At 39.1% G+C, this 50,943-nt stretch overlaps 2 long non-coding RNA genes and 1 other non-coding gene across 3 annotated transcripts; 1 reads left to right on the plus strand and 2 right to left on the minus strand.

Annotated features, from left to right (window-relative positions):
* Nucleotides 1-3,268: 3,268 nt before the first annotated feature.
* On the minus strand, nucleotides 3,269-24,174 carry LOC132015343 (uncharacterized). Its single transcript, XR_009403626.1, has 3 exons — nucleotides 24,087-24,174; nucleotides 22,556-22,613; nucleotides 3,269-4,719 (listed from the first exon to the last, which is right to left on the minus strand). It is a non-coding gene; the product is annotated as an uncharacterized LOC132015343 (long non-coding RNA).
* Nucleotides 23,616-25,458, plus strand: LOC132015342 (uncharacterized). Its single transcript, XR_009403625.1, has 3 exons — nucleotides 23,616-24,074; nucleotides 24,214-24,377; nucleotides 24,543-25,458. It is a non-coding gene; the product is annotated as an uncharacterized LOC132015342 (long non-coding RNA).
* On the minus strand, nucleotides 25,305-25,394 carry LOC132017085 (small nucleolar RNA SNORD88). The gene has a single exon (XR_009404162.1). It is a non-coding gene; the product is annotated as a small nucleolar RNA SNORD88 (small nucleolar RNA).
* Nucleotides 25,459-50,943: the final 25,485 nt, after the last annotated feature.

Below are 50,943 nucleotides of genomic sequence, written 5' to 3' on the forward strand. Positions count from 1 at the left end.
GACAAGATCACAGAAGGGAAACTGGTACAGACCCAATGGACAAGATCACAGAAGGGAAACTGGTACAGACCCAATGGACAAGATCACAGAGGACACTGACAGAGTGTCGTCTGTGCCAATAGCAAATCTCTCAGTCTTCTCAAAAGTTTTTAACAGCTGGAACCATTTTCTTTGTTAACCCAGCTGGGTGCCTGCGATCACAACGCCTTGACTGGCCTCTTTGCTAGCTGCCAGCTGATCTGCGGCTCACCCAAAGAAAAAGAAAATCCATGGTTTCCAAACTGCAAAAATATTCCCATTTTTGCCTTCATTAGATGAAATTAACCCATATCCTTTGCCCAAGTAAATAGTGTACTAGTAATTACTATATTTAAGTTTTCTTTGATAATATTAAACGCTAATGTGAACTTTCACAAAACTTGATATATATTAATCCATAAAGAAAACAGCAACCAGGGGTGCCTGGGTGGCTCAGTGGGTTAAGCCTCTGCCTACAGCTCAGGTCATGATCTCAGGGTCCCGGAGTCAAGCCCCGAATTGGGCTCTCTGCTTGGCAGGGAGCCTACTTCCTCCTCTCTCTCTCTCTCTGCCTACTCCTGATCTCTCTGTCAAACAAATAAATAAAATCTTAAAAAAAAAAAAAAAAAAAGAAATCTTATAAGAAAACAGCAACCAAATGTAGACTTAACATTGTACAGTCATGGTAGAAAACATACTTCCATGAAAATGCAGCAAAACTAATATAGAGAAAAGGACTAAAATCAAAGTCAAAATGCCAACAAAAACAAGTAAATCAAGCAAAAACAGAAGGAAAGAAGATAAAAGCAGAAATTAAAGAATTATAAAAGAAAAAAACCCTGATACATGCCTGCAGTGCAGCTAGACAAAAGAAAACAGTTTAAAAATTGAAAAGGAAGGGGCACCTGGGTGGCTCGGTTGGGCCTCTGCCTTTGGCTCAGGTTGTGATCTCCCAGTCCTGGGGTTGGGCCCCACATAGGGCTCTCTGCTCAGTGGCAAGTCTGCTTCTCCTCTCCCTCTGTGATCTCTCTCGCTCTCTAATAAATAAATAAATATATTTTAAAAAATTGAAGGAGCTCAGTGGCTTAAGCTGGTGCCTTCAGCTTAGGTCATGATCTCAGGGTCCTGGGATAGGGCCCCGCCTCAGGCTCTCTGCTCAGCAGGGAGCCTGCTTCCCACTCTCTGTCTGCTTCCTTGTGATCTCTGTCAAATAAATAAATAAATAAAATCTTAAAAAAATAATTGAAAAGGAGGAAGTAAAATGGCCACTATTTGTAGATATGATTGTACACTTGGAAACTCCAAGATGACCAACTGAAAAACCATGACAGACAATAAGCGAATTCAATAAATTGACTGGGTGCATAATTAAAATAGCTTTCATATATGCAAACAGCTAGCAGTTAGATTTAATGAAAGATACAATCAATTATAATGGCACCAAAAGAAGATAAAATGTCTAGCAATAAACATAAGACATGTGCAAGATCGATAAGAAGAAAACTTGAAATACTTGTGAGTGACACAAAAGAATACTTGAACAGGTTATGCCATATCTGTTTAAGATTTTGTTCATTTACTTGAGAGAGAGAGCACAAGTGGTAGGGATGGGCAGAGAGAGAGAAGGGAAGCAGGCTCCCCACTGAGCAGGGAGCCAGGCATAGAGCTCCATCCCAGGACCCTGAGATCATGACCTGAGCCGAAGACATGCTTAACTGACTGAGCCATCCAGGTGCCCCAGTCAGGCCATATTCTTAAGACAGGAAGCATCAACATGATAAAGGTGACAATTCTTATATTCATCTATAAATTAACCTCACAAGCCAATTTTTTACAATGAATTCAACAAGAATAAAAAGGAAAATTCTGAAAAATGCTACCAAAGGGAGACAAGCTCTTTGACACATTAAAATATATTACAAACCTGTAATAAATAAGTAACTGTACTACTGGCAAATGAGCTGACAGTTCAATGAAACAAGAGAAATTCCAGAAAGAAACCTAATCATATATGGAATTTAATACATAATAAAGGTAGCATCTCAAGTCAGTGGAGGAAAGTATGGATTGTTCAATAAATTGAGTTGGGTCATCTGGGGTAGACATCTGGAAAAATAAAATTGATCTCCCATTAAAAATTCAAAGAAGAATTATTTTTTAAGATTTTTTATTTATTTACTTGACAGAGAGAGAGAGGGAGATCACAAGTAGTCAGAGAGGCAGGCAGAGAGAGAGAGGGGAAGCAGGCTCCCCGCTGAGCAGAGAGCCCGATGCAGGGCTCCATCCCAGGACCCTGGGATCATGACCTGAGCTGAAGGCAGAGGCTTAACCCACTGAGCCACCCAGGTGCCCCTTGGAAGAATTATTTTATGACCTAAAGGAGGGGATTACCTAAGTATGTATAAGAAATCTAGAAGCAATAAAATTAAACTATAAAATTAAATTTTTTTTCTGCATGACAAAAATCACCATAATCAAAGTTAAAAGACTAATTAACAACATGGGCCAAGTATTTGCAATTAATCTCCAGGCAAGAGCCAATTTTCTTAATAGATGAACACGGAATGATATTAACAGGCAGTTCCCAGGAAAAGAAATCCTGATGTCTCTGAAGAAAAGATGCGTAACTTCATTTTGAAGTTTGAGAACGGTGTTGGTGAGGTGGTAGGCCTTATCCTACTTTACTTATTAGAGTGTCTGAGGAAGCAAATTCTGGGAAGGGCAGTTGGGCAATATGGTTCACAACTACAGATGCGAAAGTATGTTAACCAGAAATCCCACTTCTAGGACTTTATCCTGCAGGCAGAGTTGCATATATATTGTATGAGATAGGTACAAATTATTTATTGCCAGTAAGAACAACTTAACAACTTAAGAACAACTTAACAACTTAAATGTTCCTCATTTGGGGACTTTGTTTTACTAGTACAGTGGGATTTAAAAGAACAAAGTATTTATGTAAGCTGATAACGGGCAGTCTCCAAGATACATCAAAGCAGGGTGATGCTACCATTATACCAATGTTTATGGGGTCTTAGGAGGAGTCTTTTTTGTCTATCAGTGCTCATTGCTTTTTTCTCACTGGTCAACATCAAAAACTTGAAAAATGAAAAAATATAAAGCAAAATGGCATAACTAATAATTTCTTTTGGCACCTTTACACACATACGTATTTACATGATCAGTATATAAATTATGTAACTTTCTACTCCAAATACATCAATAACAGTATTTTTCATGAAATTAAAATATATCCAAATATTTGTTAGGAGAGTTGTTAGTATTAAATTATAAGAATACAATATATTTTAACCATTTCCCAATGTTTTGAAATGATAAAACACTTTTCCAACAATGACCAGGGGGTGTTGGTTATGAGGCTTAAAAGCATATCTCTGGGGTGCCTGGGTGTCTCAATTGGTAAGCGTCTGCCTTCGGCTCAGGTCATGCTCCTGGGGTCCGAGGCTCAAGCCCCACATCTGGCTCCCTGCTCAGTGGAAAGCCACCTTCTCCCTCTCCCCCTCCCCCTGCTTGTGTTCCTTCTCTCACTATCTCTCTGTCAAATAAATAAATAACATCTTTTTTAAAAACCCAAATAAACATATCTCAGAGGGGCACCTGGGTGGCTTTGTTGGTTAAGCATTGGACTCTTGGTTTCAGCTCACATCATGATCTTGGGGTCATGAGATGGAGCCCGGAGTCTCACTCTGCACTCAGCAGGGGGTCTGCTCAAGATTCTCTCTTCCTGGGACGCCTGGGTAGCTCAGTGGGTTGAAGCCTCTGCCTTTGGCTCAGGTCATGATCCTGGGGTCCCAGGACCGAGCCCCACATCAGCTCTCTGCTCGACAGGGAGCCTGCTTCCACCTCTCTCTCTGTCTGCCTCTCTGCCTACTTGTGATCTCTGTCTGTCAAATAAATAAATAAAAATCTTAAAAAAAAAATTCTCTCTTCCTCCATCTCTCCCCCATGTTCTCTTTCTCTAACATAAATAAATATCTCAAAGATATCTCAGAGACCGAAGATCTAGATTGTACTCCCAGGTGTGTTTTTCCAGGACATTTTCTCTTATATGAAAGCAACTAAGACAGAATGTAAGAGCAAGAACCAGATACTCACATCTGCATTCACATGATTTCTGCAGTGCCTTTTCCTCTAAAGCCTATCCACCAAGATCAAGGAGAGTATAAGTTATGACCAGAAAGCACCAGGTGTTACGAGAGAGGTGCCTGGATGTCCAAACATTTTCAAGTAAAGTTAATGTAAAAGGACATAATTATATTAATTGCATTACACTGATGTGTTACAGTTAATGTGAGTGTATGAATTTAGAGTTCACAGAGCTTCCTTACAGTTTTCATCTCATTAAAGACTATTTATTTGAGAGAGAGCGAGCGAGTGGGAAGGAGAGGGACAGGCGGACTCCTTGCTGAGTGCACAGTTCAGTGGGGCTCGATCCCACAACCCTGAGATCCCACAAACCTGAGCTGAAATCAAGAGTCAGACACTTACCTGACTGAGCCACCTAGGCACTCCTCATTTGAGAATTTTTAAGAAATGTAAAGGGGAATATTAGCATCATGTAATAGATGATGAAAAACTGAAGCCCAAAGATTTTGCTTGTTCAGTCGCACGAGAGTAAAGCCCCGGTAGGCCGTATGTTGTGCTTCTGTGAATTCTGACAATCTTCACATTGGTTACAATCTGAAAGGAGAAAAAAAAGAGGGGGCATTTTATTTTTTAAAATATTTTATATTTACATTTATTTTTATTTTCTGTATGCTGTTCAATTCTTCCTAGTTGTAAAATGCTTATGTTTTACATTTACATTTACATAGTTGTAAATTGTTTACATTGAATTCAATTTTCTAACTCAGCAGGAGTGGGTCATGAAATCGACTTAGTGGATCAGAGTCAGCAAACTGAATAGAAAAGAAGGGAACAGAAGAGATGAATGTGTACCCTAGTAGGAATAAGTACTGTGTCATTAAACATTTGTAACTACTATGTCACAGTCAAAAAAAAGCTTGAAGACACTGCTTAACCCCGTGTTCTCAAATAACAGGGTACAGAAAAATCATTTAGACCTCAAGCCCAAAGGATTCAGATTAAGCACATCTGGACTGAGAAGCAAGAACAAATATGAATTTTTAGAAGGACTGGAGGCAACTTTGAAGCAGGCGGCGGGCGGGGGGGTGGGGAGGGCAGGGTGTGTGTGCTGCTGCAGAAACAAAGCACTTTTACTGTACATGCGTGTCTTCTCCAGAAAGTTCCCAATATAGCAGAAGAGACATCCGTTGGCAGCAGAAAGCCACCTCAGTACAAAAGTGCAGGGCTAGGTGGCATGCGCCCACAGATTCCAGCCACGTCCTCATGTCAGTCTGCAGATCCTTCCTGGACCTGCCTCCGTTCTTAGAAATCAACTTACTGGGCCAGCGACGTGTCTAAGAGCGGTGACAACCATGGCTAAGATCTTATCTCTTATGTGGTTAAGTGGCCTATATGACGTGAGCTGGTGTCGATATGTCCTGAAGTGCTCCTTGACCTTGATTATTCTTAACAACCACAAATACTCTTACTAATTACTACTGGACCACGAGGCTTCCGGCTTTGTGCTTGGCATTAGAGGGAAAACAAAGATGACTGCCCAGAAGTCATCCTAGCCAGCCACCACCGCTACCCCATCCCAATACACAGAAAGCAAGAAAGTGGTTCAGCAAATATTTTCTTTGCTCTTCACAGAGGTGCCTCATAATTTTCAGATACCAGGGAAATGGCTGATAATCTGAGATGATGGGATTATACCCTCTAACTCCAGCCTTTTCTTCCTCCTTTCACACAGCCAAAGGACACATCGCTCATGCCCTTAAGGAAATACAAATTCTACTGATCCTGTTATCATGGCATCACAAAATAATGTGCCATCCTAGAAACCGCATTCTCCAAAGGGTCTTGAGAAATACATAAAGGACTATTTGGGTCTATGCTGCAGTATTAGCCATGAGTCCATTTAGGAAGACTCCTGATTTATAGATATTCCTCCCAGGTGCTAAGCGAAAGCAGTCTTTGGATTAGAGAGAGGCTCAAAGCCCTCCCTTATTCACAAATCACTTTAGGGTAGGCCACTGGGTATGACTAATGGGTTCAAAGACAACTAACTTGATCATCTCAAAGGATGTTTGTCAAAGGGTTTAACTAGTTAGTGTTAGGTAGTGGGACTGGGGATGATTTTATTTTTTTTCTTTGGTAACTTTGTATTCTTTTTCTATACTAAATATGGATTACTTTTACAATTGGGAAAAATAACAATTTTGTTGGGGTGCCTGGGTGGCTCAGTGGGTTGAGCCTCTGCCTTCGGCTCAGGTCATGATCTCAGGGTCCTGGGATCCAGCCCCATATGGGGCTCTCTGCTCAGCAGGGAGCCTGCTTCCTCCTCTCTGTCTCTGTCTGCCTCTCTGCATACTTGTGATCTCTATCTGTCAAATAAATTAAATTAAATAAATAAATTAAATTTAAATTTAAAAAATACAATTTTGTTTATTTTTTTTACTGATAATAAAAATCTCAGATCAAGTAGAAGACTGACATCTTCACCATGCTTCAAAGGAGTTCTAGATGAAAGCCACAGTAAGTATTCATGTTTTAAGAGGAGGGAATTCCAACAGACAAACACATGCTCTCACTGTTTCCACAAAAGCAAAGCAGTTTTGCCAACCGTTGGAAACATGATAAAATCATAGTAAATAAATCGTAAACAAAATATGTTCTATTTGTTCCATAACAGTATAAAAGGATGTTATTTTAATCCAAATAGAAAGGCTTCACCATCTAAACCCAAATAATCTAAGGCTCCCATTTCCACCCTAATATTTTTAATATGGTATGTCTAAACGTTTGGGACGCCCTCTTCTATGGGCATTTGAAGAGGAGAGTGCTCTGTGGAAGCCATTTTGGCATGAGTGTTTCTGACTTTGGAAGAGCTTCCCATGTATCTAACTAGATATTATTTAAATAATAGACAGGCAGTCAAAGATCTTGAATAAGAGGATGTCTGCCGTGAAATCCTCTGGAGATGGTCAACCAAGGCGCCCTCCACTCAAATGTTACCACTATCAACTTTTTTTTTTTAAAGATTTTATTTATTTATTTGACAGATGGAGATCACAAGTAGGCAGAGAAGCAGGCAGAGAGAGGAGGATGCAGGCTCCCTGCTGAGCAGAGAGCCTGATGCGGGGCTCGATCCCAGGACCCTGGGATCATGACTGGAGCCAAGGGCGGAGGCCTTAACCCACTGAGCCACCCAGGTGCCCCACCACTATCAATTTTTTTAAAAGGTCAGGTGCTATAGAGAGAAGCATTTAGGGGAGGAAAAAAAACCCAAAGCAAAAATATTTAAAATAATCATACCTCCTTATTTTGAATGTTTACTGAACAGCAGGATAGAAAAAGTCCATGCTGACATTTTTTCACCAAAGCATTGTCATCACCAGAAATAGAAGAAACCTCAGAATCTGATCCAGAACTTTGGAAAAGTACGGAAAATAGAACATCACAGAAGAGATCTGAAATGATAACATTCTAAAGATTTGGGGGATGACATTTTTGTCCACACTAACTGTTTTCACTGATAGTACTGAGCAATGCTGACTTTAAAATCTGTTGGGTTTTTTCTCTTTTTCATCGTAACTTAACAGACATCATTGCTCCACAAGGCAACTCCCACGCAGGTGACTGTGACAGAGGGGTGTTTGGTTTAATTCAGGAGCCTATTCTAGGGCTCAGAGAATAACCGGATAGGGCTGTGTACAAGGGGTGTATAGCATACACCACGTTACTTACCCCCAAACCCATTCAGCCACTGTAACAGAACCAAAAATTTTAGCTGGGCACATAGTCATGTATCTAAGATGACTTTTCCAGCCTCCAGCACGGCCATGTGACTAAGTTTTGGCCAATGAAATATAAGTGGAAGCATTGTTTGGGACTTCCAGAAAGTCTCCTTTAGAAGTGAGGGGAACAGGGGCACCTGGGTGGCTCAGTGGGTTAAAGCCTCTGCCTTTGGCTCGGGTCATCATCTCAGGGCCCTGGGATTGAGCCCCGCCTCGGGCTCTCTGCTCAGCCTGCTTCCCTTCCTCTCTCTCTGCCTGCCTCTCTGCCTGCTTATGATCTCTGTCAAATGAATCAATAAAATCTTAAAAAAAAAAAAAAAAAGTGAGGGGGACAGAGATACCCAAGGACACAGACCAGGAAGTGGGGGAGCTGGACTCCAACTCCTACACACTAAGGACAGGGTGAGATCGTGTGGACCATCCACAGCAGAGTCTGGCAAGCTTAGGTCTACAAGCTAAGAATAATTTTTACCTTTTTAAATGGTTGAAAAACAATCTAAAGACAGTTTGGGGGCAATTTCAGGATCTATAAGTAACAGTTCATTGGCACCCAGCCACATTCATTCACTTTTACAAGCAGACAGAGCTGAAGAGCTGTGACAAAGTTGCCATGACCTACAAAGCCTAAAATACTGATTATTGGGCCCTTACATAATAAGTTTATTGATCCTCAACCTAGAGAAAGGGAGGAGGTAGGGCGCCAAGAGGGTGTGCGGCTGGGTAGGGACAGTGCAACTCTGGCACCCATTCTAGAAGTTCAAGTGGGCCATGAGATGGGGTGTCTCACCGCCTAGTAAAATCAGCTGCTCATCAATATTTGTGCCCTTGGCAAAAGAAGATGTAAGTATAGCCAATAAGCACATTAAAAAGATCCTCAGCACCAGCAGTCATCAAGGAAATGCAAATTAAAACCAAGATGCAATATTACTACACACCCACTACCACGGCTATCATTAAAATGACTACATATGGGTGAGAATGTGGAGGAACAGGAACTCTCAGATACTGCCGCCGGAAAGACAAAGTGACACACTCTGAGTAAACAGTTTGGCAGTTTACTCTAAATTTAAGGATCCACTTACCACGTGACCCAGGTGTTCTACTCCTAGGTATTTGCCCATGACAAATGAAAACACGTGTCCAAACAAAAGCTAGCCCCAAATGGGAAACAATCCAAATGCCCATTGCCAGTGAATGGATAGACAAATTACGGCGCATCCACACAGCGGAATAATACACAGAAACAAAAAGACACCAAGTACAGATGCATAAACAACATGCATGAACCTCTAAGACAACGCTGAATGAAAGAAGCCAGACCCCAAATAGAATACATTCTAGTCATGTCCCCCACTTTTTGAAAGTTTGTGTTACACTTCTTTGCTTTTAGGAAAGACCCACATGAGTACCTTTTTCCACGAACCCAAAGAAATCCAGAAAGGATATTCACTTTCATGGAAGAGGTGAAAAGCAAAAATAGCATTCAATGCTTGTTTTTTAGCAAGCTGTTAACAGGGGCAGCCCATACCCCCAGTAGCAAGAGCGGCCCCGCCAAGTTCCCTCCCCGAGAACTATACTCGGCATCTCAGCATCAAGCTACCATACCTCTGAACTGTGTCTGTGAGCATTTTCTTTGTCCTGATTTATTTTGTGCCTCCGTTAGCAAGATGCATCCTTTTTTGGGTCTGGGAACTCAAGCAATCTTCCTTATAAATCAAAGGTAAATGCTACTTTGCTTTATACCATTTTGGCTTATGAAAGAGTTCAGAAGAATGCTTTCAGATAGTGGGGGAAATCCATAACTATAATTGTTTGAAATTCTAGGAAAGACAGGCTTATTCCACATTGATAGGTCATCTCAGGGGTGTTACTCCCAACAACTGCTTGGGCCAGAGACTTAGGTGGGGGAGGACTTAGAGGGAAAGAGCACATGGAGACATTTTAGGGTAATGCTAATGTTCTATATCTCGATTGTGGTGGAAGTTATACAGGTGTGCATTTGTGTGCATTTCATTATATGAATATTAGTAAGTTTGTTTTTAAAAAAGGGTGCCCATGTCCTCAGGATCCATTAACAGGGAGGAGCACTGATGCTGAGTAGCACTGTGAATCCATGATGCCATAAGAAATCCACACGGCAGAGAAGAACAGAGATGAAAAGCTAACTTGCCAGACAGAGATTTTTCTGCTTCTACAAGGAAGTAGTCTCAAACAAAGTCCTCTTTGTGGGCTTCTAGCCATGGGGCATCTTTGAGCCATGAAAGGCCCAACTTTAGTCCTACATCAAGGGTTGCAAAACTCCTGGAAGTGAGACCTTTAATACTTGGACCTCTGGATTTCTTTAAACTGAATAAAAATTATGCATACCCTCTTATTCAGTTCCCCCAAAGGTACCAATCAGCCAGTTGCCCACTTGGATTCTTCAACTGGCAAAAGAAACACATTGACCAGCACCAGAAATGAAGTCAGCTCGTTTGATCTAAGTCCCTGCAAGAAACCTGATCCAGCAAGGTAACCGGACCCAATCAGCTGGAAGTTCAGGATGGAGTTGCTGGCAATTAAGTTGGCTTTAGTCTCCCCAAAATCAACGTGGTCATCCTTCCTCATCAGAAGCATAGTTGCTCAGAGTTGAAAGAGTAACATTCCAGCCAATCTGAGGCATAGGGACAAAGTTCAATAAAATCAGCATCTGCATTCTCCTTTGAGGTAAAATATGGATGATGGAGAGGTTGTGCTCTGGCCACCGAATTTGTGGAGACAGGCAGAATGGTTTTATCTGGGGATGGCAGATGGAGCGGACAACTCTTAAGGAATAACAGAAAAGCTTCTCTGAGGCTCCTTCCACAGGAAGCCTGAAGCAATAGAGACAGGATTGTTGAGGGAGCAAAGGAGGGAGTCAGGTAACAAAGCCATCTGTTTTTGCAAGCCTTAACAGAGCAGAGAGGGGGAAGGCCACTTCATTTTGCCTCTCAGTGGAATTAGAATTAAAATTTTTGTTTAATATCCATTTCAGATAACAACCAAGATAAATCCCTGAGGGAAATCACAACAGAATATAAGAACCCTAGGGAGTATCTGGGTGGCTGAGTTGTTTGAGCATCTGCTTTCTGCTCAGGTCATGATTCCAGGGTCCTGGGATCGAGCCCCATGTCAGGCTCCCTGCTCAGTGGGGAGTCTGCCTTTCCCTCTCCCTCTGCCCCTGCTCTCCCTCATGCATGCTCTCGCCCTCGCTCTCTCTCTCTCTCTCACAAGCACTCTCTAATAAACATCTTTAAAAAAATAGAACATAAAGATTCTAGTCCTAAGACAATGAGACAGGTAAGGAATACACCTTTGAAGAAAGGTACTTAGGAAAATGGGAACAAGAGGGAAATTTATTTTTGATCTAGGTTCTTTGAGCCAATTATGCAAGTCCAGGATAAAGAGTGGGAGCCTTATCAGTGAACTGTGGTGGGTGGTAGGAAAGAGAAGAAAAGGGCCTTAATGTCAAGCCTCTCAGGAGGCATACAACTGCATTAGAGAATGGAATTTATAAAACTACAGATTCAATCTATTCAGTGTAGAATTCTACTGGCAAGGGTGTCAGGTCCTGGGACAAGTCCTCAGAAGTAGCCAGCAATGAGTGAGGAATTTGTTCATTATCAAAAGAGGCCTATGGAGACCCCTGGCAGTATGCAATGCGCAGTATCAGAATGGGAACCTCAGAAGCGGTGTCACAGAAGTGGAGTGTCAGAGAAGCGTCAGAGAAGTGGAGGCCTGGGTCTGGGTCTGATGTCTGTTAACTGCCATAGCCATCTTGCTACAGCTTGAGGCTGACATCAGACTTACAGACTTCCCCACACAATACGAAAGATGGCAGAAAGCGCTGGAAAGAGTCTGTGTCCTTGATGACATCATGAGGCCTGTGAGCAGAGACAACCAACCCTGAAGGCTGCCCTGAGGTTGGACCCAAAATAAAAATCCCGCTAATTATACCAACCCACCCGGTGCTGTAATCTAGGACTGTCCTGTACCAATTAGTAGGAAGCAACTGTACATCCTACAGACTCAGTCAGACAGGCAGACGCAGTAAGTGTCCCTGTTATTCAAAGCTTGCTGGTTGCACGTACTGAAAAACACAACAAACCTTCACTACCATGAAAATGTGCTCGGGAAGATAAACACCCTCTCCCTACAATTTTACCATAGGTATATAATCTTTAAAAAATCATATCTAAATTTGCCTTTAAATTCAATGCATTAAATTACAGGTAAGTACAGTTACAGAAGGGGGGGAGAACCACTTAAAATATTAATGAAATAATGTTCCATTAAGTCATCCAAAAAGCTAAATAATCTCAAATTTGGTTATAAAAATTAGTTTTACTCTTGGGGTGCTGGGGTGCCTCAGCTGGTTGAGTGTCCAACTCTTGATCTGGACTCAGGTCTGGATCTCAGGGTCTTGAGATGGAGTCCAAGGTACTACCGTGCTCAGTGGGGAATCTGCCTCCTCCTTCTCCCTCTCCCTCATCCCCTTTCCCCTCAAACTACCTCTCACTCTCTCAAATAAATATTAGTCTTATTCTTAAAATTATAGAGATTCTTTTCAATCTGGAGGCTGAATCTTGAAGGTCCCTGACTCAGTTTTCTCCAATTCAAGGCTTGAGTTTCTCATATTCAGTGTGTATATTAAGCTTCAAGGAGGGTCTAACCTGTGTCCCAGTGTGGTCTTCCATAACTTTTTAAAAGCATATATATATATATATATATTTTTTTTAACCAGTAATTCTTATTTCACTGCCAAAAGGAAAAATCAAAATCTAGTTTCTTAAAATATTCGCAAAATATATACACAATTTAATCCAGTATTGAAACTCAGAATGAATTACCAAATACAATCGACTTCTTCCCATATGTTTCCATCCCCACCAGCCATCATCTCACACCTGGGTGACTGGTCTTCTCACCTGTCCTCTGCCTGGGTCCCGTCCTTTCTTCAACCTCAGCCAAGGAGATCCTCTTAAAACTCAAGTCCAACTTCAAGCCTCATTTCCTCTTCCTCTCTCCCCTGTAGCCATCCAACCTTTCTCCTACCTTTTTCCTGAATATTCTCTCCTGTCAGAGATCCTCGCACATTCTAGCCCTTTTATCTAGGGAACACTTTTCTTCCTCCTTCACCTAGATAACATTTAGTCGGTCTTCAGCCTGAGCATCATTTTAAGACTTTCCTAACATAGTCAAATTCTCTTGTTATACAGACTCTCATATAACCTTGCTTCACCCTACTACCTGTTAAATCTGCATTTTGATATTTCTGTGTGGTTGTCTGGTTACTGGTGATCTGTTACACCAAACTATAAGCTTTGTGAGCAGGGGTTTTATCTATTTTTACTCAGCATTACATGCCCAGTGTTGAGCACAGGAGTGGGTGCTCTATACATGTATTAGGTGGGAAAAAAAAAAAAAAGGCGAACATTTTATCTCATACACAATAGTCCCAAAAGAAACACAAACCTTACCATTTGTTTGTTTTTCCTGTTTTTTTTCCAGTGATCAAAGGAACTCTGATATGGAATCTGTGACTAAAAGATTCTTCCTTTAAAAACATGTAATGAGGGCGCCTGGGTGGCTCAGTGGGTTAAAGCCTCTGCCTTCAGCTCAGGTCATGATCTCAGGGTCCTGGATCGAGCCCCATATTGGGCTCTCTGCTCAGCAGGGAGCCTGCTTCCCCCTCTCTCTGCCTGCCTCTCTGCCTATTTGTGATCTCTCTCTGTCAAATAAGTAAATAAAATCTTAAAAGAAAAAAAACATGTAATGAGAAGACACAGGTGGATTTCTCAGCACACACACATTTTCAAGGCTGGTGGGAGACTATGGATAGCATTAAAAGATAGTACCCCTGGGATGCCTGGGTGGCTCAGTTGGTTGGACGACTGCCTTCGGCTCAGGTCATGATCCCGGAGTCCCAGGATCGAATCCCACATCTGGCTCCCAGCTCCATGGGGAGTCTGCTTCTCCCTCTGACCTTCTCCTCGCTCATGCTCTCTCTCACTGTGTCTCTCTCTCTCAAATAAATAAATAAAATCTTAAAAAAAAAAAAAAAAAGATAGTACCCAGAATGTAACTGTTCTATTACTTGTGACCACAGGATATCAACATCAGCACCATTTCCTTCTCTGGTCACTGGAAATAGCTTCATCAGGTGAGGAATTACTCAGCCTCCTGCTTGCCCCATTCTCTGAAGCTGACATCCTATGCATCATTTGAACCCTAGTAGAGACTAGAATCCTATTCAATCTAATTTCAAAGTAATAATACCAACTCTAGAATTTCATTTTCTCCTTTTTATTTTTTTATTATTTTTTAAAGATTTTATTTATTTATTTGACAGACAGAGATCACAAGTAGGCAGAGAGGCAGGCAGAGGAAAGAGGGGGAAGCAAGCTCCCTACCAAGCAGAGAGCCCAACTCAGGGCTTGATCCCAGGACCCTGGGATCATGACCTGAGCCAAAGGCAGAGGCTTTAACCCACTGAGCCACCCAGGCGCCCCCATTTTCTCCTTTTTAAGGATGAGTTAAGACTTTCCTGAATTCTATTCTTGTGACACCAAGAAAGGCATATAGGAGTGGAGGGTTGGAGAGTAGGGAAACAGTTGCTTGTCCACAAATATTACATTGGAAGAACTGGTTTAATCTTACCATCTTAGAGGAAGTGTCCAATGGTTACAAAATCTCTCCTCTGGGAAAAACTGCCTTCATTTTCATTTTCTGAGCCTTTTCTTTTAAATTTAATCAGGTTGTTTTCTTTTTAATGTTTTTGTAAAAGCTTCTACTAAGGCAATTAGAATTTCCAAGGCAAGGTCTCTTAATCTACAGTGATGAACAGGTATTTAGGGATCATGAAATGCTTGAAAACATATGCTAAATTTTGACTTATGTTTGGAAGTGCATTTTTCTGGAGAAAGACTCCAGATTTTATGTCAGATTCTATCACCAGCACCTAGTAGAGTGCCTGGAGTGTAAGAGATGCTTAGTAAAGACCTGAGTAAGAGAATGAGAAAGAAAATGAACAGATGCCCCTAAAGATTCTAAGAAGGAATGACTGGAGAAGTAAGTTATCTGATACCAGAAAAACAATGGTGTTACAGAAGCCAAGAAAGAGAAGATTGGTGAGAAGAGAGTGGTTCAAGTGTCATTTGTTGAAGAAAGGTCAAGTCAGATAAGATCTGGAAGTGCACAGTGGATTTAGAAACAGAGTGTAGTTGGAGACCTTTGCAACTGATAGTTTCAGTTGAGGTAAAATATTGCAGTTGGCTGGAGAATAAATAGGAATACAAAGTAAGGAACAATGGATAGAGACAAGTCTTTCATAAACCATGTCTGTCACGTGAAAAAGTGCTCAGCATCACTCGGCATCAGGGAATTACAAATGAAAACCACAGTGAGATACCACCTCACACCAGTCAGAATGGCTAAAATTAACCATTCAGAAAACGACAGCTATCGGTGAGGATGCGGAGAAAGGAGAACCATCCAATACTGTTGGTGGAGAAAGGAGAACCATCCAATACTGTTGGTGGGAATGCAAGCTGGTGCAGCCACTATGGAAAACAGCATGGAGGTTCCTCAAAAAGTTGAAAACAGAGCTACCCTACGGCCCAGCAATCACATTACTGAGTATTTATCCTAAAGATACAAATATAGTGATCCGAAGGGACACATGCACCCAAATGTTTATAGCAGCAACGTCCACAATAGCCAAACTATGGAAAGAGCCCAGATGTCCATCAACAGATGAATGGATAAAGAAGTGGTATATACATACAATGGAATACTATGCAGCCACTGAAAAATAAATCTTGCCATGTGCAATGACGTGGATGGAACTAGAGGGTATTATGCTAAGCAAAGTAAGTCAGTCAGAGAAAGACAATTATCATATGATCTCTCTGATATGAGGCATTTGAGAAGCAGGGTTGGGGGAGGTCATGGGGGAAGGGAGGGAAAAATTGAACAAGATGGGACTTGGGAGGGAGACAAACCATAAGACCCTTAATCTCAGGAAACAAACTAAGGTTCCTGGAGGGGAGGGGGTTGGGAGGGAGAGGGATGGCTGGGCTATAGACTTTGGGGAGGGTATGTGCTATGGTGAGTGCTGTGAATTGTGTAAGATTGATGAATCAGAGACCTGTACCCCTGAAACAAATAATACATTATATGTTAATTTAAAAAATAAATAAACCAGGGGTGCCTGGGTGGCTCAGCGGGTTAAACTGAGCCTTCGGCTCAGGTCATGATCCCAGGGTCCTGGGCTCGAGCCCCGCATTGGGCTCTCTGCTCAGCAGGGAGCCTGCTTCCTCCTCTCTCTCTCTCTCTCTGCCTGCCTCTCTGCCTACCTGTGATCTCTGCCTGTCAAATAAATAAATAAAATCTTTAAAAATAAATAAATAAATAAACAAACCATGTCTGTGAAGAAGATACAGAATAGAGAATGAGGAGTTCCTATAGGAAGGTTTTATTTTTTTAAGATAGAAGAAACTTGAAAATACCTAAATGCCAATGGGAAGGAGCCATTGATCAGTAAAGAACACCTGCACTAGGAAGCAGGACTGGGAAGGGAGCCAGAGTCTTTCATCAGAAGAGGGTTACTTTTTCCATTGTGAAAGGAGGGAAGAACGAAGACTGGGTACCAATTAAGTATGTTTGATGGTTTGGCGGTACTAATTTGAGAAAGATTCCATCTTATTGTTTCTATTTTCTCCAAGAAAAGGAGAAGTAAAATAATCTGCTGAGTGAAGGAGTACAGGGATTGGTGGACAGAATGGGGACGGTCTTGGGTGGGCAGAAGTTTAAAACAGCTCCTGTGGAAAATGGGAAACAGGGAAGAATTGCCAGGCAAAGTCATGAATATAAATTTGTTGGACTACTAATGTTCTCCAACGCTTTTCTTTTCTCTAGAAAGTCTTTTAAGCAGAAAAGGGTTTCTAAGAAAAATCCCTACTTCACTAGAGGCTATCTTCTCTCTTGAAATTGCGTAACTTAAATTCAGGTTCAGAATCATGGTGAAGATAAAATTTCCATATGTAGTACATACAGAAATTTTGGTGTATTTAATGTTAAAGATAAGAAGTCACTGGTATCATCTTAAATACATAGAAAATAAAAGTTTGCCTTTTAAGTACCTGAGAATGGCAACAGGCAGGGTTTTTTTGTACAGGGAACCACCAAAGCCCTAAAATAACTACTTAGAGGGCTACACAGGTAGGCCCAGTAACTGAAGCAATCTGCTTTCAAAAGCTTGATCCTGTCTCTTAGAGCGGTAACACCAGGGTCAACAAATCCATGACAAAAAGAGAACACCTAAGTAAGAAATCCAGAAGAAAAAACAGCGAGAGTGACTGTTTCTCAAAACAGATGGAGGACTCTCCCTCCTGTCTACCCTGTTGCAGAAAAAGCCAAGTTCAGTCTCTCAAGTTCAGTAGTTACCTGGTCATCAAGTAGAGGTTATTAGTCATGTCCAACTCCCACACGGATAAATATTCTCTTTAGTTCTCCAGTCCCTCTGGCTACAGACACCCAGAAGTAGCTGAGGGCATTAAATACTCAATCACTTTACTTCCCTCTATGCTTCCCAGCTTGGCTTGAAACTTAACCAGGAGGATAGTTACTGAACCAAGGGCTAAGGTGAGAACTTTCAACACTGTCCAACTAGCCAAGCCCATTCTCGGTCCCTAAAACAGCTCAGCTGTCCAAGCATGGAAGCACAGAAGACAGCTGATTTGGAAAGTAGTCTAAAGTGGTCATAGAGAGCATGGTTTCTGGGGGCAAACTACTTGGGTTCATATTGTAGAGATACCACTTAGTAGATAGAAATTGTGTTTTAGTTTTCTCATCTGCAAAATGAAAAGAATGGTAATGCCTATCTCATAGGGCTGTTAGAAAGATTTAGAGAAGTGTTGGGAATACAAGTATACAGTATATGTTAGCTACTATTATTATTTTTAAAGATTTTATTTCTTTGGCAGACAGAGATTACAAGTAGGCAGAGAGACAGAGAAGTGGGGGAAGCAAACTTTCTGCTGAGCAGAGAGCCTGATGTGGGGCTCAATCCCAGGACCCTGAGATCATGACCTGAGCTGAACGCAGAAGCTTAGCTCACTGAGCCACCTGGTGCCCCATGTTAGCTACTATTATTACTTCTGACCTACAGTTGGGTTTTCTTGAAAAGGTTTAACAGAAGGACAAGAGTGCAAGAGTGCAGTGGTTGGAGTGATGGGAAGTGAAAAGGAGAAGAAACTGGTAGGGAGAGTAGCAAAGTCAAGGGCCTGAAGTTCTTGAAGTTCAAGTATTGATGCATTGGAAGTCATTCAATTAGGAAGCTGGGGAGATGGGCAGAAAGTAGAAGAGTTTATTTTAAGGTTTTAAGGGTGAAATTGAACATAAGTGATGACAAGGTCCAGGAAATGGGTGGCTTTATAGAAAAGGCAAAGGTCATTGAATTTGAGAAGTTCAAGCAATCAAGAGACCAGGATATCACCTGGTTACCACATGGCTTAACATTGGGTCTTTGGAGAATGCAGCGAATGAATGAGAATGACATACATGGACAGAAAGCATCTGAAAGCAATGCAGCCTGACTGTGAGCATGCATAAATATCAGAACTGAAAAGAAAGAAAGCCAACTTCTCCTCATGGTCCCAACTGAGGCTAGTTGGTACAAAAAGACGACAGAGCCAAGGACGCTAAATATTTACATCGCTTAGGAGTCCAGTACAGTGATAAACTGTCCTGCCCTATGTTAATACTGTTCCTATTAAAAGACACAGACACCAAATTATTTAGAATGCTTCCTCAAAGGAGACTGGCTATCCAGTCTATGAAGCCCTTTTCCCCCTTTTAACATGCTCTCCAGACCTCTAAAAGGATCACCTGCGTCTCTCTCTACCCTATACATACTTTCACCACTGTACAGGTCATCCTTCCTTGCACTTATGTGTTTGAATGTCATTCTCATATAGGTACTTCCAGGGTTGGCCAGGTGTAGTGAGTGATCTTTTCATGTCTGTCTCTCAGCCCTGTTTATGCATGCATTCCTAAATGTCATTAGTTAAACAAGAGACTTCTTACAATCACCAAACTAGAAGACAAAGCATAAAAAGAATTTTCCGCTTATGAAAATGAGTCATCAACCCTTTAAGTTCTAACTATAAAGAAAGATTTGTGGGGTGCCTGGCTGGCTCAGTCGGTGGAGCATCTGACTCTTGATCTTGCGGTCGCAAGTTCAAGACCCATGATGAATGTAGAGATTACTTTAAAAATTATTTTCTTAAAACATATAATGTGTTAGTTGTTTCAGGGGTACAGGTCTGTGATTCATCAGCCTCATATAATACCCAGTGCTAATTACAACACATACCCTCCTTAATGTCCATCACCCAGTCACCACATCCCTCCACCCCCCAAAATTGATTTTTTAGTAAGTATTAGAAAGGAGATGCAGTATTTCTTCACCAACTTGCAGCATATTATTTCTAAACAATCTCTATTAAAATAAGTCACAGTTGAGGGGCGCCTCGGTGGCTCAGTGGGTTAAAGCCTCTGCCTTCGGCTCATGTCATGATCTCAGGGTTCTGGGATTGAGCCTCACATCGGGCTCTCTGCTCAGCAGGGAGCCTGCTTCCCCTCCCTCCCCTGCTGCCTGCCTCTCTGCCTACTTGGGATCTCTGTCTGTCAAATAAATAAATAAATAAATAAAATCTTAAAAAAAAAAAAAGTCATGGTTGAAAATTCAAAGGGAAAAATCAGGATTTGAAGAATAAGGTTGCTAAATGAACTTGTAAAATCCTTAACCCTCAAAATACCAAACTAATACAATAATGAATTAGCAACATTCCATTTGTATTCCTTCTCTAAAAACTTCTGAGAGATTTACTTGCCCTAGTGTTTAAATGTGATACTTACACATATACATTCACTTTTGCTATAGGTAAACAACCAGAGAACATTTTAAAATTTTGTTTCTAGTTTCAAGTGTACCATGCCTGATTTTATTATTTTGATTTATATTTGTTTTATCCAAATGTCAGATTTTCCAAGTCATACATACTTGATATAAATTCTTAAACATGTGGAGAAAATATACAAAACAAGATAAATGTATCCTAAGATTTTATCCTAGATGAAGTCATATAAAATCACAGCTGGCAGGGAGTGGGGGAGGTTGGCAGCTCAGGAAGAGGGCATTTAACTGTGATTTATTTATAGGAAAGCAAAGAAATGGAGGGGAAAAAGAGATGAAAATAGTAGAAATTTTAAAGAAAAAGTTTTTTGAGGTGGTACAAAGCATTACCATTAGGTACTTAAAAAAAAATTCTTCAGTTATTGAACTCAGTGAACATATTTGTCCCAAATTTAATGATAAATATCACTCCTCTTTCAATTCTCTAAAACTGTAGAGGAATAAGCCTTTAATCGATACACAGAAACTTTCATAAAAACCTCATAAAATGTATTATTCCATTTGAACTAGTAATGTCTTGTGGGCCCTTGGTCTTACTCTTCTTTGAGTTTGGGGCTTTGAGAAAGGATACACTGACACATCCTATGCAAGGGAGTAAGTATTAAGAGAAGTGAAAATTACTCCCTCCTCATTATTGCACAGGTTATGACTTACAAAGAATAAAAACTGTTTTCTATGAAAAGGTGCCCTGAGAAAAGCAAATTGACAGTGGAAATTGAGAAAAGTTAGTGGTTAATGTTCATCCAGTAACTATATGCTGTAATATGATGGAGAGCTTTATTTTAGTGGCAGAAATGTTAGTAGCTATGTAAACTTTACTAGTTACTTATTTTAGTCTTTAAAAGTTAAGTATGTAGGCATATAGTTTTTCCAGAATTATGTAAGGAAAATAATATCTATAGTAATATTTAAGGATTTAAGTTATTTTGAACATTCTAGATCTATCCTTCATGAATATAAAATAAATGTCTGTACCTTCATGTTTAGAAAGACCATTGTGTTGTTTCAAGGTAAGATATTTTTTGTTGATTTTTCAAAATCCTTTTTTTTTTTTTAAAGATTTTATTTATTTATTTGACAGAGAGAGATCACAGTAGGAGAGAGGAAGGGAAGAGATCACAGAGAGAGGAAGGGAAGCAGGCCCCATGCTGAGCAGAGAGCCCGATGTGGGACTCGATCCCAGGACCCTGAGATCATGACCTGAGCCGAAGGCAGCGGCTCAACCACCTGAGCCACCCAGGCGCCCCTCAAAATCCTTTTTTGATGATCCTTCACATGTTGGCTTTTCTGGCCACAGCAGAACATTTAACTGATTATTACCAGAGAATAGTCTAGAACTCTGCAATAATTACTGTGTACCCTTTCTGGTTCTAACTGAAAGTACAGACCTCATATCAAATAACATTATGCCAACTTTTGTTAAAATGAAAATCTCTATATAATTCATCAGTGTTCCTATACTTCTGCTAGTTTAAATAAGTTTGATGCCTTGTTAAAAAATTGATGCCAGCATGTCCATTTTTTCTATATCTCTTCAGAGAACAAATGTACCACACACTTGATGACAATCAATAATGCACAGAAAAAATATTTGGAAACAAAGACCACTGTTGCATTGTTGATACTGTTCTGTTTTATGACAAATTCAAGTCAAGCATAACTTTTTAGGAAGTTGTATTTGTAATGTAAAATTAAGATTTGCTGAATCCATTCATCAAATATTTACTGAGCATTTACTACATGCCAGGCACTGTTCTGGGTACTAAAGATTTAGAAATGAAAAAGACAAGAATGGTTCCTGCTTTTCCAGGGCCAAGAAGCTTGTTTTATCTTGAATCATTCATATTAAAAATATATATAAACCAGCAATAAGACTGTCACAAATGTCATAGAATTGGGATTGAAAGGAGCTCAGAGATCATCTACTATGTTATCAATTCCAAGATGCACATTATTTTACATTTTGACACTGTAAAATCAGCCACATCTTACAATGTGGTCAGACCAGGCTGCACTCAGGGAGAGTTGTCACTGCCTGTGTATGTGCATCAAAACTCACAGAACAGTGTTGGAGGCTTGGAAGAAAATATGGGAGACAATGGTGAAGGCACTCTTAAGGATTCTTGATGATTCACAATTCAGTAAAATATAATAGTTAAAAGTGTTCATTGCTTATAGGAGAGGAAAATGAAATTCAGAGAGGGTAAATAACCTGCCCTAAATTAGAAAGCAGGGTAGGTAGTACGAGTCCAGGTTCTAACTTCTATTCTTATTCTTCTACCAAAGTCTTCTGATATATGGAAATAAAGGCTCTAGAATATGGCTCCAGTTTTGGGACCATGGACAAGGAACTTAATCCCTCTATGCCTCAGCTTCTCCACTGTAAAAAAATGAGTTTAACAGATCAACTCATGATACTGTATTGAGTAAGAGAATGTATATATAGGACTTAACACAGAGTTTGGCATATAGTTGGCGCTCTGTAAAACTTAACTGAGATCAAAATTTACATTTGGTAGGAAATTTAAAGTGACCAATTATCCTAAAATTTTGCTCACTATATGAAGCCCACATCTAGTTATTTGACTAAAATACTGAAAAATAAATAGAGTGGTCAAATGTTTGAACTGATTAATACAATAAAAATTTCCACCTTAACAATGCTTTGTCCAGGTCCATATGGTACTGTGCCAAGAACCCAGTAGATCTACCTGCAAAAAACCATACAAAAAATAAGAATTGACACCAACTATGATTGTCAAGTTACTTAGGACTCCACTGTGTTCAAATGCATTTATAAATACACTCTGAAACAACAAGAACAAATATTCAAATGTTAAACAGTTCATTTATTTTTGCTTTCTATAAAACACAATTACAACCAGGTATATAATACTTGTACAACAACCACAAGTTTTGGAGGTTAAACTTGATTTGGTCCAAAGAGTGAGAGTACTAACTGTTCATAATCCATTATTAATTTATATTTTGTAAAGCATTTTCTCTTTCATTATCAATTCAGTGCCTTGCATATAGTATAACTATAAAAGCATATCCCAGGTACTTTCTAATGTCATTTTGTTTTCTGTTCAAACAATGGCATGTTTAGAGAAGGAGTACATGTCTACATTTCTTTTTTAAGCCTTTCTGGTCAGCTCTTCTAATTTTGGGAATTTAAGTGAAAATCCAAGTTATGGCACACTGTGTTTTATAGAATCAACTGTTTTTACATATTTATTTCTATATTTTTGTTATAAAATAACATTCTATATGTATAGTTTACATTGAGTTCATTACATATTTCAGACAAATTGGTTTTAGCTGAGATTCTGAATGCAAAAAATACACAGTTAAGCACTTGAAAAGTAGTTTTAACTACTGGGAAATATTAACCAATCAACTCACATTTGTTCCTGTCTCACCTGAAGACAAAATCTATGGGCCACTCTGCAAAGAGAACTAACTGAAATGAATATATCTGTATTTAGAATTACTGTATTTGCAGAAGCCTCTTGCAATTAAAAGTCTTATCATGGGGTCCAGTTCTGGTGTCCTGCTGTTTCACTCATGACAACTGCACAGTACCAAAGTGCGACAATTCTCTATTTTAAATATCAGCATATTTTCTCATACCAGTTGTTTTAAGAATGCTTTTGTTAAAAAATCTCACAAGCACTAACTTATTATCCAAATTTAAACTTTAAAAGAAAATCAACCCAATGTTCAACATGAGAAGTATCCCTATGAATTCTGAAACTTAAAACCAACAGTTTAGTTTTCTTATGTTTGGGATTTTTTTTTTTTTTTTAACCAATCGCATACTTCACTACACACATCCTGGATAGTATTCGAAATCAATCTAATGCTGAGTATGGCTGCGTCAGCAGGGAAGACCCCTATGACCAAGTATGAGAGACCCATGGTAAGGTGCATCCGGCCAAAAAGACGGGAACCAGATTCCAATGAAGGCAGCGGCCTGAGGCTACCTGCACTTAGTGGGACGCCCCACACCTCTGCCGCTCCAAATTTCCCACCGCGCCCCACCTGTCTGCGTCCTAGTCTCTGCCCCGCCCCTTCCTCCGCGGCCAGCTTCCGCATTGCCCGCGCAACTCCGAGACTAAGCGGAGTGACGGAAACTACAATCCGGCACAGAAGAAAGGCCCAAGGAACCAGTGAGTCCCCACCCGGCCAAAAGGAGCGACTCCTCTAGAAAAACTTGGCGGCAAGTTAACAGGAAGTGCGGAGGCGCAGTTCCCAGGCCGTTTGGGGCACCTTGCCGCCCCAGTAATCTCATCTTTTGTTCTTTGACAGGCCTCCTTGAAGCCCCAACTCTGAGCGCTTTCCGGGCAGCTCTTAACTCGAACTCCACTGCGATCCCCCACTGATGGCAGCCATCATAGTTACATCCGGGTATTTCGTGGAGTCGCCACCAGAGTCTCCCGGAAGTGACGCGAACGCGGAGGGATTTGCGCTCGGTGAGGTGAAGGGGCTCCGGAAGCTGGTCCCGTAGAGACGCTGGCGGTGGAGTAGTAGGGTTGGGCGTTTTGTTTACCACCGCCTACTTGTAACGGGTGTTACGTGTTATGTATTGTGCCCAACACCCGCTTTCCCGTGCCTTTTAAATCCTTTCTTTACAACAGGTCCAGGAGGAAGACATGGTATTGTTTCCATTATGGGAAAATTGAAGCCAGGAGAGGGCGAGTGATTTGTCTTAATGCATCTCGTCTTGGAGCTGACCTGATCCCCCAGTTTGTCTGTGGAGCCAGTGCTTTAAATTTCCTCCGTAATGCTTCCATTTAGAAAAACCCCCAAGCCCCTGGTGCTTGCAGCTGGAAGGCCACTTCTGCAAGGGCGTTCACCTTCAGCTCAGCGTTGTTGCCCATGGTGTAGGGCCAAGCCACAGCCACCGTGGTCTCTGCGGTGGACAGAGATCCGAACCGTGTGCCACGGTCACCATCGTTAACCGGGTGTCTTGCAATTTCTCTTGGTCTCCTGCCCCTTGACTCTGCACATGGAGGGTTCTTGCTGCCCTCGACCCCCGGTTAACTGAGGGAACTGGCCCTGACCGTGGGCGCTGGGAAACATTTTAACTCCTGTCAGGCACTTGTAAAGTCAAGATGCTCAAACGACTCCAGGCCTGTCATTATTGGCAAATAGCCTCTGGCGGTAATAAAAGCCTGACAACGATTATCTTGGACTTTCCACCAAATCAGTTGTGTCTCCTGGCTTCTGTTCCTTTAGAATTAAGAACAAATACTTCGACCTTAATGTCACCGTTAACTATAACCAGCCATCAAATAATGAAGTGTGAATATCCACTTTGGTCATTTTTTTTTCCTTTTTCTTTTTTTCGCAGAGGCCATCAGGTGGGGAAATAGCCACACTAGCACCTCCCCAGAACAGAACCTCTCAGATCCCTAGGTGTCAGAGGTCTTAGGGGCACAGCGTCCTCAGGGGAGGTCAGAGCCCATGGCTAGATATCATGGGGGCGAGGTAATATTTTTGTAAAAACAAATTATGCATAGAAAAAATACATCAGAATTAAGAATGATAATATTTGAAGAGTGGCCGTTTAATTATTTTATTTCTTCTCTCTACTATTTATTTTACATATCTGCTACAGTTCTTTTTAATATAGGGAAATAAATTGACCGCAGTAAACCTTTCTTAGTTGCCTGCTATTATAATGAAGACAAAGGCATGTTGTCACATTTTGACAAATGACCGTCTTTGATACAAACTACAGAAAGGAATTCTTTTCCTTGGCAAAGCGTTGTTTCTTGTTTTTGTTGTTTTTTTGTCAGGATATTATCAAAATACAAATTTGGTACAGGTGTTTTCCCCACACCTTTGTATAAAAATATTCCAATCAGAAGTTTTACTTCTCAAAAAAAGGAGGAGAGAGGGATGTGAGACACTTGACATTCTGGAGAACAAGTATAAAAAGCTACTTTTATTCTGCCTTCTTTGGGGTAGCTTTAAACAACTTACCAGTTTCAGATAAAAGCAGAATAACCACTCCTCTTTTCTATTTTTGTAGTCTGCTTCCACTGTTGCCTTTTAGCAACTATCAAGCAGTGGCACTACAAGAAATACAGTGAAAAGACAGAAGAGAAAAATGAGAAGGGATTGGAAAGGAAGAACATGTAAATAATGGAAAATGCTGATATTGGGGTTGAGGTAGCTTTGAAATTTTAAGGTAGCATGTAACAACCCCTTCACTCAAGACCCTACAAGACCAGTTGCCCACTCAGACAGATTTGCATATATAATGTTCCCACTCACACATTGAGCACCCACTGTGATAATCCTTACTAAAATTTCAGCTTTATACTTATACAAATTAGACATATATTTTGACAAAACCTAGAGTGGCTTGAACAACAACAACTGTAAAGTAAAAGCTCATCGTTTTCCCTAGTATTCCCTCTTACCATATCATTTATTCATCCTATGATTAGTAGCATAAGTGGATATCGAACGGGAAGTGTTGCCTGCTACATTATAATACAACAGCTATGAAACTCCAAGTGAGGTCCTGACAAGATATATGTTTTCAAAGGAAATATCTTCATGTTAGTCTGGGCCTTCTAAAAAGCAGTTGTTAGGGTGACATTAAATGTGCAAGAATTTTATTATAGGAAACACTTATGAGAGAATGAGGAGGGAACCAGGGAGAGCCATCAGATAGATGGAAGTTAAAAGCAGTGAAAGAGATGCGGAGAGGTTGGTGGAATTGTCCTAGGCTGCTGTACAGTCTAAGGAGGATTTGGCAAGACTACTGGGAATGCTCAAGCCAAAATTGCCATGACCAGGAGTCCTCCTAGGAAGGAGCTTGCCTTATGATCTGTGCTGCACTCAGTCACTGGCCGGATCAGCCCAAGGAAAGCCTGATCTTCGGTGCAAATGTGGAAGATTTCAGAGTATGGCAGCACCTGGGGCCTTTGGGCAGTTTTGCCCCCTATATTTGGTAACCGCAGTCCCTAAATGGGCTTTTTCAATTATTGGCGCTTTTCACCAGTTTCAAGGCTTAGAAGAAGATTATAAAAGAGGCGATTTCATGAGGAGGATTTTACATGGTTGTTGGGCTTCCTCATGCCCCTTCAAGTCTACTGGGGCTTCAGTGGCACTACTCAGGGGGCTTGATATGTGTCCCTTGAGTTTTCAGAAGTACAGTAGTGCATGACTCCCATCTGAGAAATCCCAGGGTAGGGAGAATGGGCCGGTAAGAAGTTTGGGCAGAGGAGTAAAGGAGAGTTGCTAGGTTGGAATCAGCTGTGACTTCCATAGTTTGTCCAGGCAAATGATGTTTGAGTGTTTCTTGTGCACCAAATATGTACCACATGAGAGAAAGAGCTGGCCTGGCGCTCTTTTGACTCTCGCCTAAAAGGACTTCCTGGAAGGGAAATGGGACTCCCAACAGGGGGCGCATGTGGTGTGGATTATCAGAAAATCTGGAGCGACGGAAGGAGCAGTAACTGGGGAAATAGATGTGTTGCCCATCTGGGATGACCAGCTTGCTCAAGTTTGCTTGAAACTCTCCCTGTTTTAGTGCCAAAAGTCCCGAGTCTCGGGAATCCCTCAGTCCCAGACCACTCAGGATGGTTGGACATTCTGCCTGTCACAGGAGTTACAGTCAGAAAGCACTCCAGCAGAGAACCTCCAAAATCCACCAAGTCACCCATGAGAATAAAAGTCAAGTCGAAATATCAAGTAGGCGCAGATTATGTGAAGCCAGTTTATGATTATGTCAGTATTAAAGTGGATTTGGTCAGGGCATAATTGGAAAATGTGCTGGAGCAGGACCTTCTTTTCCACACCATCCTTTAGGAGTGTGTATAGTGTGCTCAGACTGCCATAACATTGTATCACAGACTGGGTAGCTTTAACTACAAAACTTTATTTTCTTAAGAAGTCCAAGATCAAGGGTTTGGCCAATTTAATTTCTGGTGAGAACTCTTTTCCTAGCTTGCAGATGGCCATTTTCTTGCTGTGTCCTCACCTGCCTGGGTGAGGAGAGAGACAGGGATCAGAGGTATCTCTGATGTTTTTTCTTATAAAGACACTAATTTTATAGGATCAGGGACCCACCCTTGTGACCTTATTTAACCGTAAATCTTCAAAGGCCTCCTCTCCCAATATAGCAACATTCAGGGGTTAGGGATTCAACATATGAATTTTAAGGGGACACAAGCATTCGATACGTACCAGGGTGACTCTGAAACACAGAGATAAACTTTATTAAGTGGGGGGGAGTCTTGAAAATATTAGCTGTTTCATGCCTCACATCCTTAGGGAGAAGATACACATTTGTGACACGGAAGTCCTATATCTTTTTATGAACAAAAGTAAAAGTGAAAGTAAACATTATGAACAAAAGTAAACATAAGCTCTTCAGACATTATTTTAATCGTGTCAAGGTAAAGTTGAACCCCATGAGAGGCCTGTGCTGGTGGTTTTGTTTTGGTTTGGTTTAGTTTGGTTTCTGTCCTGTAGAGCAGAGGAATTGACAAGCTAATGTTCCCATTACTGGACCCATAAAGAACCCCACAATAGACTACCGTGATCATGACTTGGATGAATGGGGATTTAATAAACAGTGGAACTGTTGGATATGGTGCTGCCTGTAATTACAGTGTTTGACATTTTTTTAAAAAAGTTACAAAGGATTGGCTAGTCAGAGAATGGATCTTCCTGATCTTTCTTACAGATATGAACCCAAGTAGTTGCAAGACACTAGATCAAAAGGCCGGTAAAATCAGAATGAAGTGCTACAATCAATTCTTTGCCTTTAGGCTAAGAGCAAGTGTAGGAATGAAATGCTGTTAAGAAAACACATACATGGGGGCACCTGGGTGGCTCAGTGGATTAAAGCCTCTGCCTTCAGCTCAGGTCATGATCTCAGGGTCCTGGGATGGAGTCCCACATCGGGCTCTCTGCTCAGCAGGGAGCCTGCTTCCCCCTAGCTCTGCCTGCCTCTCTGTCTATTTGTGATCTCTTTCTCTCTCTGTGAAATAAATACATAAAATCTTTAAAAAAGAAACAAAAAAAAGAAAACACACACGTGGAGTTAGGTGATAATGTCTACAGAACTGGATATTCAATGTCCCTAATATCTACTTGAGTCCCTTTAGGAAGCAGAGTTGGTTTTTAATTCCTTGAGACTTTAGTAGTAGGAGCTAAGTTTAGCTGTGAGCACAGAGTAACAGAAAGCACCAAAATAAAAGTTATTTATTTTTCTTTTTATATGATATAATTTTTCTTTCAGTTGAAATTAGCTTGGGGTTAGAACAGTGATTTATGGGGTGAGGATGCCACGCTCCTGCTACCTTATTGCTCCACTGTGCGTGATTTCCATTTTCCAAAGTCATTTCCTGGTCCAGGATGGCGGCTAGAGCTCTAGTCTTCAAGTGAACAGAAGGATGGAGATATGTAGAGAGTAGCACACCTTTTCCATTTAAAGGCAATTCCCGGAAGCTGTACACAAACTTCTACAAGAGAGGCTAGAAAAGGCAATACTTTTTTTCCTAGTAAGTCAGTACCCAGTGAAAAGATTTTACTACTCTAGAACAGAAGTCCGCAAACTATGGCCCATGGACCATATTTTTCTAAATAAAATTTTACTAAATTTTTCTAAATAAAATTTTTCTAAAATAAAATTTTTCTAAATAAAATTATTCTAAATAAAATTTTACTGAAATACAGTGCTGCCAATTATCTATGGATACATATTGTTTTGCTGTTTAAACACACTATGTACTTTTTAATTTTAATTCCAGGATAGTTAAAATACAGTGTTATATTAGTTTCAGATTTACAATAGTGATCCCAAAATTCAGTATATTACTCAGTGCTCATCAAAGTAAGTGTAGTCTTAGTCCCTTTCACCTTTTACTCATCCCTCCCACCAACTTCCCTTCTGGTAACCATCAGTTCATTCTCTGTAGTTAAGCATCTGTTCCTTGGTTTGCCCCTCTCTTTTTGTTTGTTTCGTAAATTCCACATACGGGAGTGAAATCACATGGTATTTGTCTTTCTCTGATTGACTTATTTCTCTTGGCATAATACTCTCTAGCTCCATCCATGTCATTGCAAATGGCAAGATTTAACTCTTTTTTATGGTTGAATAATATTCCATTGCTTATATAGATAGCACATCCTCTTTATCCAACCATTAATCAATGGACACTTGGGCTGCTTCCATATCTTGGCTATTGTAAATAATGCTACTATAAAAATGGAGATGTGTGTATCCTTTTAAATTAGTTTTCTTGTTTTCTTTGGCTAAATACCCAGTAGTGCCATGGCTGGATCATAGGGTAGTTCTATTTTTAAATTTTTGAGGAACCTCCATACTGTTTTCCACAGTAGCTGTACCAGTTTGCATTCCCACTAACAGTGCATGAGGGTTCCTTTTTCTCCACACCCTCACCAACACCTTGTTTCTTGTGTTGTTGATTTTAGCCCTTCTGATAGTTGTGAGGTGATACCTCATTGTAGTTTTGATTTGCTTTTCTCCCTGATGATGAGTGATGTTGAGTGTCTTTTCATGTGTCCGTTGGCCATCTGTATGTCTTCTTTGGAAAAATTTCTGTTCATGTCATCTGCCCATTCTTTAATTGGATTATTTGTTTTTTGGGCATTGAGTTTTGTAAGTTCTTTCTATATTTTATAGGAATACATTTTTTTAAAATATTTTATTTATTTGACAGAGAGAAATCACAACTAGGCAGAGAGGCAGGCAGAGAGAGTGGAGGAAGCAGGCTCTCCGCAGAGCAGAGAGCCCAATGTGGGGCCTGATCCCAGGACCCTGGGATCATGACCTGAGCCGAAGTCAGAGGCTTTAACCCACTGAGCCACCCAGGTGCCCCAGTAATACATTTTTTAAAATGTATTTTAAAAGCAGCTTTATTGCTGGATGATGAGCATGCTATAAAATTCAGTCATTTAAAGTGTACAATTCATTGTCCTTCAATGTCTTCACAGAATCATGCATCTAGCTCCCACATCAATTTAGAACATTTTCCTTGCCATGAAAATACCCCACACTGCTTAGATGTTGTCCTTGAATTCCCCATTTCTTCTCCCCATCCAAGACCTAAGCAACTAGTAAGTACTTTCTCTTTTTATAGATTTCCCTATTCTAGGCTTTTCATATCAATGAAATCATACAATATGTGGTCCTTTGTGCCTGGCTTTTTTCACTTTACATAATGTTTCTAAGGTAGCATGTATTAATACTTTATTCCTTTTTATGGCCAAATAATATTCCGTTGTATGGATATGCCCTTTTGTTTATCAATTCATCAGTTGATTGACATTTGAGTTGCTTTGAGAAAGCAATAATCCTTTATTCTTTTAAGACACTGAAATAAAACAAACCAGCAGGTAGTCTCTTCTAATATATCAACAGTTTAAAATATTACCTTGTGGATTTTGATGGGACTAACTGATTTGGGCAAAAATATTTTGTAAAAATATCAATGATATAAATAAATGTGATTGAGATTTAACCAAGACTATAAAAAATGATACAGTACTGCAGCTATTGGCAGTCCCTCTTCAGAGTTACATATGACTCCCAAATTTTTTGTGGAAGGCTTCTCAACAGTGCTCAAAGATGAGCTGTTGCCTACAGATTGTGGGGAAGATAAGGACATGGGTGATCTAGAAGACAGAGTCAATTACCCTAATGAGAGGAAAAAGTTCTCACCATGTGTATCCAACACTGGAATCTTGCGTCATTTACATTATTCTAAATGTGTTCTGTGGAGGCAAGAGAGTTCAGAGCAGCAGTTTGAATGTCAGGTAGATGGTTTTTCACAAACCATCCCCCTTACTACTTCCTCTTTCACCTATGACAGACTTGCAGGTAAGTGCACAGGCTCTATGATGGTTCTAAGAAGTCTTTGATAAATCTGAAGAGGGCGGCTTTCTCCAGTGTTTAGCCACCATCCCCAGCATGAGACTTGGATAACAGAAGTATAGCACTGAGATAGAGTGAAGCTGAGAGGCATAGAGAAACTGAGGCAAGAGACCGGTAGAAAGAGATCTGAAAAATTTTACATCTCTGTTTCTGGGAGTTTTTGAGACCCCCCCGAATCATTTATGCCCTTTCAGTAGTTGTGTGTTCAACTTTTCCTTTCATTACAAAGGATATCAAACCTTAATATTTTTCTAATAAATTATTTTTTGGACAATTTATTTGAAACCAAAAGAAAGACTCTATGCATGCATGATTGTTTCAATAATTAGGCAAGAGGTGGGGGGGTCTCTTTCTACCCTAGACTTCCCATTATACTAAGTTAACTATTCTTAACAATTTGTTTAGTATCTTCCCATATTATTTCTAGGCATTTTACACATACGAAATATCACCTTATATTTACTTTTATTTACATTTGACTGTTTTACTTAGCAGTGTTGTGGAATCCTTTCCACGTTAAGATATAGAAAATGTACCCCATCTTTTTAATAGGTACATAATATCCTATTGCATGGTGTGCCCCAGTTTATTTAACCAATTTCCTGTTAACGAATATTCAAAGGATGCTCCCAATTTTAAGACAAAAGTATAAACTTCTTTCATTCATTTTGCAAATATTGTGCTCATGCCATGTGCCAGGCACTTCCCCAGGCAAAATAATTTTTTTTTAAGATTTATTTATTTATTTATTTATTTATTTATTTATTTGACAGAGATCACAAGTAGGCAGAGAGGCAGGCAGAGAGAGAGGGGGAAGCAGGCTCCCTGCTGAGCAGAGAGCCCAATGTGAGGCTCAATCCCAGGATCCTGGGACCATGACCTGAGCCGATGGCACCCACTCAGCCACCCAGGCCCCCCCAGGCAAGGTAATTTCTGCAGTTTCTTTTTGTGGGGCAGAGAAGAAATAAACAAGAAAACAAATATATGTGAGCTAAATAATTTCACCTAGTAAATTCTGTGAAGAAAATAAAAATGTGGGTGTCTGGGTGGTTCAGTTGGTTTGGCAACTGCCTTTGGCTCAGTTCATGATCCTGGAATCCCAGGATCTAGTCCCATATCAGGCTCCCTGCTCAGTGGGGAGTCTGTTTCTCCCTCTGATCCTCTCCCCTCTCATGCTCTTTCTCCCTCTGAAATAAATAAATCCTTTTTAAAAAAGAAAAGAAAAATGGATATTTGATAAAGAATTAAAAGTGTGGGTGTAGAACTTCTTTAGGTGGGGGATCTCAGCTATTTCTACAAGGTGATATTTGCCTAAATGCTGAGGGGTACAAAGGAACCAGTCCTGTGAGGTCAGGGCGGAGGGAAAATGAGGAGCAAAGGTCCTAAGGCAATAACAAGTAGGCAATTTACAGGAAAAGAAATGAGGCCAGTGTATCAGTTACAGTTCTTAGTTACACTCAGTAGAAATAAGTTTAACAATTTAAGGAGAAAAGGAATTCACTGGAAAATACTGAGCAACTCACAGAATCTCTGGGATGGCCGAAGAAGCTAGCTTGGAGAGTATCTGCTAAGATGAATTCAGAAAAATCCCACCATAGCACTGGTCTAGTGGGGACTTAGCTGCTGCGACTGCTGGTTGGAGACTCACTGGCTTGCATGAAAGACAGTATTAACCTCTGCTGGCTCTGAAATTTAAACCTACCTGCCACCATCACCCTGTCCTTATTTACAGTACCAGTGTCTAATTTAAATCCTGTAGAAGTGCCCCACTAATGCAGACCTTAAATGCATATCTTTGTACTTTTGTACTGATATTTCTATAACCAAATTCCTGGAAGTGCTGGGTCTAAAGAGAAGTGCATGTAATGTTTTTTTTTTTACTAAATCACATTCCCTGAAATGTGATACTGATTTACACGCCCACAACACAGTAGATGAGTATGCCAGTGTCCTCAAAGCCTTGTCAATTCCATATTTGTGTTTTAGAGTAGCCTTGTAAAACTGGATACACCTAGGCTTGACTCTGGCTCCGTGACTTAATAATTGTGTGTCATTGGGCAAATTTGTCCATTCCCTGGGTTTCATTTACCTTGTATATATAGTATGGAAGTGATGCCCATGCTGCTGACACTGCTAGTTGTTCCCTAATATCCATTCCCCTCTTTTTCTATATCTGTAAGACCCCAATTTTTAGTTAGACCCACGACTATCCAGAATGAGTACTAAGTTACTAGCTTCTCTTAGTCATAGTCACCATCAAACTCTACAGAATGAGTGTTGCTGGTTTTTAAGACAATACTAGAGACAATAGTGAGGCACTTTTACTCATTTATTTTTTTCAAATAAGGTCCACACCCAGCATAGACCCCAGTGCAGGACTTGAATTCACAGCCTTGAGATAGAAACATGATCTGAAATCAAGAGTCAGACACTTAACCAACTGAGACACCCAAGGCACCCCAAATAGTGAGGCACTTTTTAAAGGAATGCTACATCGCAAACATTCTTTATGGTATAATGCTGTGTAGAAAAATTCAGATACATATGCTTCTGAGTTAAGGTGATTGAAAATAGACTCTGAATGTGAAGAAAAAATTTAAGTATCTTAAATGATTTATTTTGCTTGCATATCCCTTTTTATACATGGACAGAAGTGATATATAACTCAGCTCATGTCTAAATTAATCAAAAAGTTATGTTTCAATAAATACACAACAGAAATTCTAAGTGATAATGATGAGGGAGCAGGAGGCTGGCTGAGGACAAAGCAAAAGCTGGTACCTTGCACCCCCTCTCTACCTGCTCCCCTCGGTAATATGTGTCCCATTCCTCGGGCACCCCTGACTGCCCTAAAAGAAAAACAAATAGTTGGGGCGCCTGGGTGGCTCAGTGGGTTAAGGCCTCTGCCTTCGGCTCAGGTCATGATCTCAGGGTCCTGGGATCTAGCTCCGCATCGGGCTCTTTGCTCAGCAGGGAGCCTGCTTCCCACCCCCCCCCACCTGCCTCTCTGCCTACTTGTGATCTCTGTCAAATAAATAAAAATAATATAAAATAAAATAAAGAAAAACAAATAGTTAACTTACAGAGATCACAATCCTGCAAGGCAGGAGTCTCCCTTGGTTTACAAATGTCCTTGAGATTTACAACAAAGAAGTTACCTTATCAATAGCCCAATTTCCAGAGACACATAACTCAGTTCCTCAAAACCTAATGTCACCCTCCCCTCCATAAAAACTGAAGGAGGCTGAGGTAGAAGGAAAAGTAAAGTTAAATTTCTTCTAAACCTAAATCTCATTAACAAGGATGCTTGATAGCAGGAATGTAACATTCCACCAGGAGACTCCCAATTGTCTTTATGTTAGTGCCTCATTAGAGGGAAAGTGGCCTTGGCTTGATTGTAACCAGGACTTCAATATCCCGACAGTCTTCTTTACCCCAATAGCCCTTCTGAACACCCCTTTGTCCTCACCTACCCAACTCCTACGTACATAACCAGCCACTCCTCACATCCCCAAGGCAGCTCTTTCTGCCCACGGGTCCTGTCCCTGTGCTTTAATAAACCACCATTTTGCACCAAAGATCTCTCAAGGATTCTTTCTTGGTCATCGGCTCTGGACCTCACCCCACTGAACCTCACCTAGGTTCTAGAACTTCATCAATAAGAAAAGAAAGTATTGTCACAATTTAATTTGAAGTGGATTTTTGTATCCTTAGATTCATTAAAAAATATAAACAATACTGGTCCCAAATTTTCATTCTTACCAATCCTCTATAGTACCAGGACTCTCAAATGTAGTAGGGCATAGGACTTCTAAAAATAAATGTTCAGACCCTTTGCAGTTAGGTCATGTGACATAGTTCTGACCAATGACACATGAGCATAAAAGATGGGTGTGGATCTCAAGGCATGCCTTTAAAAGGAAAAGTGGTGCCCTTTCCTTCTACCACACCCATTCCTACTGATCAGAATCAAGATACAGTGATGAGTCATGTTAGGCCATAAACCAAGGGTAGCAAACTCAAAATGACCGAGCAATGAGACAGAAGGAGTTTGGTTCCCTGACACTGTAAGTCACCCTACCAGTCATGGATTACTTAAATCTACGTTGTTACATAAGGGAGAAATAAATTCCTATCAAGTATATATATGCTGTATCCTGGGTCTCTATAACAGGAACTGAACCTATACCCTAATGAATACAATTCCCTTCATAGAACTGTGAATATTATTAAACTAGATAATGTATACAAAATGTTTAGCAGAGACATGTAATAAATGTGTGCTAAAGTAACTTGCCTTAAAGTCTCAAAACAAGCAATAGCAGGTTCTTTTTTTTAAAATTTATTTGACAGACAGAGATCACAAGTAACCAGAGAAGCAGGCAGAGAGAGAGGAGGAAGCAGGCTCTCCACTGAGCAGAGAGCCCGATTCAGGGCTCGATCCCAGGACCCTGGGATCATGACCTGAGCGGAAGGCAGAGGCTTTAACCCACTGAGCCACCCAGGCACCCTGGCAAGTTTTAAATTTTAATTAAATTTCCATTTTTCCTTTCTCTGTGCATTTAATAAACACTAACAAGCATTTACTATGTGTCCTGGATCCAGAATAGGGAACAAGTACAATAATATGGAGTAATAAAATACAGTGAAAAGCCAGGTGCTACAGTAGGGGTGTTTACTCTCCAGGAGCAGGTCTTGAGACGAAGGAAATGTCTGATGTTACTGGGTAAGAGTGAAGAGCAACCAGACGTAGGGAGCTCAGATACCAAAACCAGCAGCCCATCTTCACCCCATGGCATTTTGTATAACACAGAAAATAACCCTGAGCAACTTGCTTTCATCTCTCCTACCAAGAAGGCTGCATTGAGAACTAGCAGGAAATCATAACTGTGAGGATGAGTTCATAGTAAATTACCACAAGCTACTTAAGGAATATAAACTCTGAGAGAAAAAACCAAAAAGGAAAACTCACACTCAGTCAAACAACTAATAACTAATATGTAAAATTAATATTCTCAAATAGGAAGGTATTTGATACATAAAGCAAGAACAAATGACTTTTCAAAAAATAAAGATTTTTAGAAATGAGAAATATAACTGCTGAGAATAAAAGCTCAATACATGGGCTGAACAGAGAGTAGACATAGCTAAAGACTGGTGTAGTGAGTTGGTCCATGGGACAGCAGGAGGGAAAGATAATAATATAAGAAAAATAGATTGTTATATATAGGGCTTACTATCTTCAAAGCATCGTTCCAAACTATTTACAGATCTAAAACTCACATAATTCTCATAAAAAGACTCTCAGGACCGCACTAGGATTATTCCATCATACTGATGAGAAATATATGGGACAGAAAGTATTATAACTCACCCAAGTTCACACATCTAGTAATTAGGAGAGCCAGGCTTTGAAACCAGGGGCTGGTTCCAGAGTCTTTTAAACACTAGGTTATACTGGGATGATGGAATGTTTAAATGAAATATTGAGACATATAAAGGATGAATCCAAAAGCATTGACATCCATGAATCCCAGGAGGAGAGAATACAGGGAATAGAGGGAAAGAAATAACAGATAAAAGACACAAATCCTTAAATTGAAAGCATCCTTCCTAGTAGAATAAATGAGAAACATGGAAAATAGTATGGTGAAGGTTGAACAAATTGTAGTGAAATTTTAGAGAATCAAGAAGGAGAGTAGATCTTAATTGTGCTTGCAGGGGAAAAAAGGCAACTATTATTTGAGGTGATGAAGTTGTTAACAGCTTCCTTGTAGTAAACAATTCACAATGTATACATATGTCAAAACATCATGTTGTACACTATATACAATTTGACTTGTCAATTACAACTCAATAAAGCTTGGAAAAGAAGTCCAAAAAGTTGTCCAAAAAGTTATCAGAGATAACCTACAAAAGGGATGGGAGTCATTGAAGTCAGATTTTCATCATCAATACTGAAATCGAGAAAGAAAAACGAGTATGTTCAACATGTTAAGAAAAAGGATTTTGAACTCAGCATTCTATAGTTACTCAAAGCATCTTCCAAATTCAGTAGTGAAAAAAGAACGTTTTAAGACATTTCAATGACTCAAAAATTGATCACCCATAGATCCTCTGAGCCAACCGCCAAAGGATCTCTTCTACAAAGAGAAGGCAGTGAAATCCAAGGGGAAAAAGTGGACATATATTTAGTAAATATATTTAGTGAAATCCAAGAAAAAAAGGTGGACATATATTTAGTAAAATTTATTATTAATTAACTATTTGTAAAATGCTTTTCAGTAGCACTCTGGCATTGATGTCAGATTGTGTTTTCCAAAAATGGACATAGGAATGCGTTCAGTTCCACATGCTTTTCCAGAAACTTCTCATTCTTCATCAAGAGGTGTAATTTATTTTCCCTCCCTTTGAAGGTGAGCAGGCTTGTGACTGCTCTGACCAATAGAGTGCATGGAAATAACGCTATACGACTTCTGAGAGTCAGTCATAAGGACAGAGCTTTATCCTAGCTCTCTATCTGGGAACTTCACTTTGGCAAAACCAGGCACCTTGCAGTGAGGGAGCCCAAACTAGTTGACAAAGAGAGGCTGTATGAAGAAGCCAATGTAGAAAGGCAATGCAGCTCCCAGCCAGCGTCCACCCCCAGACTTCTGAATAAATTAACCATCAGATGATGCTAGTGCCCAGGCTTTGAGTCTTGCAACTGAGATATGAGACATTATAGAGCAGAAGCAAGCCAACTCCTCTGTACCACAATATTCATAAACATAAAAATTGGTTATTGTATAACATTATGCTTTGAGGTAGGTTTTTCAGTCATAGCAACTGAAACTGGTAGGTACTATATATAGGAAAGGAGGAAGGGAAGTAAAATCATGTGTTTTTTGTCATTTGGGAGGAATGAAATAAATATAAAAGTGTTGAAGATTCTGTGTGTCTCAATATGTAATTTTTGTAAATATTTTGTGCATGCTTGGAAAATACATATTTTCTATGTTGGATTCAAAGGATTACATATATTTACTTAAATTTACATATAAATTTAGATCAGCATTTTTATAACCTTTTTTTCCTGGCTGAGCAATCAGTTTCTGAAACAGACTATGTTAAATCTTTATCCGTGGTTTGCCTATTCTTCCCCTCAATAACAACAGTTTTTCTATATGCATGTGGAGTTATAAAGCTGAACAAAGCAAATGTTGTGATTTTGATGATGGATTATTGCCTTTTTCATTAAGAAACTATTTCTTTTGTTGTTAATAATTTCACATTAGGGGTTCCTGGGTGGCTCAGAGGGTTAAGCCTCTGCCTTTGGCTCAGGTCATGATCTCAGGGTCCTGGGATCGAGCACCGTGTCTGGCTCTCTGCTCAGCGGAGAGCCTGCTCCCCACCCACCCCCGGCCCCCGCTTCTCCGCATACTTGTGATCTCTCTCTGTCAAATAAATAAATAAAATCTTTTAAAAAATAATTTCACATTAAACTCTATTTTGTCTGATATTAATATTTATATTAAATATATAAAATAGTAAAATATAATAAAAATTGAAATTAATATTAAATTAGTTCAATATTAATATTTAATTATTTATTAGTAATTAATATAATTAAAATTAATAAATATTAAAATATACTTTAAATATTATTAAAATATAATATTTTTACTAAAAATATTTTTACTGGTATATTTATTACTATTCACATTTAACTTTTCATTGTGGTATTTCAGATATATATATCAGATTTCTCTTATAAACAGAATAAAGCTGATTTTTTAAAATGAAATTCACATCTTTTTATTTAATAGCTTAATTATCTTAATTATCAGACATTTTATTAAGCTTACTCTGTTTTCTGATAAAGATAATTATCTTTAAAAACTGATAATATAGAAACAATGTTCTCTGACCAACATGAAGTGAAATTAGAAATGAATGCAAAAAGATAGTTTAAAAATTAACTTGGGAAACAAAATCCTCACTTCTAAACAACCCAAGGTCCAAATAAGAAATCAAAATGAAAATTATGAAATTTTTAAAAATGGAAAGCAATGAAATCATTACTTATAAATAAATAGTGAGATGCAGCTAGCTAAGAGGAGCTTAGAGGGAAATTTATGGTCTTTACATATTAGAATACAAGGTGCATGAAAACAAATACAGTGAACATTTAATTCACAAAGCTAAGAATAATATAGCCTAAGCCCAGAGAATGTAAAAGAAAATAATAAATATGAAAGTGGGATTTAATTATTTAACAAACAAAACAATAAGAAAGAAAATAATACCACCAGAAGGTTTTTAAAAATAATAAATAGATCAATATAAATAGGTAAAGAAACAGAGGGGAGGCCAACATAAAGGATCAAATGAAGAAAATAGCTCTGATGGAGTTCAAGTCCTAGAAGAGTAAATTGAATGGCTATATTCAAAAATTTGTAAAAGCTGCATGAAATATATTTTTTTCTAGAAAAACACAAATCCAACAAGCTTAAAAAATCTAGTCAAATAATCATTCAAAAGTCATAATCAGTATTCAAATTTCTTCTCTCTACAATAAAGATGACATTTCTAGGTAGGTTTAAAGTACTTCTAGCAAAGTTCCAAGAAAAACTCATCACTGTCTTATACAAACTGTTGAAAACATTACTTTTAAAAAAGAGGAAACTATTCAATATTCACGAGGCCATACAAAGTCAATGAAAGAAATTATAGCCAAATTTACTTGTGAGCATGGATGTAAATACACTATATCAACAAACTGAATCAAACAGCATAGTAAAAAATATATCCAGGCCAAATTTACATCAGACATTCAACAATGGTTTAACAACTAAAAATTCTATCAATGTAACTCATCATACTAACACATCAAATTAAAAATACAACCATTAAATAGTCAATGAATGAGAGAAACTGATGATATTCAGAATCTATTCATGATTTTAAAAAACAACCCTTTAGCAAAGTGTAAACCCTTTATAACCCCTTAATATTGTAAATGATGTCAATGAGAAATCCCCCCAAAACATATTAATGATTAAATTTAGAAGTATTTGCATCAAAGTTAGGACATGTATGGATACCTTTTGCTGTTGTTACCATTGTTACTGCTCTTGTTTTACCACCACCCCCATAAAGAATTCTAAAAGCAACCTGAGAAAAATAAGATGTTATTTTCAAAGGAGTAGCAAATGACTTTTCAGTGACATCAATGGAAGTCAGAAGGCAATAGATTGAAACCTTAAGCTGCTGAAAGAAACTATCTATGAAGCTCGAATTCTATAACCAGCAAAAGTATCTTTCAAGGGGCACCTGGGTGGCTCAGTCGTCTACCTTTGTCTCAGGTCAGGATCCCAGGGTCCTGGGATCGAGTCCCACAATGGGCTCTTCCTGCTCTATAGGTATCCTGCTTCACCCTCTCCCCCTGCTGCTCCCCCTGCTTGTGTCGCCTCTCTCACTGTCTGCCAAATAAATAATTAAAATCTTTTTAAAAAGTATCCGGGGTTCTAGGGTGCCTCAGTGGCTTAAAGCCTCTGCCTTCCACTCAGGTCATAATCCCAGGGTCCTGGGATTGAACCCCACATCAGGCTCCCTGATCAGTGGGGAGTCTGCTTCCCCCTTTCTCTCTGCCTGGCTCTCTGCCTACTTGTGATCTCTGCCTGTCAAATAAATAAATAAAATCTTTTTTAAAAGTATCCTTCAAAAGTAAAGTAACAAAATTAAACCAAAATAAAGACTTTTTAGCCTTTCTTCCCCAAAACTGAGAGAATATATTGCAGGCAGACTTTCACCAAAAGAAATACTGAAGGGAGGTGTTTAGAGAAAAAGAAAAATGGCTCAAATAGAACAATAAAAATGTGGAAATAGTTCTGAGGAGGATAAATATGTGGCTCTACAAAAATGAATGTTGACTTTATAAAATGACAATAATAATTCTTGGGGTTTAAAATATATACAGAGACACCTGGGTGGCTCAGTGGATTGAGCCAATATTGGACTCTTGATCTCAGCTCAGGTCTTGATCTCATGGTTCTGAGATTGAGCCCTGCATCAGGCTCCTTGCTGTGCATGGGGCCTACTTAAAAATAAATAAATAAACAAACAAACAAATAAATAAAATTTTAAGTATATAAAGAATGAAAACTAGCACAACAAAAGGACACACTTGGAGAGTACATGGATTTAAAATGTGAAAAGTGCTTTTGTTGTTTGTGAAGAGGTAAAATTACTAATTTCAGAGAGACTCTAATCAGTCTAGAGGGCGTAATGTAATTTCTGTGGTGAACACTAAATGATTGATTGAAAGCTATATAATCATGAAAGTAATAAGAAAAAATAAATAATAAAAACATTTGAGTCATTTAAAAGAAGAAAAGAATTCATAAATGAATTAGTAAACTGTGAGGAAAGAGTGAGGTATGGAGGGATGTCTGGCCAGCTCAGCTGGTACAGCATGCGACTCTTGATCTTGGGGTTGTAAGCTCAAGCCCCACATTGGGTGTAGAGATTACTGAAAAATAAAATCTTTTTAAAAATGAGATACAGAGACGAAAAAGGGTATAAATGTATATAAGAGTATAAGAGACATAGTAAATAAAGTAGAAAAGTATTATATATTGTCTAATATATGTATAATTGTAGTTGTAATTCCAGAAAGAGGGGCAAGAGAATGGGACAGAAACAGTCCTCGGAGAGATCATGGCTGAGATTTTTCACAAGGTGAAAAGTGTTTCCTAGCCTCAGAGTAATCTCCACTGATTTCTACCTTCTGGTATTCTCCTCCCACATTGTAGAGGGCTGATCTGAATAACCAATAAGATTGTGGAAATGTTCGAGTAAGACTTCCAAGGCAAGACCATAAAAGACCTGTGCTTTCTCTCTTGCTTTCTCTTGTTTGTTTGTTTTTTTTTCCAGCATAACAGTATTTCTTGTTTTTGCAATCCATACCCTCTCTAATACCCACCACCTGGTTCCCCCAACCTCCCACCCCCTGCCGCTTCGAACCCCTCAGATTGTTTTTCAGAGTCCATAGTCTCTCATGGTTCACCTCCCCTTCCAATTTCCCCCAACTCTCTTCTCCTCTATAACTCCCCTTGTCCTCCATGCTATTTGTTATGCTCCACAAATCTCTCTCAGATCACTTTCTCAGAGAAACTACCATGTCATGAAGATATTCCAGCAGTCCCTTGGTGACATATGTGTCAAGGGACTGAGGTTCACTGCCAGCAATAGCAGTATACACTTGGTAGACATGAGTAAGCTACATTGGAAGCAGATCTTCCAGGCCTCATTAAACTTTCAGATAAATACATTCCTAGCTGACATCTTATATTTAACCTTAGGAGAGACCTTGAGTTAAAACCATCAAGCTAGGTCACTTCCAGATTTCCCACCCACATGGACTATACAAGATCATAAATATTAATTGAATAATGCCACTAAGTTTGGGGTAATTTGCTATGCAGAAACAAACAACACATATAGATTGCTGAAGCCCGGAAGTGGAGTTTTGCTATAATGACAACATAAAATATGGAGTGGGTTTGGAACGAGGCAGTCAGTGGTACCTGGGTTAGGGAAAGTGGGAAGAGCCTTTTTATGTCTGTTAGTAGAAGCCTGATGGCCTTCATGGAATGAGCAGGTGAGGACTTAACTAAGAGTGAGCTGAAGTCTACCGAATGTTGAAAAAAAGTGGATCCAAGTTGTGTGGAAACAAAGTTTAGCAAACAAGTGCATGAAGTAACATGGGAGTTAGGAAACATATCAGATAAGCTGGGTGATCTAGCTAAGGAGAAATTCCAGGCCAAATACTAAGACTGCCTTATTTCTTCTTTTTTTCTTATACTAAAATATAAAAGTGGAGACATAAGCCAAAGGTAAACTGTTTTGAAAAGTGGGTTGAGGAGGGTCAGAAATCAGTGAATTAAAAATTCCCAACCTCTCCAAATGACACATAATGCTAAAATTAAGAAATGCTTCCAAGCAAAATTCAAACCCAAGGCACTTTCAGAAAACACGATCTAATAATGAAGTTAAAAGTATTACTGTAAGAGGTGCCTAGATGGCTCAGTCAGTTGGGTGTCTGAATTTGGCTCAGGTCTTGGTCTTGGGGTCCTGGGATCAAGTCCTGCTGGGTGGGGAGCCTGTTTGTCCCTTTTCCTCTGCTCCTCCCCCTGCTCATGCTCGCTGTCTCTCAAATAAATAAATAAAATCTGTTTTTAAAAAAGTATTACTGTAAAGTCCTTTGGAAGGTGTCAAAATGATCCAAGGTGATGTCTTAGTGACATTCAGAGAATAGGGATTATACGAAGCTTAAGTGTGTTTCTCCTTAGCAGTATCAGCAGAAGCCCAAGGTAAGGAAGGGCTTACCTCAAAGAGATTTGTGGTGTGTCCCTTTGTCTAGTAGAGTAAACTCCAATAGCATCCACAAAGTTATAAAGATATTTGTATTAGCAGAAACACCACTGATTTGGACTTAAAGAATCAGGGACAGTAACAAGGAAAAGAGGCTTTAGATTCTGAAACTTCCAGAAGAAAGAAGCAAGTTGAGAAAATCATGCAACCAAAAACGGTGGTATGTTTTATAAAAAAAGAAAGGAAAACTCAAATAGAGGAGGCAAGAGCCCTGAGGGAGGAGATATAGAGAACCATTTCTTTGTAGGAGTAGAAATGAGTTCTAATCAGAGAATTTTTAAACTTGGCTCCGTCAGGTTTCCGAATTGCTGTGGACCATGTGTTGTGACCTTTTCTCCTTTCTGGACAAGAACATTCATAACACTTAGCCTCTGCTGTACCAACCATTCTATATTTGGCATGGAAGGGGCAAATAACTTGTCTCTTTAGTTCACATAGCTTCAGATGAAAAGGAACAGCACTCAATGGGATTTTATTAAGGACATATGTTCAAGGAGACTCATATTCATCTGGACCTGATCTAGGTATAGAATTTTGGAATTTGAACTCATGCTATAATTGGATGAATCTTTGGAGGATAAGTGTGTATTGCATAGGAGAGGGAGAGAGGGTAGAACGTGGTATCCAGCCACTAAGATGGCCTCCAGTGATTCTTGTCTCCCATATTAACTTGTGTAGTCCCCTCCCACATTGAATATAGTTGAATATACAGCCAATAGGATATCGTAGAAATGAGGAAGTGTGACTTCTGAGACTATCATGAAACACAATGTGCCTTCCATCTTGTATTCTCTTGGATCACTTGCGTTAGTGGAAGTCAGCTGCCATGCCAGGAAGGGCACATAACTAACACTATGGACAGGTCCATGTGACATTGCATTCAGATCACCCGGTAATAATTAGCATTATTTACTCACCAAACATCAGAGTAAGACACCCTGGGAATAGACCTTTATCCCTAGTCAAACTTTCAAATGTCTGCAGTTCTGGCAGGCATCCTGACTACTATCACATGTGAGACTCTATGCCAGAAACATTTGGTTGAACTGCTTCCAGATTCTTCACCTACACAAACCGTATAAGATTATAAATGTGTCTTGTTTTTTTCTGCTAAGCTTTAGGTAATTTCTGGCATTTATAAATAACTAAAATGTGAAAAATTTCCAAAACTGAGGGTTTTTTTCACATTTAAAAAAAAACCCACAAACAGGATAAATAATATAAGAAAATCATACTAAACACGTAAGAACAAAACTGCTGAAGTCCAAGACAAAAGGAAAATTTTTTCAAGCAAAATTATTTTCTTACAAAGATTTTAAGACGTTATTTTCAATGGAACAAAAATTAGAGAGATATTTGAACAATGGTGACTAGAGACCACATAAAGATAATTTCAACACAGTGCAAGAGAATGGCCAACCTAGAATTCCATATCAAGCAAAAAGAAGGTGAAAAAAATATATCTTCAGAAAAAAAGACCTCTGAAAATATATTGTCACCAGCAAATCCACTTCACAGACATAATAAAGGATATTTCTTTTAGGCAGAAGGAAAAGGATCCCAGATAGAATCTTGGAGTTGCAGGACATTAGAAAGCAAGAAATTTGAATCAATTAAGATAAAATGTTCTCTACTCATTGTCCAGGAAAAGGATAAAGTACTAATATAAAATAGACATTAATAAGTCAAGGGTGAATAAAATAAGCTATAGGTAAAACACTTAAATGAGGACAAAAATAAATAAATGCCAAGTTGATCAAAGACAGAAAAAAAATTAATTGATTCAAAAGAAGAAAAGAAAAGGAAAACAGAGAACACAGAAAAGGAAGGACAAAAAGACCCCAATACATGGTAGATTTAAATTCACAAAGGACCATGAGAATCCACAAGAATTTGTAAGAATAAGAAGGGAAAGGTGGAAAGAATTTCTCTTCATATATCAAAACTAATATAAAGTTACAGTAATTAAAACAGGGTTTGGGATGCCTGGGTGGCTCAGTCAGTTAAGCGTCTAACTCTCGATCTCAGCTCAGGTCTTGATCTCAGGGTTGTGAGTTCAAGCTCTGCACTGGGCTCCACACTGGGTATAGAGCCAACTTAAGAATAAAAAAAGGACAGTGTTCTCTTGATGTAAGTGTAGAGAAATAGATCAATTGGCCAGAAGATAGTCTGAAATTGACTACATTCATGTGGACACTTGATTTATGAAAAAAATATATTCTATAGAAGAGTAATGGAAGGTATGTCTTTTCAATAAGTAATGTTGGGCAAATTGGATATCTCCATGTCAAACAAATGAAGCAACTTCTACTTTTAAATGTGAAAAGTGAGCAATAACACTTCTAGAAGGTAATATATGAAAATCATTTTCTTGCTTTGGTGGGGACACAATTCTTTCATTAAAAAAATTGAGATATAATTGACATAACATTATGTTAGTTTCAGGTATACAATATAATGATTTGATATATGTATATATTGTGAAATGATCACCACAATACAGATAATTAACATTTATTACTACACATAGTTATAAATTTTTTTCTTTTGATGAAAACTTTTAGGATCTACTATCTTAGAAACTTTTGAATATACAATACAGTATTATTAGCTACAGTCACTGTGCTGTATATTACGTCCCTATAGCTTATTTATCTTTTAACTGGAAGTTTGCACCCTTTCATCACTTTTACCTATTTCACCCAAACCCCCATCTCTGAGAATCACAATACATTGTTCATATCTATGATTTTGATGGATTTGTTTTAATTATACATGTAAATGAGATCATACAGTATTTGTTTTTCTCTGTCTGTGTTACTTCATTTAGCATAATGCCCTCAAAGTTCATTCACGTTGTCACAAATGGCAAGACTTCCTTCTTTTTAATGGCTGAATAATATTCCATTATATATATATTATATTATATATAATGTGATATAAAATATCACATTTTCTTTATTCATTCATCCATTAATGGACACTTAGATTGTTTCCATGTCTTGGCTATCGTAAATAATGATGCAATGAACGTGAGGGTGAAGATATCTTTTTGAGTTAATGTTTTCATTTCTTTCAGATAAATGCTCAGAAGAGGAATTGCTGGTTCACATGGTAGTTCTGTATTTCATTTTTGGGGCAGCCTCCATACCACTTTCCACAGTGGCTACACAAATTTACACTTCCAACAACAGTGCACTACTGTTCCCCTTTCTCTACATCCTCACATAGTTCTTAAACAACATGAAAAAACACTAACTCTAAAAGGAAATATCAGTAAGTCGGACTACATTAAAATTTAAAAGTTCTATTCATCAAAAGATATGACTAAAGGAAATCCTACCATTTTAAATAACATGAATGAAACTGTAAGACATTATGCTAAGTCAAATAAATCAGTCACAGAAGGACAAATACTGCCTCATTCCTCTTTTAAGAGACATCTAAAACAGTCAAACATATAGAGTTAAACAGAATGGTGGTTACTATGGGATGAGGGAAGGGAGTTGTTCAATGAGTACAAAGCTATACAGTTACGCAAGATGGGTAAGTTCCAGGGATCTGCCATACAGCACGGTGGCTATAGTTAACAATATGGTATTAAAAGTGTGTTGGGAGTAGATCTCATGTTAAGTGTTCTTAAAATAAAATAAAAGAAATCACAAAAAGACATGGGGAAACCTTTGAAGGTGATGGATATGTTTATTACTTTGATTTTGGTGATAGTAACATGAGTGTACACATAATGTCCAAATGCACTGAATTGTATACGTACATTGTGTGCAGTTTTTTGTATATTAATTGCACTTCAATAAAGCTGTGGGGAAAGAGAGATCGAAAACAATCCATGAAGGAAGAGAATATATTTACAACACATTTAATCTACAAAGAACTCTTATCCAAAGTACTGTATATAAAGAACACCTATAAATCAGTAAGTAATTCAAAAAAATTAAAAAGTGGGCAAAGACTTAGACATCTCATTGAAGAGAATCCAGCTAGCCAATGAATGTATGTAAAGATGCTCAATCTCATTATTAAAGAGCAGAATACAAATCCACCCACAATGACAAATAGTGTACATATGAAACCACTAGTACTCTCATACATTCCTAGTTGGAAAACAAATTAGTAGAATTATTGAGTGATGATTTGACCAAGTATGCTAAAAATAAATATACACAATCATGTGATGTAGCCAGTCCATTCCTGGGTATATAGCCAACATAAATGTATGCACATTTATACATGTATAAGAATGTTTATAGCAACCTTATTTATGATTATGCCATATTGGAAGCTGTCCACCTGTCCATCAGCAAGAAGGATGAATATAACATGATATATTCATACACTGTAATATTTCACAGTTATTTAAAGCTTATTATCACTACACAAGAAGATGGGTGACATATTGAATGAATAAATACAAGCATATCATACTGTATAATATCATTTATATAAGATTACAAAACAAGCTAAACTAATTTATGGTGACTATAAGTCAAGAAAGTGATTACCTCTTGGGAGGGGAGAGAGTGTGGAGTATGAGGGAGGTCCTGAGGGAGTCTCTTGGATGCTGACAATTTTTTTTCTAATTTCTGTGTTGATCACCTGGGTGTTTTTGCTTGGAGAAAATTCATTGCACTATACATCTGTGATTTTTCCATTTCTCTATATTAGAAAAAACATTTCATTAAAATGTTTAAAATGAACTCTCTCTTCCTAGGACACCAACTACATAAAAACACCAATTCTTGGCAGGCATGTAATGGCAGATGCCCTGACAATAGTTGCTGGCTCTGCTACTTGCTTGTCCCTGGGGAATCATATTTTCCCTGGTCTCCAGTTGAGTTTCTTACTTTTCCACCAGATTAGCAATATTTTAAAGACGTTTTTGAAATCCAAGTAGCATTTTTCAGGACTTAGTACTAGGAGATATTTTTCTACACATATATACAAAAAAAGTTTCAGAAGATGTTAAATTATATGAATTCAACAATCTATTTTCTCTGAAGTCAGACAGTATTACTTTATGAAAACATTGGTATTTATTTCAGAAAAGCTGGCCATTGAAACATGATTCTATCAAAACACAACTCTTCTGAGATGGAAGGAAAAAGATGGTAGAGGAGTCTGAGACATAAATTTCATCTAGTCCCAGGAATTCAGCTAGATAGTTACCAAACTATTCTGAACACCTATAAATTCAACAGGAGATTGAAGAAAAGAATAGCAGCAATTCTATGAATGGAAAAGCGACCACTTTCTGGGAGGTAGGACATGTGGAGAAGTGAATCTGAGGCGATATATTGAAGATAGATGGTGGGGGGATAAAGCCTCCATCAGCCAGCTCCTAGCAAAGGATAGACCAGCGGAGCACACAATCATAACTTTTAGAGGTCTGCTCCGCTGAGGGGTGGGAGTGGAGAGTGGGGGGTTAGAAGCCCCAATGGGACAGTGTGGTCTCAGGACCCTCAGGGCCACAAAAATACTGGGAGTTCCTGAGTGTGGCAGAGCTCCCAGGTATTAGAGTGGGGAAGCTGGCTGCAAAGACAGAGCCGAGCAGTGGGCTCTCAGCTCAGGGTTGCCATAAGCCATGATCCGCGGCACAGTCCCATCAGGGACCCACAAGTGGCAGATCTGGGGAGACTCCCCTGCCTCCCCCAAAGGAATCTGCTGGATTTGAAAACTCCAAATGGGGCTGTGTACCAGAGAGACTGAGCATCACAGGCTGGGTGAGCACAGAGTGCAGCCAGAGATGAGGGAGATGGGAGGGATTGATGCTTTTCTCTGAGGGTGCACTTAGGAGGGGGGACCCCGAGTTCTCAGCTCCTCTGGGCCAGAGACTGGGAGGCCGTCATCTTCATTCCCATCTCCCAAAGCTGTACAGAAAGCGTTCAGGGAACAAATGTTCCCGAGAGCAAGACCAAGCAGATTGCTTAGCCTGGCCCCTGGCAAGGGTGATGCAATTCTGCCTTCGGCAAAGATACTCCAGACTCAACTCAATAGGACCCTCCCCCAGGAGATCAACAAGAACATCCAGCCAAGACCAAGTCCACCGATCAATGAGAACTGCAAAACTCCACTGCTAGGGGAATACAAAACATAGAATTCATGGCTGTTTCCCCATGATTCTTTAGTCTTCAAAGTTAATTTTTAAAATTTTATTTATTTTTTCTATTTTCTATTTTTTTAAGTTTTCTTCTTTCCTATTTTAACCAACATCTTATCTTATCAATTCTTTTTTTTTTTAATCTTTTTAAATTTTCATTTTTACACTCATATTCTATCCCTTCATTGTATTTAACCTTATTTTTGGTATATATATAAGTTTTTCTTTCTGTAAAATTTTGGGATACAGTTTCTTCTAACAGATCAAAAAACACCCTAAATCTAGTGTATGACTTTGTTCTAGTCCCCTGCCTGAACACATTCTCTCCTTTTTTAAAAAAATTTTTTTTCTTTTTTCAACCAACTTCTTATCTTATCAATTCCTTTTTAAAAATCTTTTAGGGGTGCCTAGGTTGCTTAGTCATTAGGCACCTGCCTTTGGCCCAGGTTGTGGTCCCGGGGTCCTGGGATGGAGCCCCGTGATGGGCTTTCTTCTCCATAGGAAGCCTGCTTCTCTACAGTCATAGTCCATCCCTTCATCATATTTACCCTTATTTGTGTAAATATATATATATATATATATA

This window comes from Mustela nigripes, chromosome 4, assembly GCF_022355385.1.
Source record: "Mustela nigripes isolate SB6536 chromosome 4, MUSNIG.SB6536, whole genome shotgun sequence".
Taxonomy (NCBI): Eukaryota; Metazoa; Chordata; class Mammalia; order Carnivora; family Mustelidae; genus Mustela; species Mustela nigripes.